Source organism: Cygnus atratus, chromosome 15, assembly GCF_013377495.2.
Source record: "Cygnus atratus isolate AKBS03 ecotype Queensland, Australia chromosome 15, CAtr_DNAZoo_HiC_assembly, whole genome shotgun sequence".
NCBI classification, from domain to species: Eukaryota; Metazoa; Chordata; class Aves; order Anseriformes; family Anatidae; genus Cygnus; species Cygnus atratus.
This window is the reverse complement of record NC_066376.1, coordinates 13,576,862-13,646,609: the sequence shown is the minus strand read 5'-3', so window position 1 is coordinate 13,646,609 and position 69,748 is coordinate 13,576,862. Positions and strand designations below refer to the sequence as shown.

The 69,748-nt window shown below is 48.5% G+C and overlaps 4 protein-coding genes across 19 annotated transcripts in view; all 4 read right to left on the bottom strand.

The window, feature by feature from the left end:
* C15H8orf33 (chromosome 15 C8orf33 homolog) overlaps positions 1–2,151 on the bottom strand; it is a 7,422-nt gene extending 5,271 nt beyond the window's left edge. For 2 of the 9 annotated variants that reach the window (XM_035548690.2, XM_035548695.2), the window contains exons 1-2: positions 2,054–2,151; positions 1,358–1,484 (exon numbers count right to left, since the gene is read on the bottom strand). The gene's annotated coding sequence lies outside the window, so the exon portion shown is untranslated. The other 7 variants (XM_035548689.2, XM_035548694.2, XM_035548692.2 and 4 more) reach the window with 5 other exon arrangements.
* Positions 2,152–3,677: 1,526 nt separating this feature from the next.
* Positions 3,678–10,800, bottom strand: AMDHD2 (amidohydrolase domain containing 2). Its single transcript, XM_035548687.1, has 12 exons — positions 10,640–10,800; positions 10,304–10,408; positions 9,684–9,820; positions 8,729–8,868; positions 8,287–8,341; positions 7,664–7,876; positions 6,511–6,599; positions 6,131–6,275; positions 5,766–5,873; positions 5,005–5,073; positions 4,338–4,439; positions 3,678–3,945 (listed from the first exon to the last, which is right to left on the bottom strand). Exons 2-12 carry the CDS (start codon positions 10,384–10,386, stop codon positions 3,857–3,859), a joined length of 1,230 nt encoding a protein of 409 aa, XP_035404580.1. The 5' UTR covers positions 10,387–10,408; positions 10,640–10,800; the 3' UTR covers positions 3,678–3,856.
* Positions 10,801–17,598: 6,798 nt separating this feature from the next.
* ATP6V0C (ATPase H+ transporting V0 subunit c) lies at positions 17,599–28,922 on the bottom strand. 2 transcript variants are annotated; one of them, XM_035548685.2, is made up of 3 exons: positions 28,577–28,922; positions 19,291–19,474; positions 17,599–18,420 (listed from the first exon to the last, which is right to left on the bottom strand). In XM_035548685.2, the coding sequence occupies exons 1-3, from the start codon at positions 28,650–28,652 to the stop codon at positions 18,216–18,218; spliced, it is 465 nt and encodes a 154-aa protein (XP_035404578.1). In that variant the 5' UTR covers positions 28,653–28,922; the 3' UTR covers positions 17,599–18,215. The 2 variants fall into 2 exon arrangements, with proteins under 2 accessions (XP_035404578.1, XP_035404579.1); XM_035548686.2 differs by lacking the exon at positions 28,577–28,922 and adding an exon at positions 27,882–28,021.
* A 10,156-nt stretch (positions 28,923–39,078) lies between these two features.
* LOC118249195 (TBC1 domain family member 24-like) lies at positions 39,079–68,944 on the bottom strand. Of its 7 annotated transcripts, none has more exons than XM_050713883.1 (11): positions 68,839–68,944; positions 65,508–65,549; positions 64,280–64,422; positions 59,143–59,370; positions 56,368–57,400; positions 54,453–54,470; positions 49,768–49,926; positions 48,740–48,803; positions 45,835–45,930; positions 45,175–45,409; positions 39,086–43,822 (listed from the first exon to the last, which is right to left on the bottom strand). In XM_050713883.1, the coding sequence occupies exons 5-11, from the start codon at positions 57,324–57,326 to the stop codon at positions 43,668–43,670; spliced, it is 1,686 nt and encodes a 561-aa protein (XP_050569840.1). In that variant the 5' UTR covers positions 57,327–57,400; positions 59,143–59,370; positions 64,280–64,422; positions 65,508–65,549; positions 68,839–68,944; the 3' UTR covers positions 39,086–43,667. The 7 variants fall into 7 exon arrangements, with proteins under 7 accessions (XP_035404816.1, XP_050569841.1, XP_050569840.1 ...); XM_035548922.2 differs by lacking the exon at positions 64,280–64,422 and adding an exon at positions 58,790–58,822; XM_035548921.2 differs by lacking the exon at positions 64,280–64,422 and having other exon boundaries at positions 65,496–65,549.
* Positions 68,945–69,748: the final 804 nt, after the last annotated feature.

Here is a 69,748-nt window from a genome sequence, read left to right as displayed (position 1 = left end):
AAAAGTAAGACATACATTCACAGCACCAACGTGTCAGGGCCCTGAGCACACATGCCTCCTACATCAAAGACTTTTGCTGGCTGAATTCAAGGACTGTTTACCAATAAGAGCTGTTACAAAGGAAAAAATAAAAAAAGCTTCAAGGGAAGCTCTCTCCTCACTCACTTGTGAGCTATTTTAAGCTGAAGATCTCATGCTTGGCCTGCCTGAGCTACGTTGCAGCACTGCTGCAGCCACACACCTCATTGATCCAGACCTTGACCCTGGTCCACACCTAAATTCCTGGCTAAAGTTTGGATCTACCCCATCACCACAGACTTGTCTGGCAATCCAGACTCTAGGCAAAGCACGGTTACCTTCAGCAGTCCTGCTTTGCTCTCGTCTGTCAGGTGCTGTGCGAATGGGCCCCCTTCTGGCCAAGTCCCTGCCTCTGCCTGCCCTGTCACTGTGCTTGGCTCCTAGAAACCTTCCCTGCTGCTCCTTGACACGAGGTACCAAGCACTAGATACTGGTGTAACAAAGCAGTCTGCTGCTCAAGCATGGTGAGTGGGCACATTTAATTACCTCGGATCCACCAGCAAACACTCAGCAAGGCGTCTTGCAAAGGGTAACCACACCTCTCCCCTAGTCATTGGTAGAAGCAAGATCTGTAACTTCATATATTAACAAGTTGGACTGACTGGATAAAACTGTGCTCTCCTGAAAAGCATTTTATATGATGTTATCTTTAAAGTAACTTCTCCTTCAAACAACAACAATAAGGGCCAAGCTTCACAAAAATAAACCTGGTGTTTAAGGGCCAGACATACTAATACAGCATTTCTTTAAGACTGAAAAACAGAAGTAGAACTGGAGAAGAACCAACCGGCAATCAATTACACAGTAAATCATAGAATCATTGAATGGCTGGGGTTGGAAGGGGTCTTAAAGATCACTTAACTCCAACCCCCTGCCATGGGCAGGGATGCCACCCACTAGATCAGGTTGGCCACGGCCCCATCCAGCCTGGCCTCGAACACCTCCAGGGATGGGGCATCCACAGCTGCTCTTGGCAACCTCTTCAGTGCCTCACTATCCTTACAGTGGAGAACTTCCTCCTAATGTTTAGTCTAAAACTATTATGCAAGAAACAATACAGAAAACAGGGAGAATCGAAGTCACAGGAATAAAATAAAAAGCTGTTTACATCAGATAGTTCTTAAAGTTCATTGCTGTTTCTTGGTTTGTATTTAGAACAAATCCCATGTAACACGAGCACAGGCAACAGACTGGAGAGACGGAATACAAAAAATATCTGTCTCTGCTAATTCAGGACCAAGGCTGGAATTTAGCTGTGGATGGTGGGAGAGGCACCTACCTCCTGTTGGAGTCGGGCTGAGGCACAGCAGATGTGTCCGCAAAATGCACCGCTCCAGCTCATCCTGCAAGCTGCCCCTGGGGACGGGGGGAAGGCGCAGTGTTTCAAATCAGCACAAATCTCTCACCTGCAAAATGGATGCTAAAACTATTTCCTGAAGTCTGTGTGAGAGGTCGGACTAGCAGGTAAAAAAGCAACACACGTTTTCTGGCTTTACGCTCCAGGCGTGTTGTGTAACGGCTCAACTGATGCCATAAACCAACAGGGTGCTGCAATGTGCCCCGTTCGGAAGGCAGCAAATACAAAAACCTGAGCCAACAAACCCTGCCGAGCAGCAAAGCATCCAGCCAGGCCTTGCAACCGGTTTTCTTTCTCTCTCTCTCCCCCTCCCTTCCCCTTTCTCTCTTCCTTTCCCTCGCTTTTTGGCACCCTTTCGCTCTCTTCCCCGTACCACAAGAATAACGAGGCGACCGAGAAAAACGAAGGAAACTCCCGGGCGGCCCCAAGCGCCAGGCGAGCCCTTCCCAGCACCCCGCAGGAGCCGTGCGGGGCTCCCCACGCGACCCGAACCCGGCTCCGGCTCCGCCGGCCCGCCCCGGGTTAGGCCCAGCCCCGCCGCGGCCCCCGACCCCCTCGCAGCGGCCCGGGCCCGGCCGGGGGGCAGCGGCCGCTGCTCGGGGCCCACGCGGGCCTCACCTCGTCCCGGCCCGGCCTCGCCTCGCCCCGGCCCGGCCTCCCCTCGCCGTCCCCGCCCCGCGGCCCGCCCGCCGCCAGGCCCCGGCGCCTCCGTTCCGCCTCGCCCCTCAGCCCCAGGCGCCCAGAGGCGGCGCGTACAGGCAGCGTCCGGTTCCGCGTCCGCTTTAGGTTTCCTTTTATTTAATTTTGTTAAAAAAAAAAAAAAAAAGAATTATACACCTTGTTTCACATTCGGTTCTCCCCCCCCCCCCCCCCCGAGGATTCTTCCCACAGCAGACGGAAGCTCCCCCGCTGAGATGCACGACGCACATCGCGCCCACGGCGCGGGTGTTCGACAGCTCCGTGCTTCAGTCCTGGAGGTTTTCCTTGCTGCTGACACCAGCAGCTGATGTTAGAAATTCCCCAAGGCTGCCAGTCATCCCAGCAAGGCTCAAAAGTGCCCCGAAAGCACTTCCCACTTATAACGGTTATAAAAAGGTACTGGAAAAATCTGCACGCTTCTGTCAACCCTCACCAGACTTCCGTCTTGCCTCACAACCTCCGTGCTTGCTAAGGCTTCGCCCCTGTCTAAGCACCCCTCTCTACAAAAAACATCTGTTTGGTGGTTGGAGGCTCGTCAGGGGCTAAGACTCGTCACAAGGTTTGAAAACAGCATCAGTCTTGGCACAGAAGCGTCCAAGTGTCAGGAAAAGAACTGACAGTCAAGTACTGAAGAAGATAATAATGAGCACAGGAATAATGAGCTATCAGCAACTGCCTTGAAATGCCAAAAATGCTCTGCAATTTTCTTCCCTTATGAGCCATAGGATTATCTCCCTCAGACCCCAGGCTGGACTGAGGGCATGTGAGCCCCTCACTAATAGCCTGGATGCATCACCTAAAGCAAAAGTGTCCTCTCTGCGGCCTGAGGAACGCACCAACCCATCAGATGATGCAAGGGCTCTGTTAGGCATGGCTGGGTGCAGATCCTGCAGGACCCATCTAGCCAGCACAAAGGGTTGGAAGGAACATTGTTTTCTGTGGCAGGATGCTGTCCATGGCTCCAGCCGAAACCACATGCTGTGGACTCAATGCCCATGCAGGGAAAAGGCACAAAGGACCAGCAATGCCTTGTTTTCCTGGGTTTGATCTCTGCCCTGAGGATTCAGCCCACACTGATGGACAGCCCTACAACAGCACCGAGTCAGTGAGCTGCGGCAGCCTTGCTCCAGAAGACGCACAATACAGGATCAGTGCCAGTGAATCAGAATGTGGTCCTCAGCTTCTGCTGAGGCAACAGCAACCTTCTGACATGAAGAGCTGTGAGCTCAGCTGGTTGGCACTGATGGCCAGCCAGCTGCAGCTGCCCAGGAGCAAGGCAAACAGCGTGGAGAGGCATGGACATGGCTTGAGCCTGCCTTGGGTACAGGCAGGTTAGTGTGTGCTGTATAAAACAGTGCAAAGGCTGGGACAGCTTCACACCACTGTAAGATGGCGATAGGAGCACCTCTGTCTGGGGACTCCACACAGGACAGCTGTGCAGTCCTTCAGGTCACTCCAGGGACCAACAATCCCTCCTGACACAGACCTGCCTGCTCTCCCCACTCCACCAGCTGAGCACCAACAAATTTGTTGCAGGCATGGCTGTAACTGGAAGCAGTGGTTGTGCTGGAAAACACAGCTCTTTGGTATGAGGCTCCTTTAGGGGAGTTGCAGGAAGGAAGGAAGGAAAAAAAAAAAAAAGAAGAGAAGTGGGGGGGTGGTTACCAAAGCTGCTAATCACAGTGCCAGGGAGCCTCGGGAGGGCACCAGGACAGCCCAGCATCACATGCCTAACACATCCTGTCTCCAGACTTCCTCGCCCGCGATGTACGTGGCTTGCACATACAGGCTGTCATTCAGCATCAGGAAATCTGCACCAGATAGGAGAGAAAGGAAGCAGCTGTCAGAGAAACAGAGGGAGGGCAACTGGGGCAGCCGAAGCTAGCTGGAAAGAGCTGGGCTCTAGGGCTGTCTGTGTGTGGAACGTTCTTCCCACCCCAAACACGGTGGCAGGACAGCAGTGGAGCACCGTCCTTGCTCTGCTCCCTGTTCATCTGAGATGTGGGGGCCTCTCCAAAGGGCTTGTGAAGCACCACCCCCACCAAGAGAAAAAAATACTAGAGCAAAACTCCACAGCAAATCCTGGGCAGAGTGGGTCTCCCCAGATCCCCCACTGAAGTGGTAGATAAAGCCCGCATTCGCAGCAGCCCCTGCTTTGCTCCAGCACAGACGAGCCCTCATACCACTGTCCCCATACCAATACCTGCATCAGAGTCGTAATCCAGGGTCCCCTTTTTGTGCTCAATCCCCAGGAGCTGGGCAGGATGCAGAGATGCCGCCTCCAATGCAGTCTCTACTGAGCACCCTTGGGGTAAGAAGGGGGAGGCATTAGGGCAGCAAACAGCCCCACCACCAGAGCAGCCCCAAACTTGTGGCTACGGCAACTGGTAGCATGTCAGGGACCCATCTGGATAACCAAACCCATGCACAAGCCCCAGTGTATTTGCCAGCACCATGATCTTTGTCCCCTCCTATCACAATAGGGCACTAATATCTGGTCTTACTCCCTCTCCCCTAAACAGGAGGAGCTGGAATGCCCTTGTCACGTAAGCATGGGGCTAGGGAGGGGAAAAGATCCCTAGGTGAGACAGCAGGAAGAGGGGAACTACCTAGGGTATGGGGAGGAGATCATTCACTTTTAGTCCCTTTGTTAGGAAAGAGCAGGACAGTTCACCTTAGTGCCACAGGTTAAAATGAAACCTCCCCTCATAAAGGTACTCATCTCTGAGGAGAGTGTCACTGATGCCAACCCTTCTCCTCACGTCTCAGACAAAAGGGGACGTTCCCTGGCTGAGCGCACAGTTGCCAAGAGCAAGACCTCTTCCCAAGCCGACACAAGAAGTAACAGCTTGTGGGCAAGGCTCACTTACCTGTGGCTTCTAGGAAGTGTCGCACACACGCGTCCATGGTTGCTACGCTACCGCTCAGGGTCTTCGTGCCTGGGAAAGGAACAGGACAGCACTGAGCAGGACCCCAAAGGGTAGAAATCCTTGGTCACAAGGAGCAAGTTGAAGGTCTCTCAGCCATTGCTGCTGAGTGACAGAACGAGGTGAGAGTGTGTGTGCTGACAGTGCGGAGGGAGTTACTAGGATGTCACCCTGCAGCCCCACGTCAGGCCAGCTGGACTAGATGAAACCCCAGCTCACAACACAGGCACCTGCTACCAAAGACAGAGGAAGGGAACTGACAAAGGAACAACCCTTCCTTAGAATATCTTCCCAGTCTCTAACTGCTAGCAAATTAGGGAACTTACTTAGCAAGAAGTGGTGGTGTTACAGAAAATACAAAAAGACAACAAATATCCACGAGATTTTTCTGTCCTTTCTGACCCCGCTACAATTTCTAGCATCCATACCACTGGACAAGAATGAATTGAAAGGTTCTGCAGAGAGCTAAAAATCTTCAGATTCCTCCTCACTCCAGTAAGACGGGGCATTTCCCATCTTCACAAGGTGCCTCATTCTCCCCAAGGCGAAGTCATGGCAGAGCCACTAACTGATCAGGCAACAAAACCCAAGAAGGTGGCAGAAGTGCTGCCTTACACTGACAAGCACTGGGAGGTGTGCTGAGTTCTCCAGGAATGGGCACGAGCGGCAGTGCTGTGCCAAGCTCTTTTGCAAAAGGCACTTACCTGCAATGTAGGTGTTCAGCCCATCGATCTCCACCACCTGCTGGCCCAGGGTGTGCCGACCTGGTGCCAGCCCCATGCCAGCGATAGCGTCCGTCACCAGCACCAGGCCTGAGGAAGGCAAGCAAACACGCTGCGGTAGCTTTGTGGCCAGTCCTACTGCAGCCCCGAGCACCGCGCCACGCGGACCCTCCTGGAGAGGGACCAAGATGCCTCTAGCCACCTGCAGCTGAGGCAAGTGGGCTAGTGGATCACGTCACGTGGCAATGGCTTCCTTCAGGCAGCAAGAGCAGCACTCGTGGGAGACAGCACTGCGGATGTTGGTGACACCAGGCTGGTGACTCTGCGTGGGCCTGGTATGGCTTTACCTGTGGGGTGGGCTCGGTGGGCGATTCGCAGGGCAGCAGGGTTGGTGTGGATGCCATCAGAGATCATGCCATAGAAGACCCTCCGCCCAGCAGGAATCTTGTCACTCGTCAGCAGACCCACGATCCCAGGGTCACGATGGTGGAACTGCCCAAGGAGAGAGAGGAAAAACCGTTGAATGTCAACAGGCCTTGTGGGCTGAGACCCCTCCTGCCAGGGGATGCAGCTGCTACCTCTATCAAACCCTGCCTGGCAGCGTTCAGTGAAACCCCATTGCAAGGCCTGGTATGAAACACGCGGATGAGAATAAGCATTCATGGGCAGCAAGAGAGAAAGCACCAAAAGCAATGCCAGCACAGGGCAAACGCCCTTGACTACTCACCGGCAACATGGCATTGAAGAGGTGCGTGATGAAGGTAGCACCATGCTGCACAGCCTCCTCAGCCTGGGAAAGATTTGCCACCGAGTGACCTGGGAACAGAGACCACTGTACGATTCTTCTGCCCACCTCTCCATTTATTTCCCCAGAGGGAATTCCAGGAGTAAAGATGCATCGTCGCTAGGGCTCTGCTCTGATGCTCCAACCTGTGGTTGGGTCTGAGATGCCAGCCTCCTCGCAGAGGTGTCTGACTACGAGCACGGGAGCCTCTGGCAGTGGGTGTTTCACGTGAACAGGTTCGCTGCTCACAACAGTCACCAACACTGCCTCGCTCCCAGAGGCATCGCAGAGAGCTGCCTGCTGGCTGGGCTAGAGGCCCTAGGCCGTGCCTTCTGGCTGTCTACAGGTATCTCAAGGCTTTATGCGGAGAGGTGTCAAAGGAGTAGGGAAACAGCGGGCGCTTTCCAAGAAAGAAAGAATATATCAATAACACACAACTCAGGAACAGGTGTTTACCCTAGTACAGGCAGCATATCTAATGTGAACAAATCTCTCTGCAAACAAATTCTGTCTTTCTGTGATTCTTCTCATTACATGCCTGTGAGATGCTCTGTACAAATACCCTTCTCAATTAAGGTTCAATTTCACCCCTCAAAAACTTATAAAAATGCAGTAGGGGGAGAGCCCTTCAGCACTTCCAGTTGAAAAACCGATTTACCAAGACTCAACAGCAACCTCTGGAAAACAATTTTACCTGTCAAATAAGGCCTAAAGCAGCTGAACTTCAGAGTTTGAACCTTTCTACGTAGTCAGCCTTGAATTATATCTTTATTAACTGAAGGCTTAAAAAAAAAAAAAAAGGAAGACTGCTCTTATTTCCTGTTTTTACAGCACCAGTGCACTTGTGCAAAACTGCAAGTGCTCTTCAATCGACGACATTTGGCCCTTGCCATACAAAGGGCAACAGATTTACAGCAACAACCTAGGTCCCTGTTTGTGATGCATCTGTCTCTTCCATACAGGTCAGGGAAGAGGTGACAAAAAGAAATGCCACCTGGCCCAGTCACATGGAGACACCACCAGAGACGCTACTGCCCCAGGCTGCCCGCGGCACAGACACAACGAGCCTCCCCTGAGCCTCCTCCCCAGCCCTTACCGAGCGAGACACAGATGCCCCGCTTGGTGAGCTCCCGGATCACCTCGCTGCTCCTCTTTATCTCCGGGGCCAGGGTGACTATCCGGACACAGTCCAGGGACCCGTAGGTGGCAAGCAGGTCCTGGAAGGCACCTGCCTCGAAGGTGCGGATGCAGTGCTCTGGGTGTGCCCCCTTCTTCTCCTTGCTGATGAACGGTCCTTCCAGGTGGGCCCCTGCTCAAACGGAAACAGAGTCACAACTCTTACTCACCCCACCAAGGGCTAAGAAACCTGCTCTGTCCACCCTGCTTGGGCCAAGCTCTTGCCATTCTCCAACAGCAAAACACAGTTCAGGTAACTACGAGATCAGTACGACAAAAGACGCAGCACTGGAAGCGGCCAAGCCCCACAGCCCCATTGCCACCGCTCTGCTGAAACCAAAAGGGTGGGTGGCAGAGGGCACAGAAAGGCTGGGGACAGGTTGAGGGAGAGAGCAGGCCTGTGCCCACCTGTGTATCCCTCCCACCAAGAGAGCTCCAGCTCCCATTTGTGCCTTCCTACAGCGGCTTCTTTCCTCTTAACAGGGGAAAAGATACTCTCCTAGAGTAGCACCAGGGAGGACAGCGAGCGGCAAGACCACTTACCCAGAATACCTGCTCCATGGGCTCCACCATTTCTTACATTGATCTGAGGGAGAACCTACAGAAATGGGTTTGTCAGACACAGACACGGTACGCCTGCCAGGCAAAGCAACCCAAACCCCGGGTCCCCACAGAGCTGGGCTATCAGGGACGAAAGGCAAACAGCCCACAAGTTGAAAGCAAGCTGCAAGCCCCACTGCGAAAGGCAGCTAGCTACCTGCTGGCCTGGAAAATGTCGCTGCCTCACTGGTCTAACGGTTAAGGGCAAGAAATCTGGGGCTGGAGTCCAACTCCTTATGCCCACAGCTTTCCCACCATGGCAGCTGTCTCGGTCACTGAAGAAGCTCTGCAATGTCATCATCCCCAGCCCTCTCTGCTCCCGGTACCAGCCTCAGCCCTCAGCTCTTTATCACCCTAAGGATGAGAGGGGGAGAAAGTCACTCACCTGGTGGTACACAGATGGAGGAGAAGTCACCAAAGTGGGACAGAAGGAGGTCACTCCATGGGAGAGTATTTTCTGACTGACCAGGTCAATCCCTGATTTGAAGTCATCTGTAGCCATGGAGAAGTCCACCCCAAAGCCTCCTGCACCACGAACAAAACAAAGATGAAGCTGCAGCCCCCTCAGTGGAAAGGCAGCCTCGCCGCCCGGATCCTCCCCTCTAGTGGGGGCCCAGACTCATGAACACCCAGCTTCCCCACCCAAAACCACTTTTTTTTTTTTTTGTGTGTGTGACCAAAACAAATTGTTTGTGACCTGAGCAAGCCACTCAGTTCGTATGGCATGAACTGGAAGCAAAGAGCTCCACCAGCACTCGTCCTGCCCTACATTCCCAAGGTTCTGCTAGTGCAAATCCAGCCAACACCATCCTACTGGAGTGCTTTTCCCTACAGAATCAGTGTGTTGCAAGAAGCACCAACTTTTTATTTTGATGAACGGCAAAATCTGAGTATTTCCCATTAAAGATAGGATCTAGCTTCTGACATGTTCTAGCAGAGAACAAAGCTCTCAGCACCCAGGAGAGAGCCACTGCAGGTAAGGTTTGATCCCTTGAGAAGTCCTGCTCCATCCTCCACACGTCCTTGGTAGTGTAAGGTAGGCAAACTACCAGCACAGGGACTACTGATGAAAGGGAGGTCGGGAGGAAAGCCGGGCTGAAAATCTGCATATCCAAAGTGGATCAGTTGTACATCAGCAGCAACCATGGGCAAAACCGTACTTTATCATTATCTCAGTGACTCCCATCTCCCTCAAGTAGCTGGTGCTTGGTTGCAGGCAGCGCACGTACAGCTTTGAAGAGCAGGGGAAACTAGTAGTCAAAACTACAGGTTTGAAGAGCAGGGACAGACAAGCCTGGGGCCCACCGTCTTCCTTGCGCACGCACGTGGCTTCGCCTTACCATTGATCTGCACATCGATGAAACCTGGGGCGATGATGCTGCCCTTGCAGTCCAGCTGGATGTCGGCAGAGCCCTTCTCGTCGAAGAAGAGTTTCTCCGGGTTGAGGATCTTCCCCTCCCGCACCCACAGGTCCTCCCTGCGGGGAGGGTCACACTCGCACACCGCTCCTCCCCGGGCAGCCCCGCACCGCCCGCAGCCCACCCAGCCACAGCAGACCCGGCACCACAACGCGGGGGGACCACGGGGGTCCGCGGGAGCGCAGACCCTGGCAGCGCCTTCCCCTGCAGGTTCTCAGTGGCCGCTGCGGGGGCTGCTCTTCCAGCAGCGACATGAGCGGCAGCCCTCTGCCCGGTCTCTGGTTAAATCTGACAGGAACGTGATGTTCCTGGATCGTGGTGGCTCAGCAAGCTGCCCACGCACTGACCGAGGGGGGCTGGGAAGAGAGACCAGAGGAGAGCGGAGCGCGACGGGGGCTGTAGGAGACGCGTGGCTCCTTCCCTTCAGAGGAACGGGGCTGCGAGGAGGCTGAGGAGCCCGGGGCCGGGCCCGGGGGGGCGCCAGGTCCCGCTCAGCCCCCAGGCTCCCCGCAGGTGCCCCCGCGGCGGCGGGGCCCACTCACCGCTGCAGCCGGCGGTCCCGCAGGATGCGGCAGTTGGTGAACTGGGCGATGGGCGCGTCCGACACGGATTTGTTGGACGGCATCGTCGGGCCGGTGGCAGCCGACCTGCAACGGGGGCAGCCCTGAGGACAGGGACAGCGGCGGGGATCCCGGGCGGGGGGTCCCGGGACAGCGGCCACGGGGACGGGGACCGGGCAGCCGGGGCGGGGCGACACGGGGGGGCTGCCCCGGCCTCCTCCCGGCCCGCCCCGGCGGACAGCCCAGCCCAGCCCAGCCCAGCCCCGGGGCTCCGTCCCGGTGCTCGGCCCCGTCCCCAGGCCCCGGTGCCGCCGTTACCTCAGCTGGAGCCGCGCCGCCGCTGGGCTGTGCTCAGCCCGGCCCGGCCCTGCGGGCCCGCATGGCGCCAGGGGGGCGCGGGGCCGCCACGGAGCGCCCGGCCACGGCGGCGGACACCGGGGGGGCACCGCCAGCCGCCCGTCACGTGACCCCGCTCCGGTGCCGAACGGGAGCGCCCCGCCCCGCCCCGCCCCGTGACCGGCACCCGGGGAGCCGCCATCACGGGAAGGGCGCGGCCGCGGGCGCCATCTTGGGGAGGTCGCCGCCTCCCGCGGGGGCGGGCGGAGGGAACGGGAGGGGGGCGAGGGGCGCCCCACGGGCGGGGCGCGGCCCCCCAGCCCCTGAGAGGGCTCCCCCGTCCGGGCCCGGGGCGGGAGGGCGGTGACCGGACCCTCATCCGGGCTCGCTCCCCGCATGCTTTAAAGGCCAGAAATGAAGTCGGTCTCGCATCGCTCTTGCCCGTGGGGCCGCAAAACCGAAATAAATCCACTTCAGGCAGCTGAGTGGGAAAAGAGCCCCAAAACAGTGAAAAAATAGCCCCAGCACTGAGCTCGGTGAGAGACTGGGCAAAGGCAGAGGGGCGCTGAAGCCAGGCCGCAGCCGTTTCTCCGCAGCCCGAGGTGCTCTGGGCACACACCGCGGCCCCGGGGCCCCCTGCCCGGTGCTGGGGTACGTCCATCTCCGCCTGCAGCCTGTGCTCGTCAGTGCTCGGCGCTGCGGGGGACGTGTCCCGGGGGGGCAGCGAAGCCCCCTCCCCACACACAGGGTGCAGGCACCGTGCTGAGGGAGACCCCGCTGCCGTCCTGCCACCCCGCAACCCGCTGCAGCCCCCTCAGACAACATCCCCCCCACCAGGCTGTTCTTCACAGCTCTCGCGCTTGCAGCTGGATGTCTCCATGGATTTGCTCTCTGGGTCTGTTTTAATCACACTAATCAGTAAATGAAAATGAATGAGCGACGTTCCATATCCTCTGAAGGGGCTGGCAGCGCCACGTGATGGCGTTTCACCCCGGTGTGTAACAGCACCGATGAAACGCTCTTGGAAAGGTCTACCGAACCCCAGTGGGAAGGGACACGTTTCCTGAGGACATCCGTCTTATCCAGGGAAATTCCAACTGCAACAAGCTCAAATAAGCTGGAGCGAGGAACCAGGAGGAGCTGCGGTACGCACACACCTCCCTTCACTCATCATGCAGATACCAGTTTTTACTCATCGCAGCCATCTCCTCATTACCTTGTTCTTAACATTCTACACACAGATTATATTCAGATTAGAAATGTCTGGGGTAGTATCTTTTCCATTGAGTTTATACCAATACATTTAGATCTCAATGCAGAAGATGGTCTAGAGAAACATCCCTAAAGAACCAGTGCTCAGCTCAAGGACAGATTAGAGTAAGCCCAAGCTACCTTTACCTTCACAAACTCATGGAGCTACCAGTACTTGGCATCGTCCAGTCGAGGATCTTGCAGCCCACAGTGAGCCATGATGTGGCTCTTGCACTGCTGTTGTCATCATTGCCGGGACAGTCCTGTCACATGCTGGCAGGTCTCGGTGCTGTCTGTACTCCACAGCATCGCTGAGCTAGTGGCTGGCATACACTGATGCCTTTGAGGAAATGTTGTACTTGTTGTTGTACAAAAAAGTACTTTTTTGTCTAGCAAAGTTCACTGGCCTGGGAGGTCAGATGAGAGGAATTAGTGGTTCCTAATGGCTTTTAAGTCTGTGAATTGTCAATAAGTAACTTTGGATATAATAGCTAAAGTAGACTCATTTCTCCCCGGGGAATGAGTGTGCCTGGAGGAAGTGCTCTGCTTTGTCGCAGCACATCGCACACACGTGGCACTGCCTGTAGCAGGCACGCTGTACTGCGTGGGGCCAATGGGCTGCACTCACTGTGCAACGAAGCAATGCTGCAGGCCGTGCTGCATCCCACTCATGGTTATTCACTTCTTGAGTGGCAACCCCAGGCACACCCAGGCCTGCTAGATGTACCAGTCACTGAAAGATCAGCTGATCCTTGCCCCTGAGAGCTGGCAGAAAATCTGCTGCAAAGCGCTTACCTGCTTGGAAGTCCGGCTAGGCACACTACAACAAAATAATTACACTAACAAAATGAAATTCAAACTCTTTATTGGCTCAGGCAAAGTAAGGTTTCTGGAGCCCCTCACTTCACTGTTCCAGTCTCAGCTTCAGGAAAAAAAATAACAATCACATGTAAGTCATTATTTCTTTTAAAAGTTACTTCTAAGCTGACAACATTGCTGTAGGCAAGCCCCTCAGTCCATTCAACGAGTCAGCAGCAGCTGGGGGAGAAGACAATGTTTATTCTGTGCTCTAACCACCAGCCCCCATCTTTTCTCTCCAGCAGACCATGCCACCAGTGGTCCTTTTGATGTCTGCAGTCTCCGTGGGTAGAAAGGGAATCATATTTGATCTTCAGAATGTTAAAGACAAGTACTATGCTTTATTCTGATTAAGGTAGTGTCCCCAACAGACTAAGTACTTCTAGATGTCTGCTTGCAGACACTTCTCCTTCCATCCTCTTTGCTCCACGTGGGCAACTGTTTGCTGCAGCAGCATCCAAGTAGTGCTCACTCTAGTGTTTGTCTAGTTCGGTGTCCCACGGTATTGCAGAGACAAGTGTCTTATCTAGACTGTGTCTAGGCAAGGTGCTGATGTGAGCTCCTCTTATGAATCACACTGAGAAGATACATAACAGGGAACGTAATTGTGCCTGAACATAACATTCCCATCTAGCCAGGATTTAATTTGGATGAGGTTCCATGCTGTAGTTATTCCATATGTCAGTGCTTGTCCACATGATGAAGCTACCTTTTACTGTCAGTAGGATGCCAGTAAAGGCCATGGAAATGGAGAACCAGGAATGATGTTAGTTTAGCCGAAGAAAACTACACACAACATAATTTGGAGAATTTGAGACTAGGAATGGCTTCAGGCAGGTTTTACTCATCATGGTTAAAATTATCCATTGCCAGGGACAACCAGCAGTATGTCAGTGTGAGGGATTTGTGGCTTTAGTATAGGTAAAGAGACTCCAAGCTCAGAAGATTAGAACATAAAACTGAACCTCAGGCCTGCTTATTCACGAAAATAACTCTCTAGGGGGGAAGTACCCTTCCAAGCAGCTAAACCGCATGTCAGAGGGCACATACAGCACACAAACTGCCTATAGCCAAACAGCATTTTCATATGAATGTACATGCTAAGAGACTTGTGACAGTAACTTTTCTCAGCAGTGGAAGAGACATATAGGTAAATGAAAATACTGTTAGACACAGCAATGTCCACAATAAAAGATCCTGCCACACGGTCCACCCTGCTGACACACTTTCACCAACCCTTTGGCGACAATTTCTAGGATGCAAGCCAGAAGTGAACCACTGAATTAGAATACTAAAAAATAGCTTGGACCTCTCGTGCTGCTGAAGAACAGAACAGCCTGTACTGAGATGACAGGTGTGGAAATTTACCTCACCAATGCTGTAGGTGCATCTCCCGGCCCAACTTTATGTCACCCACCTGTCCTGCTTAAGGATTATCCTTTTGGATGCTCTCCCTTTACTCCTCGGTATTAAATTATCCCTGTCTTGCATCACCAAAATCGCATGCTCCACCTCTCATAATCGCATGCTCTTTCTCTCCACTGCCCCAGTAATAGGCTGAGAGAATCAAACTGTAGCTTCACTTGCTTTTTCCTCAGCAAAACATTTTTTTCCAGGTTGAGTTATTTTTAGCCTGGCTCAATTCCCAAATCAGATTCACTGCCTGGTCACATGAAAAGCTGTACCAGCACATTCAGGAGAAGCAGGGGAGCACGCACTACAGCTATGAAAGAAGGTACAGGTGCCAGAGGAGGAAGGGCTTACGCTAGCTCTGCTGCTGAAAGAAGCAATTGTGGAGATGCAGCCTTGGCTTCTCTCTTTTTTTTGTGTGTGTGTATTCACAAAGAGCTCTGAGAAATTGTCTTAATGCACATGGACCAGGGATGCTGTTTGCATCCCTCTGCAGCTTGAGGCTATCCCATTACCCTCTCTCCTCAGAGCAACGCTGGATGCTGCACAAACTCAGGTAACTGACATAAAAAATTACCACCTCCACTTCACTGCAGAAGTCCAGCAGGCAGACTGTTCAACATCACACAAATTGTAAATGGGACACAGATCTTGAACTGCAAGTCCAGCATTCTCCTTGTTCGCATCCTTCTGCTTGGCTTGGTTTACACCATTATGGAGTGCGTTGCTCATTCCCAATTTCCTGTAATGCATCAACCCCAGGGTTCCCTTGGTACCTATGGGAGAAGAACAGGAGTTTCTCCAAACAGGAGTTATTTTATTGCAATTAATTTTCAGATGCATTTGAAAGGTTACTAAAGGAGCCTTAAAAAGCAGTCACTGACCAACCTTGTAGGTTCTGCTTCTAAAATAGAGCATTAAATAATAATAGTAATAAAAAGCCAGTATGAAAGTTAAAAGAAAAAAGTTGGCAAGCTCTATGAAGGCATTAACTATGCTGGCAGCATCTGACAGCAGGCGTTCCTCACCCTTACCTAGCCTGAACTGACTGCTAATGGACGCTTACCCTCTGCTGCTGCAGAGCCATCCCACTCCCTTCTCTCACCGCAGGGCTGACTCACTCTGCAGCGCATGCAATCTGCCACATTACCGGGAACTATTCGTGTGCTGGTAGACACCACCTCTTCTGAATCAGGCACTCTACAAACTGTCATTTCATTGTCTGAGGCTGCCTGTTCTGTTCTTCCAAACCAAAGCCGATCCCTAGTACACGGAAATGCACTGATCTAGATGTGAGTTAATGAAGGAAAGGAACTGAGAGGTCCGCAATTTTCTGGAGTAAAGAAAATTTTGAGAAAATTTTTCTTGAATCACTTGAGAAATTTGCTGACACAATAGCACCAGCAAAGGACTTGAAATGCAAGTTTTCACTTGGGAGTCACCAACGAGGATCTAGAGCATGACTGTAAAAGAAACACTCAGCCAAGGCAACAGACTCACTGTTAATTTTGCTCAGTGTATTTGCAGGTACTCAGTGCAAAGCAATCCTTCACCTACGCATGCTAACCCTGGATTTTGTTTTATGCCGTTCTCCTGACTCGCATGGGTTTACAATAATAATGAGGAAGGCGTGACATCCCAAGGCACAAATCAAAATGCTGTCAGTGTTTTACCTACATCTGGTTACACGACATTGGGATCTTAAGGAGTTCCTATAGAATGGTGCCTTTAAATTACCTTTCCCCCCCCCCTCACAGAGGTGAGAACTACCCGTTTAGTTGTTCTCAAACACATTTGCTCATATTCTCCTCATCTGACTAAAAACAAGGCTGGCAGCTAGTCCTGCCTAAAGATAAAAGATCTCGAACAACTGCACCCCAGCCAGGCACATCTCCCCTCCTGCTACACAACCACAATGCAACTCCTCTGACCAGAGCTGCAAGACAGAAGCATACGCGGCATGCCTTCCAGAAAGCCTGAATCCATCATTCAGCCCACCCAGCTGCAAGCTCAGCCAGAACTTTTTGCAGAAGTAGCAGAAAGACACTGCAAAGAGAATTAATTATGCTATAGTTTCCACAAATGTTTAGAATGCCTAGGTAAGGGTTTATAGTCTACTATTTTTGCTCAGGAAAAAAGTGAGCAACATGATTCAGATCAGGAAACTTTAAGGAAATTCTCCCCTTCCCATCCAACGCTCCAGACACCCAGGATTTTCCACAAACCAACCAATCCCTGCACCCTGCCCCCCACCCCAAAGCACTACTGGTACCACTGCTGGGAGCATCACAAAGTAAAGCCACTTTGAACGTAAAAGCAGGAACACACCCCAGCCCCAAGCCCAGCACCTGACAACACCTTACATGCATCCAGACCAATCTTTTAGCAAACAAACCAGTTACTTAATTAGTAATTAGTGACCACCAACATTACCACCAAGTGGTCTCTAGTTTGGAGACAAGCTACTCTGAAGGTGGGGACTTACCGCCAGGTTAGAAGCTGTATTACCCAAGTTCACTCCCAGAGCTCTGACACCCGGACACAGCTCTTCATTACTTCAGACCTGTTTCCTACACAGGTACACAGGAGGTGCAGTGCTGCCCAGGCAGATAGGCAGATCATAGATACTTAGAAATACCTTGATAATCAAAGTCTAACAACGTTTTGGCTTGAACCAAGAAAAGCCTCCACTGTTCTCCAAACTATGCAAGTAAAATTAAAGTGACATACTTCCCAAACGCAGCTTGGAACAATTGTTACGGGTCCAACACATCTCCTGTATGAGCTCCGGTGTTGCTCTGTGACATTCAAACATCCTCAAGACAAGAGGAGATGGCTTCAGTATTTGCTAGCTGCAACAGCAGAACTTCTCAGCTTGAATGCTCCTGATTGGTAAGTTAAAAATATGAGTTCTTGAATGAACCCATTTTGCTGATGAGACTATTGTTCAGGTACTCCAGCAGCAATTGCTACTAACAGTGCAGCTTTCCATCCAGCCAAGTTTCTGCAGTGCAATCAGAAGGACAAGCTGCCCAGAAGCTCCTTGGCAGCTCCCGTTCCTTGTCACATGCTGAAGCCAGCACCCTTGCACCATGACTGGGCCTGGTCAGGTCATGCTGCAGTCAGCTACGCAGCATTGCTGTACAACACATAGCAAAATATACCAGTCAGGCAGGGGCCAAGCACCGACAGCACTGCAACAGCCTTGCATTCCTGCTCTCAAGTGCTCCCCTGTGCAGCAGCTGGAAGCAGTCATTGCTCTTTGACCAAGAAGAAAAAGGGAACGCTTTAGCAGTTGATGACATGACTCTTGTGCAGTGCTCAGTCACTTCAAAGAACCTGCCTCCCCTTCAGGGAATCCCTCCTCTTCCTAAAGGAGCAGCTAAAACATTAAATCAGAGGCAGAGGAGTCATTCCAGCAATGTAGTGAGGAAGTTTTATTTGGAAACATGGTATAAGTTTGTAACCCAACACTGGGTGCACAACTCTGATGCCAGAGCATACGCAGTTACTACTGAAACACGGGTGTGTTTCGGACAATTGCTGTAATAAAACACGAAATTCTCATACTCCAATACCAGGACACTACAGCAATCTTTAGAATCAAAGTTACATCCAAGGAATTCTCTGCACTTACAATTGACCCCACAGTGTAATCTACCTATATATAAGATTAATATATATAGCATGGGAAATTGAAAATCCTTGCTCCATAGATGTATGAACATGTCAAGTCTTTTATAAATAAACATCCAGTGAAGAGAAAAATTACATTTCTAGTTCATATTTATACATAAAGTACTAACAGCAATGGGTGGAAAATTGCACACAGGCCACCCCAAGCCATGCAATAGGCTTGGAGCAGCCCATCCAATTTAATATTGAAATACACACAGGACAGACAAGTCACTAACGTACATTGCGCATTTACAAGAGATCAACTACCAAATTGGGACAACTGTACACATTGGAGAAACCATTTTCATTCTGGAGCTTTAAATGTTGATTTGTTACATCTCTTTACATCATACTGCAACATTTACTTTGTGGAGAGGATAAGGGCAACAATGAGGCCATAGAGACCCAAGACTTCAGCGAAGATCAAAATCAGGATCATGCCCACAAATAACCTGGGCTGCTGTGCTGTTCCCCGTACACCTGCATCACCCACGATGCCAATGGCAAAGCCAGCAGCCAGACCACTGAGGCCCACACTCAAGCCAGCACCCAGCTGAAGGAAGCTCCTGCAGGACAGAGAAGAAAAGATTCAGTGGCGAGCAACAGGACACCCAACCCTTTGGCTTCAGGCTAAACTCGCTCCCCACCCCTACTATACTGCCATACCATATCCAGGTCATTCTGAGGCCCCTTGCACTGCAAGAGTTACACACGTTAACCCCACGTGTATGTCAGACAAGAACGGCCTGATTTTCCAGGCAGGGGTACCTGCAAAGGACCTTTTCTACCTGTTCTACCTTGGATCAACGCTCACTGCTCAGCCAACCACAACGCTCACCTGCTATACCTTGTACAGTGGCATCGGCACCTATTCTGTTAGGCCTCACAGAAGCATTGTTTTGCTCTGACAGTCATGCCAGTTCCAGCTATTCTCAAAAGTTGAGATTAAGTTTCAGACTATAGCTGGTATGAAGGTACAATGTACAGCTTGAGGATTGCTTTACCAACATGTAAAGAAGTGAGCATTATTAATTATTCATCTGCACTTCCCAGGCAACAGGAGAGCTATTCAGACCCTCATTAACTCTTGGAAAGAGGTGCACACTCCAGCTCTAGAATCTGATACCATGAAACAAACTCATCCTCCTATCCCCAGACTGTCTGTAGTTTCATTCAAGCCATAAACCATGACATTACTTGTAGTGATATTGTCTGATGTGACGATGTTAGCTAATACACCACTGCTGGTGAGGCTAAGGCATTGGGTAGGAGCTGAAATCCAGTCTGTACTCTAGAGCTCAGGTTAGGAGCATTTAGCATTTACAGCCAACTGTGCTAACAGTCTTCCCAAGGGTCTTAAGCAAAATCTACCCATTCAGCAGCATCAAAATATTGCTAGAACAAACTTAAACGACACTGACAGGCATATAACTTACTTGAATAGTGTGATGGAAGGTGAAAGGGCATTGGCAATGAGGACCGCCACTACGAGGCCATAGATAGCTATAATACCTGCCATGACGACAGGAATAATTGACTTCATGATGAGCTCAGGCCTCATGACAGACATGGCTGCAATACCCGTGCCGCTCTTTGCAGTTCCATAAGCAGCTCCCAAGGCTGGAAGGCAAAAAGAAAACATTAGGCAGATCCCCAAATAACACGGCCTTTGTTAGACTGCAGTATTAGAACAGCTGAAGTCAGCAATAGGAAGAATTGTGCAAGTCAAATAGTCACTTGACTGCTTGGTTTGTCAGACAGGAACACTTCCTTGAAGTATGGGGAAGTGACTTACCCAGTCCCAGACTGGAACTAGATAAATAAAATGGTGCCGTTCAATTACTACTGGCCACAGGACATCCTCTAAGCCACGCTGCTGTGAAGCTACCTACACGCCTCTGCAGACACATTCCCCATTTAGCAGCCAAACCCCAAGGTCTGAATATGAACATGTTACTTCAGCATTTGTGCCCTCCCAGAACCCAGACTGCAGAGGCTCAGCTGAACTAGAGAAAAAACACAGTGCAAAGCTGAACTAGAGAAAAAATGGATGTCTTGCTACTGCAGGGGGCTGTCACCTGACAGAAAGTAGGTTTTCCAGTTGCTGAACTTTGAGATACTTGGGCTGATTTCTTAAATGCACCCAATGTTTAACAAGTTGCCTTGTGCTATCCCTTCGTGGGGCCTTTTCTACCACATCTGGTCTGTGCTTTGACCTGGAGTTAAACATGCAGTTTCAGCTCCATCAGAAACGTTTTGAATTTGCAATGAATGTTCGTATTATTGCTGCACTTCAGCCCTTGGAGAAGGGATTCCTGCCATGCATACCTCGCCTGTGAAGGATTCAGGATTCCAGCCACTGGAACCACAGAAAAGAATGGCATAGCTGATAGCTTAGAGATGGTCACAACAACCTTAGCCCCGAGGCCCACTGATCACCTTGACAGATATTTGAATATGCAGCTAGTAACACAAATCCAAAGCTTGTTTTTCAAGGCAAAACACAGGCTTGTCACCTTAAGTAAGAGCTGCTAGAACCAAGAGTCCCAAAGTACTACCCCAAAAAATAGCTTCTGTCCTGAAAGTTTTATACTAGGCTCACAAGAGCTTCAATGACTACCTCGTTCTATGATCCTGAACTACTCAGAAAGACCCATTTTCTTTCAGCCACGCCCTGCAGCATTTCAGAAGCTAACTGTGGACTGCACCCACTGCCACTCAGGAGATAACATGCAGCCATCCACAACTACACTCCAAACAGCCCGACCAGCTGTTTAGAAGGGGAAGTTTTCAGATACCATCAGGTTGACATTCAAAGGTAACAGTCCCGTTTAACTACAGTGAAGCTTCTTTTGCCTGCTCAACTAGATCACTGGAGAGCACTAAATATATAGGGACTTCAAGCACCTGGACTGTTCAGGACTTCTTATATGCAATTCTGGTCCATCACTTTTAAGAATTAAGCTCTCTCTACCAGAGACTGTTCCACAAAGACCTGTAGCTGCCTCTTACACCAGTTTTCAAGTGCAGAATGTTACACGTGGCCCAGAAGAGTTGCTGAGGTATTCAAAGGGTTTAGGCTAAGTACTTCCCCACTTCTCAGTGTCTAAAGGCAACTTCATGCAGCCAAGAACTAAGCAGTAATCCTCCTTGCTTTGCATTGCAAAACTTCAGAAGATTAATAAGGGTTCTACTGCTGCAATAACACAAGACTCACTACCAGAAGTTATTTTAGTTACAAAGACTTGAACAGAAAGCCTCATCAACTACAAATTAGTTCCGCATTAGCAAAGCTCTTTAGCCTCCTATAGCCTGGATCCTCTTCCTTTTAAAGTCTTAGCTATAAAACAGGCAGATGTAAGAAGCTGTTCAGAACTAGACCACTCCATCAGTTCTGCAGCTTTCTTGGAAGCATAAGCCAAAACCAGGAGACAAGTTTCACCTGGAAATGCAAGCTAAGCCCCAAAAAAGAGTGTATAAAGTCAAATAGCAATATCAGCGATTCTACTGTTTAGGCGTCTAGTGCTTACGACATCTACAAAGTTACTCTACCTTGAATTAGGAAGCTTTTCTTCTGGAGGAAGTATTTCCTAGGGACTTGATACAAGTGGAATCAAACTTCAGACTGTCTACATCCAGACCAAAGCATTTGGCAGATGCCATTTCTCTGCCTAACCTTTTATAGCTCTCTCCAGAAAGAGAAAAGGCTTGCAAGAGAAGCAAAGTTCACTACTCAAAACTAAATCAGTCATTACTTCCTCCAAGCCTGAAGTCACTTAGAGGCGTTGCAATTAATGTGGCAATGGATTACAGAAGCTGGTTTTGTAATCCCACTTACAGAAAGCCAGCCTGCTTAAGCTTTCAGGGTGGGGTGATGATCAAAGCAAGCTTGTTAGTTCCCAGTTATCAATTCCCAATTCTAGAAAACAGGCAACTTACACCTTTAACTTCGCTTAAATGCATTAATGTATAAAGTGCACATATAGCAGCTAGCTGTCACACAGCTCGAATTCGAAGGTGGTGCTAAAGAGCTATTACACTCCCAGTGAGGAGACAGCCAAATGCCACCCCCCCAGCCTCAGAGCTTGGCACAGCTGCTTGTTCATCGACATCTTGACCAGCAGGCTTACGCCAGAGCGCGCTGCATCTCCCCTATGTTACAAGGCAGCTGGTCTTGCCGCTCACTCTTCACTAGCCCGAGAGCAGTGCTCCTCGCACAGCTCCACCGTTACCGCAGCACTGCGCTCCCAGGAGCAAGGACCCACCTCCTTCTGCCGCACAGCCACCCAGTGGCACAGCCACGCACTAGGGGCCACGCGGCACCTCGGTCAGCTCCACACATCTTGACAGCTGCTAACATTGGAAGCAGATGCACTTCACGTACCACATTTAGAACGTGCCTGAGTTTGAAGGCCGTTTTCTGAAGTCTCAGCGAACTAGGTCTGAAGAGACCTGTGGAAGTAACACGACCGATCTTTTGTAGCTATAGTTACGGTGTTCAGTACGGTCGTGCACTGAGCACGGTAATCTTGCAGCTCAGTTAGCTGCCAGTCACCTCAGGCAACGCTCCCTCAACGCAGGAAGAGGCTATTACCAAAAGCCTTACATTGTTTCTGCAAAGCTCTGCGGGCACACATGGACAATTTCTGTGGACAGATGTGCACCTAACAGTGACTCTAAGAAGCCTTCAAGTCAAAGAACCATTTGCAGAGACAGAGCTTCCTGCAGTTTCAGCAGCTGCAATGAATCCACTTGTGCTTAGCCCAAGAACGTACACGGTCAGAACCAGCCACGCACAGCACAGCAGCATCTGGTCCATTCAGAGCCAGCGACTCCTCCCGCCATGGCAAGGTATGTTGGCATACAGCAGTGGCAGAGGAAAGACTTCCAGCACGTTAATAAGCTGGATTTCCTTGCATTTGGAAGTGAGCTAGTGACACAAGTCAAACTTGTGATGGTAACAGACAATGGCATTGTACTTGGAAATCTGAGAGATCATCCCGGTTAAAGACTTGCATCTGGAGCCCTTCGTAATTAATCTAACATCAGAGGCCCCGTCACATGCAGTAGGCAGCCTTGCCTTGAACCACACAAGAGGCATAAGTTCACCTGAAGACCTGCTCATTCTCGAGCAAGTTGTTAACCAGCTGGAGAACTCTGCAGGAGGCTGCACCCAGGTCGCGTACAGCCCTTGCCGGGCCATTCCAGGAACTTGGTCATTTTCAAAGAACATGTTTCAGTTTTTCCCCCACTGATATGCCGAGGCCCCTCCACACCAAGTTTACCATGAACACAGCTCTGCATCAGATTACAGTAACACGTACTCCATGGACGCCTTGAAAAAAAGCTGTTCGGTTGCACAACTGCATCTTCCTAGAAAGGACAGTTAACACGAACGGTATCTGAAGTCCGCACACATTCAGACCACGCTGGCTGACGACCGGCTGTAGCCCATCCCCAGGGGTAACTGGGTGTAACAGATGAGCGCCCTACCCAAACACAGGCTGCAGTTCCTAAGTGACCTGCTATAGCATCAGGGATGCTGTACTTTCTTGTCCTTCCCTGACTGCATGCAAGGGCATGCGGATTAACAGAATCAGAGAATGGTTTGGGTTGGAGGAGACCTCAAAGATCATCTAGTTCCAACCCCCCTGCCACGTGCAGGGACACCTCCCATTAGACCAGGTTGCACAAAACCCCGTCCAACCTGGCCCTGAACACTGCCAGGATGGGGCACCCACAGCTTCTCTGGGCAAACTGTTCCTGTGCCTCACCGCCCTTTGAGTACGGAATTTCTTCTGGATATCTAATCTAAGTCTACCCTCTTTTAATTTAAAACCATTCCCCCTTGTCCTATCACTACACCCCTGACAAAGAGTCCCTCCCCAGCCTTCCTATAACCCCCTACAGGGGCTGGAAGGTCACTGTGAGGTCTCCCTGGAGCCTTCTCTTCTCCAGGCTGAACGCCCCCAGCTATCCCAGCCGGGCTTCACAGGAGAGGTGCTCCAGCCCTCTGATCGCCCTCATGGCCCTCCTCCAAACTTGCTCTAGTAGGTCCATGTCCTTCTTGTGCTGAGGGCCCCAGAGCTGAACGCAGGCTCCAGGTGGGGTCTCACAAGAGCAGCGCAGAGGACAATCCCCTCCCTCACCCCACTGCCCACGCTGCCGTCGGTGCAGCCCAGGATACTGGGAGCACACATTGCAGGCTCACACTGAGCTTCTGTCAGCCAACACCAAGTGCTCAGAGCTCCTCACAAGCTCCAGGAAGCTCAGTGCTACCAGCTTTCAGCATTGTCAAAATCGTCAGAATCAACCCGCAAGGCTAACAGGCAATTTACTCTTCCTCAGTAAATCTGAGAACTGAAGTGTTTTCAAGTCACAACTCCTCATGGTTATGCTGCAGAAGTGGCAGCCCAAAATAAAAAGAGGTTACCAGGCAGCTGCCCGAGTAGCTGGGACTTCTGGAACTGGTCCTGTGTGCAGTCTGCTACACCACACAGAAGCCAGGAGCATTTTTAATTAGTATGGCAAGACCGAACCCTCCACCAGGAGCACAGACTTACTCTTCAGCAAGCAGCAAGGCATACTGGGGCCAGCAGCAGGAGACCTGGTCACTCGTTATTTATATTCCTTTACCATATAAGCTCTCCTGCAACCTAAAGGTGACCCATTTCAGACTGGGTGGACCACTCCACTCCAGGTGCTGACTGCAGAGATGCCCCACGCACCAGTCCGGAGGAACACTTTTCACCCAGCTGTCCTCACAGCTCACACCACTCGCTCACCAGGAGGCATCCATGGCTCCGAAGCCTCATTTCGGAAGGACGTTCGGCAACGTTCAGACACGCGTGCGGCCAGACCAGCTTGGCCTTGTGCTCACCATTCAAAGGGAGCAAGTTCAGCAGGTTATGCTTTACTGCTCTGTGAAGGCAGCAAGCAGATAGAAGCACATTTCTGTGCAGCTACATTTTTTTCTTTCATCACTTAATGGCTTGATCAGGCTGTAGAGTTTTTCAGCTCGCAACCAGTCAGACTCCAGAGGCTCATTTTAGGAAGGAAAAGGAAGTTGACCAACAGATCCTGAGGCACCTGGCAGTCATCTCAACTGCTACTGCTCTGCATGTTCCCACCAGAGGGTAAATACCCTGCAGGCCTCAAAGTCTGCAGTGCCTTTGGGATGAGACAGGAATCCCATCATTTACGCCTGGAAAGCACAGCACGAGCAGCAGAACACCTGCTTCAGCCAAGTCTTGCAGACCAATGGTTAAGGACTGGTTCTGTTTGTACTGATGCCAGATCTGATTTTCAGGTTCCAGAGCCTAGAATTTACTGAGGGGAAATTACATCCTTACTTGTAGCTTCCCTGACCCACCGAGTTTTCCTGCCCCTACCGCTTTGCCTTCAGAGTTTTTCTGATTTGGAACAGAGACTGCCTCTGTTCTGCCATTTCGTTTTTTTCCTGCAAGTTACACCTAAGGAGCCTGCAAGCTCCTCTTCAGATGAGGTCTACATATCCTTACTGCAGCTCCCCACCCACCAAGAGACAGCATTTCAGGAAGCACAAGTAGAATTTGCCCTCGAAGGTACAAACTGTTTGGAGTCACGCTGCCTTCCAGAGCCAGACTGCGCAGGGCCGTCAGCTGCAGCAAGCTGGTGCTCTAAGCCAGCCATTTCAGGGGGTGGGAAGGCCACTTCATTACCTTACCAACAGCTACAGCACTGGGGCCCCTAGTTTAAACTAAAGAGTATTTTGTTAAATACGCAATAGCAACGTGAAGTGGGACACAGGACTAACCTTAACACTGCTGGCTAGAGTCCTCTTCATTAGCAGTCTTCCAGACGCTTGATCCAGCAAAGGCACTGAATGCCCACCCCAAGCAAGACCCCATTTCCCATTCTGGAGGCCACAGGGCAGTAAGCCCGGGCCACCACGCTCTCCTGGGAGAATTAGCACGCACAGGATCAGGCAGCTTTTCCCCAATATCGTGCTTCTTCATTTCTGGCAAGCAGAAGTCACATGGAAACGCCTCTATAATTTGATCACTCAACAGCATCTGACACTGAGCCAGCTACATGTTCTACACATCGGAAATAAAGGAGCCTTAGCTATCAGAACAGGTTGTAACCAGCCAATGAGTAAGCAGGCTTGAAGACAGCCAAGGTCACAGCAGCCTCTTCTAGTCTTCTGAGGTGCTATCAGTACTAGCTGACCAGAACAAGTTCTGCTATCTATTTAACATCAGCTGTTAATGTTCAAACATCAAACAGTCCTGCCTGAAGTTGCCTGTTTTCACATCAAACTAGCCTGGACAGTACGAAACTCAACATGTTTACTAGAAACAGGTCTCTGAAATCCAAACTCCACGAGGATCTGATCTTTAGCTCCATGAGTCAGACATGATCGCTGAACCAATTAACACCCATCTACAACAGTTTCAGCTATTTCCACACTGTTTGTCCAACCAGCCTTATTTCCTTGCTCTTAAGTTTGCTTTTTAAAGCAGTTCAATTAGCATCAGAACATGCTATGGAACCAAATCCCAACTAGGAAAGCTGCATGACACTGCAAGTTTTAGTTTACCCTGTGTTGACACCCATGCCAAACTTCCTTCAACAAGTTACTTCACTAAACAAGCAATTCAGTTATGTTCACAACTAAGAAATTGCTCTGCATCAGCAGTATCTACATTCCATTCAGATTTCTTCCAGTAATGACCTCATCAGATGTGCTTAGGCCCTAACAAGAGACCAAATGGCTCCGACTTGCTGCTCTGAGGATCATCTGACCCAGACTCTGCAGCTGCAGACCAGTCACGAACCAGCAGCAGCATGGTAGTGACCAAACCCTCACCAACACAGCTTCAGCACTCACATTGAGTTACCCAGCACAAGCCTACTTTAACTTGCAATCTCCCAATACAACGTTAACCAAACCTGCAGCATCTGGGTAATTTCACTTCTAGTTCAGATGTGCCAAGCAAGGCCTTGAATTTTTATTAGAACGTTGACTCATCTCTGCGGCCCTCACCGTGGTCTCCACTGAGGCAAACGTGCACATCACAAAGCACCTGGCAGGCCATACACTGCTCCTTCGCTCCCAGTAGGATTTTGGGAGAGGAATTAAATACTGAGGAAGCAGTCATTGAAGATCTTAATCACTGCCACTACTGAAGGCACTCACCTGTCAACTGCCATTTCACTTTTTTCCTGCAACTAACTCGGACTATTTCTCTGCTGCTGTCGCTGGCTGACAGGCAGGTCAAGCAGTCTCAAGCTGGCTTCTGTAGCATTCCCGACAGGTTTCAGGGAAGTCTTAACTTGTCAGGCACAAGTACAGTGTTTGAACTCCACGGCAGTAGGCCACTAACTGCCGTCAGCCCTGGACATCCGCATCCCGCTACTGGGCACTAACTACACGAGGCTCAACACACCCAGCCAGGCCCTTCCATGGTAAGGGACAAGCCGTGAACGCCGCTGGTGTGGAGCCAGCCACCAGTCCACACCGCCAACATCAGCACAGCTAAACACCTTCCCCTCAAACATTTTAAGATCTCCTGTATACTTCACTATTCACACAGCCTGATCTACTGCACTACTCACCCAGGAACAGCTTCTGCAAGTTTGCCTTCCAGATCTAGCTGCCCTCTCAGAGGCTTCTTTAGCGTGAGAGAAGCCAAGTGCACGAACAGCAGCAATACACCACTTCAGCTAGAACCAGCTCTGCATTCCAGTGCTTTGGCTCCTCCGCTGGGAGCCTGATTAGGTGGCAGGTGGACAGACACGTAAGTCAGTATGCGTGTGCACACAGAGACAACGGCTAAGTCTCCTGAGAAGAGGCACACTAATTCACAAGTGTTTTATTCCTAGCTGCTGTAACGCTATCATTGTATTCCTAATTACTGGGGGAGCCACGTGACGCCTTCCCCAGGTTACACCCCAAACTACAGGCCTGCGCGTTACGCCCCGTGAAACGACACCAGACGCTCGGTCATGAACAGCGGGAACACCCCACAGAAGGCCTGCTCACCCTCCACGGAACGGGGGCGAATCACGACAGCCCGCCTAGCGCTGAGCGCCATCTCGGGGTATCTGCACAGGCACGGTCCCGCAGGGCGGGCGGCGCGGCGGGACGACCCAGTTCCTCCGCGCCGAGCCTCGCTGCCTTGCGACGGGCACCGACGGCCGCCGAAGAGGAGCTCCCGGTCCCGGGCGGCAGCCCAGCGCCCCGCCGGCTCCCTTCACCCCCGGCGGCGCCTGCCCAGCCGGCCCCGCGCTGAGGCTCCAAGCCCAGCCCGGCAGCCGGGCACGGCCCAGCAGCCGCACCCCCACCCGCAGCGCCCCGCTCGGCGTGAGGCCGGGGGCGCGCGGCCCCCGCGGGGAGGGGCCGGGCCCGCAGCCCGGGGCCGCCCCCGCCGGCGCCGCAGTCACGTGGGGGGGGGGGGCTCCGCGGTGACGTCACGCGCGCAGACCCTCCGCCGCTCCCGGTTGCCCGGATGGAGGGGGGGGGGGGAAGCGGCGCGAGCCCCTCCCCGGCGCGTTCCCGGTGCGGGGGGAGAAGGGGGGGGAGGGGGCCGCTGCCGCCCCCGCAGCGCCCGGCCCGGCCCCGCACGCACCCCGGGGAGGGGGGGGGAGGTGCGAGAAAGGCCCTGAGCGCGGGGCCCCCCCCTCTGCTCCCGGTGAGCCCCCCCGCAGCCCGCCCGGCCCCCCGGTCGCGGCGCTCACCGCTGAAGACCATGGCGGCCGAGGCGCCCATCACGGCGAAGAAGGAGGCGTACTCGGGGGTGCTGCCGGACGACATGGCTGCGCGGGGCCGGGGCGAGGCGAGGCGCGGCTGCGAGCGGGAGGCAGGGCGGGAGGGAGGCAGGAGGGCAGGCAGGAGGCTGCGCTGCGGCGCCGTCCTCCGCGGGCAGCGGCCGGCCACAAAATGGCGGAGGCGCGGAGGGGAGGTGGGCGGGAGGGCGGGCGGCAGGGCGGGGCCTGCGGGCGGCGCGGAGCCGGGCGCTGTGGGCACTGCGCGGCGGGGCCGGGCGCGGCGCCCTAAATACGGCCCCGCAGCACAAGATGGCGGCGGGCCGCCCCCCGCCCGTCACGCGGCCCCCGCCCGGCCGCTACCACGCGGGCACCGCCCGGGGGCGCCCCGCTGCCGCTCCTCCCCAGCTCCCCCCCCGCGCTCCCGCGGCGGGGCCCAGCCCCGGGAACGGGCGGGGGGCGGTGTCGCCGCCGCGTCCCTCGCAGGGGCCGGGGGCTTTGCGGCCGCCGCTGGGCGCCCCCCGTCCTTCCCACCCCGCCCCCCCCCCCGTCCGCGGCGGTGGTTCAGCCCCAGCGTGAGTCAGCGCTCATTAGCATAGGGGGCGGGGCGTGCGGGAGACCCCGCCCTTAGCCGCGGGAGCGCGCGCGGCGCGCGCGTCCCCGAGGCTGCGTGGGCGCGCGGCGCGTCCCCGGGCGCCGGGCACTGCTGCGCCCACGAGGCGGGCGGGGGGCGGTGGTGGCGCCCTGCCGGTGGGGCAGGGCAGGGGGCCCGGGGCCGGCCCCCGACAGGATTTAGCGCACAGCCCGCGTGCCACAGGGGCTGCCGAAAAGGAGAGGACGGGGCTGTGCGGTGGCACCTGGGGACAGAGTCCTGAACCGCGGCACAGGCGCTACAGGCCCCGCGCGTGCTCCTCCTCCACCGCCACCACCGCCACCACCGCCACCGCCATCACCACCATCACCACCATCACCACCATCACCATCACCACCACCATCACCACCATCACCACCATCACCACCATCACCACCACCACCACCATCACCACCACCACCATCACCAACACTGCTGCTCCTGCAGCACCGCGCCCCGGGAGCCGTAGTTCATCAGCCAGGGCAGCGGTTGTTATCGCTAACGAGGATCTCCAGCAGTCACTGTGGGGGGCAGTGGGGTGCCCAGAGCTGCCGCCCTGGAGGCAGGACACCGAGAACCAAAGATTTTACCTAAATCCACAGGGAAGGGGCAGGAGGAAGGTGTGTGAGCTCCCCTCGCAGAGCAGAGGAATGGGACATTGCCCTCCTGCCGCTCCTTTCCTCCCTCCCGTTCCACGCTTCCCATTTGTGGCTCAGGTAACGTCTCTGGGTTTCAGTTCTCCAGCACTAAACGTCTAATAAATTTGTAGATTTTTTATTTTCTATTTTTTTTGCCAAAAAGAGACGGTTCATCGAAAGGATATTTTTTACATTCTTATCAATGCCTTTTCCAAAACATGTCAATTTTCACAGCGCCCCATATTCATTCAGCCCAGCTGTCCCCTGCTTGTCCCTGGGCTGCTGGAGCCAACCAGGCAGAGGCGAGAAATGTCCGGGGCAGGGCTGATGCGGCGGCCCCCGCGTCCAGCCGCGAGCTGCTCGCTGTGCCCAGGCTCTGGGAACGGCAGCGTCAGCCCCCTTCCCTCCCGCCTGGCCTGCGGGGTCACGGGAGCCTCAGGTCATGGTGTGACGGTGGCGGGACGCAGGAGGCTCTGCCCAGCGCCACTGGGGGGGTGCTGAAGGGATGCTGTTAAGCCCTTCCTGTGCTGCTGCTGTTCAAAACCACGTAACTTCCACTGCCACCAGCGTCCTGCTGCTCAGCTGGGTCTCCCCAGCCCTGTGCTCTGAGTTCGGACTGTGTTAGCCCAGCGTTGGGCGAGCTGTGCTGCAGGCACGCTGTGAGCAGCCCCGGCGCAGGGATGGGAAGGGTTCTCCCGGACCGCAGCAGGTTTGCTGGAGGCTGGATCTCTGCTGGGAGGAAGAGACCAGAGCGATGGAGGGATGGATGGAAAATTGGGCGCTGAACCGCAGCGTTAGGGCAACGCCTAGCCCAAATCAGCCGTGACTCTGTGCACCTCGGTGACGTGGTGTGGCTGCAGGCTACATGGAGGGGAGGCACTGGCTGCCCAGCCCTCCTGAGGCTGCACCTGATCTGCTGCTAACGTCCTAAAAATGCTCCAGGCTTGCCAGGAGCACCCGGCTCAGCTCACACCAGCCTGGCCAGGGCTGGGGACAGGTCCCAAGGGGCCACGGAGCTGAGCCAGTGCCAGCAGCAAGGGAAGAGCAGGGCTGGTGGCGGACCCATCGCCCTTGGCCACAGCAGCGAACGCTCACTGGGAATGGGGCAAACCCAGCCACGGCGTTCCCTGATTCAGCGTCTCCCGTGGCGTCTCACCAAAATCTCACCAAAATCACATGGTGGAGTCATGGGGCTGGTGCTCCCGCGGGGTCGTCCTCAGCTCCTCCCTGCGCCCCACGTCCCTGGGGGCACAACTCCCCTTTCTACCGGGGGTCTATCAGGGCTGCGGCAGTTTGCACATCGGGATTCCCTCCCTCTACTTGGGGCTTAATGAACTGATTTCCATCCTGCTTTCTTGCCCTGCTAAAAACTGTTTTCTCTCTTTTCTGTATCATGATTTATTTATTTTTTTGCCGACCCGTGGGTGAACGCAGGTGGGAAATCACCGTTGTTTCTCCCGTCTCTTCAGCCCCTGGGGGTGGTGTGGCGAGTCGCTGCTTTCTCCGCGCTCCTTTTGCTGCCGTGCCCCCACCGCTGCAGGCTCTGAGCTCCACCAAACGCCTCCCTCTCCCCGGCGAGGTGCCGGCAGCGGGGTCAGGTCAGGACTGCCCCCAGGAACCGCTGCAGGAGGCTGGAGAAAACACAGCTCGGCCCCGCGTTGCCGCAGCTGGTGGTGGAAGCTGCACGGCACTGCTTGTGCCGCTCGGTTGGGCAATCGCCGGTTCTGCCCGATGCAGCGCAGATGGCTCATTTTACCATCCAAAACCCCTCCTAGGAGGCACAGGTATTCCTGCTGCCCAGCTCTGCCCTGCAGTCCCCCCTGACCGCCGAGCCGCTGGGCAAAGGATGCGCGCGCCTGCTGGCTCCCCGGCCACCTTCCCAGCTGTGTCCTCGCCTGCTTGGAGCGCCCAAACAAAATGCTGCAAGGGAGCCAAGTTAAACAGCACTCGGTTATCGCTTTGTTAAGCAAAGAGAAACTGAAACAGAGAAGTGTTTTCCTTTGGTTTTGTTATTTCTCTTTCGGCCCAGTATTTCCTTTTTTTTTTTGTTTTTGCTTTGCTGAAGGAGCCACCGCTAGCGCCCAAGGCCGCGAGGGTTCGCTCCCAGCAGCTCCGGACCCGACGGCTTTTCTGACAGCAGCCGCTGGGTCTGCTGAGGAGACACGGGACCGTGCCAAAGCTTGGAGGAGGGGGATTTGGGAATTGGAGGGGGCAAGTGTCTTTTTTTTTGTTGTTTGAAGAGTTCTGCTTTCTGGGTTTCACATCTTGCTCCCAGGCAGTTCCTGTCTTCCAGCACCCCGCGCAAAACACCGTCAGAGTGCTGGCAGGACGGTTCGCTAACCGCAGGGACGAGCTGCAGCTGCTTATCTCAGCTGCTCAGAGCAGCACCCCCGTGCCCACGGATCTGCTCCAGAAGGCACGGGAGGATGAGCGCTTCCAATGCTCGTGGTCCCTCTTCTGCCTGGGCTGGGGTCTCCTCTGCCAGCGCCCATCCTCAGCCACGCGGGACACGAGCAGCCAGGGGCACCTCAAGCTCAGACGTGGCAGAGTCCGGCTGCGGCCAGGACTAGTGGTGGGAGCCCTCAAGGGAGAAACGCCCAGGAAATAATGTTTGGTAGAAATTACCCTGTGCCAAGGGGATCTGCAGGATGTGCTCACCTCGCTAATGCCACCAAAGCAACAGCTCTGGCTCCGGCTGACGCCAGGGTTTCTAAAACCCAGCCCTCTGCTGCAGCCCAGGATGTTTCAGCGTGGGTCCAGCAGGCACAGCTTGCCTTAGAGCTGTAGGGAGTTATCAAATTTGGGCTCTTTGCTCAGGGAGGAAAAGCATCGCTGCATTCACCACTGCGATTTCAAGAAGACACAGCTGATAGCAAAGTTCAGGAAACGTGGATGAAAAGGGCAAAGCCACTTGTGGATGACAAAAGATCACACGGGGATATCTGTCCAGAAAAGGGGAAGAGTTAGAGGAGACTCAGTGGAAATATGGGACGTGCATGGAAACCCTCACTTCCTCCTCGTACTCCCCTTTTTGTCCCCTAAGTGCAGTGCAGAAATTAAAGGGCAGCATATGTGGAGCATTAAAAGCAGCTGATTTTGTGCAGCAACATTGTTAACATTTGAAATAGATGTGCAGGGCTTCAGGTGCATTGGGGTTTATGAAATGGGAACAAACCCAGCTTTGTGACTCCTTTGTCTCTTCTGGGAGAGGGAGGGAAACGCCCCCGATGGGAGGCAGCCAGGGAGCAGCGCCTGTGGTGCCATGGGGCAGGCTGAAGCCCCTCAAACACCCGCCAGGCGAGCAGCTCAGCACCGTGGGCGAGGGTGCTGGTATCGGCCTGCAAGGGCTTCGCCAGGAGCCCGGCGCCGTGCTGAGCTCATCCTCTCAGCCCCGGGCGGGAGAGGGGCCCGGTGGTCCCTGCCGGCACCGCCCAGCAACACGAGGGGCTGCCCTTCGATCCGAGCCCCTTCGCTAAGGTCAGCCCTGGAAGGCTGCAGTCACACTTCGACTGCTCGGAGGCAAAGCTGAGTTTGGTTCCTCCTCCAGCCTTCCCGTGGGACTCGGCCCTCCTGCTGCGCCCCTCGCACACAGCTGGATCGGAGCAGGGGAAGGGGCACAGAGGCAAGGGGAGGTTTCTTCCACAGAGAGGTTTTCCGTTTCTTCCACAGCGAGCTTTTTTCCCCTCAGCTGACACAGCCAGGCTCACATGGGCAGGTCAGGAATAGCTCCCCAGCTCAGAATGCCTCCGTGTGAATCAGTCACGCTCACTGATGCAGACCCCAGGCGCACACACGATTTCTCAGTCCCGGGGATGCGCCTGTCCTCCTGGCGAGCAGCCCTCCCCTCCCCACGTCCGCAGGAGAGCTGCCACGCAGAGAGAGAACCTGGGGAGGCCCCGGCCCCAGCAGAGCCCACGCAGACCAGGCAGGGTCCCGCAGCCCCGGGGAGGGACGAGGCTGTGGCCCCACCTCGGGCTGGGACAAAGCCCGGGGAGCCCCTGCCCAGACACGGCGGGCACAGAGGTGCTGCTGCGGGCTGGCCTCAGCGCGACTGCAGGGGGACAGGCAGTGCTGCGGCAGCGCCCGCTCTGCCTGGGCCATGTCTGCAGCAGCGGTGCCCAGACCCTCAGAATTTCCTGTTTCTCCCGGGCGGTGATCGCTCATCACATGCCTTTCAGCAGCCCCGGGAAGTGCCAAGATTTCACATCCCTGCGCTCCTGAAGATCTCAGGCCTGGCCAGCTCTGCACGGCCGGCCTGGAGGCGCCTGGATGCCGGGAAGGACAAGGGCCTTGTGCAGCAAGCTCCCGGGTTCCTTTAACCTTTGCAAGTCCTTTTGGCTAGCAGGATGCAGATTAAACATTAAGCCCTTAAACACATCCTTTGCCTGGAAAAAAAAAAACAAAACAGTGTAAGGGCAGGAACAAGAACTGGCTGGTGCCGATGCTGCTGAGAACATACCCATGTCTTGTGTACTAGGAAACACAGATCCAGCCCCTGCAAGCAGGTTCTGGCTGCACCAGAGAGGAATGGCAGCAGAAGTCATGAGACACAATTCAGGCCAAAGGAACTTGTTTACGTTGACTTACATGCCGAGCCCCTGCCCTTCCTTTTTCCTTTGGGTTGTCCCAGATGTTCTTCTTTCTTCACATACAGCCCCTTAGGGCAGCCCAGGAGTGGGAGCAGGCACTGGCTGGAGGCCCCCACGGAGAGGACGTAGGCTTGGGTTACTGCCTACTGCCACCAGCCAAAGGAGAGGAACAGCCCCCTTCCCAAACACAGGCTGGCAACTTGGAGAAAATGTCTAGTTTGAGCAGCTCCAAAACTGTTGGAGTACTAAATGTGATCATGGCAACCATCACGGGAGGAGAGGGGCTTTGCCTCTTCTTTGGAAACCTCCCATACTTTCCCATAACCCCCCCCCCCCCCAGGCTGCGTCGAACTCGTGTTCATCAAATTTGCTCTGCTAGCCAGTTATTCCCCCTGTGGTTTCTACTTCTGCAATTTCTGTACACAATCACATTGCTCATTAGGAAAGGAAGCTGTCCCAAGAAGACTCACATGCTCAAAAACACTGAGAATTATAACCTAGCAGAGTCCTACAGTGCTTGAAGGTAAACTGCTGCTTCTGGAGTCAACAATTCCTGAACGGGGAACTAACCCAGGTGCACACCCCTGACCCCATGGTGGAAGCGAAGCTCCTTGAAGAACGCTTTTCCTTTATGTACCCCAGAGGAGTAGAACATCACAGTGCTACTTAGGAGCCGTGACTGATTACCCAGCAACTTAAGAGAAAGCAAAACATAGCAGATTGGCTATGGCAGCTGGTAGAAAAAAAAAAAAAAAGGCAGATCCTTCAAAGCACAGTGTAAGTCAACAAGTATTTCTGTCACCCTGGAATGGCTAAGTCAGTTTTCCTCTGGTTTTGCCTGAAGGCAGCTAACTGGCGAGCTCTGTGCTGCCCAGCCAGGGCTGCACCATGCTGTGGCCGTTTGCCTGGGCCATGGGAAAAGTTCAGCGTCGCTCTGGCTGCGGGGACAGCAGGGAAGCCCGGACTGCCCTGCTCCAGTGTCCCCCAAGGATTGTCTCCGCATACCCCCAGTGAGGGCAGGCAGCAGCTGCTGGTGCCGCACCACTTGCGCGGAGCACGTGGAAGAGCTCCTCTGGGTGCTGGGGGGAGAGCAGGGGCTGTGCAGACACCCCCAACCCTGCCTCCGTGGCCATCAGCTGGCTGCCACAGCTCCGGGCGCTGGGACATCGTGTCTCTGTGAGACCCCCCCAGCTCCCAACCTTGTGCTGCCTGGGCAGGCAGGAACTGCCCCCGTGCTGCCAAGGACCGTCCCCACGGAGCGCACACAGTTCAGCACGCAGGAGCTCAAGGGACAAAACACTGGGCTGGCCGTATGCTCCTACACAGCCCAGCAAACAGCTGCCAAACGACAAACACTGGAAGTTTTAGCCCTAAATCTCCCTTCAAGAAGGCTGGACTAGCTGTTGCTCTGCAAGATTCATAGCGAGCAACCAAACTCAGTTGGTGGTCTTTGTTGGGCTTGAATCAGAGCCCCAGCAAGAGAAGTCCACTAAAACACAGTACGCTCAGCCCCCTGCGGAAGACAAGCTTGGTACAGCAGCCCACACACACCAGCTCTTTAAAGGAACTGACCGCCTAGGGTAGTCCTTACAGCACAGCAAAGAGCTTCCCAATGTGAGGGGGCAGAAGTGGGTCTTCGCATTAACCCAGGGGCCTTTAAGGAAGCAGGATTTCACAGCATGAAGAGAAACACTCTGCGCCCCAGCCACCACCAGCAAGACAGCACCAGTCGTGGCCAGCTTGCTCTGCCGAGCGGTGGAGCCCACGCTGGTGCTACTTGGTCTGGGACAAGCATAGGTCAAAAATTTAGACTTCTGTTTATGGCACAGAGAAGGACTCCTGCAGGCGGGGAGGATGAGGCATGGTTGTTGGCACACTGGATTTGCACTCTGCCACAGAGTTTTTCCAAGCTGGCTCCTTACACCTTGCAGCCGTGAGAGATCGGAAGGGCTGCAAGACCAGGCAGAAAAATCAGTCAATGGCAGATGGAGGGCACAGCCACTGACTTTGGGAGGAAAACTCAACCATAAAAAGGAGGTGAATCACCAAGCAAACAGAGAACTGGAGCTGAGTCAGCAATAGGGAGGCATGCACAGGTTGTGACAGCGTGGACAGTCCTGAAGCCTTACCTACATTTGCACAAGAGAAACAAAACAGAGGCCGAATTCTCTCCAACATTGCCCAGCTGAAGTCCACGTTCAGTTTCACTGATCAGCCCATTGCACGGTCTGAAAACAGAGTCAGAAGCAGCCTAAGACAGCAGACCATGGCCAAGCGGCCAGATCACAACCCTCCCAGCTACTCACGCAGAGGAAGTGCAACCAAAAGCAGCGCTTGGGGAGGGCGGCAGCAAGGCAGGGATGGAAATACCCAGCAGGGTGCTTTAAAAAGTATGAAAGCTTTCACGTTCACTCTTTGCCAGAAGTGCTCTTGTGCCATCAGATGGCTGCAAAATATCTGCCAAGGAAGCAGATACCTGTGTCATGATTACAGCACACGTAGTGTGTACAAAATCCAGAAGAAAGGCAGAGCTAGCAGGCATCGCGCTCTTCTCACAAGGCAGCACCACTGCAAGACAGAGGACTGCCTTCGTTTTCCAGGAGGAAAGGCTCCTCCAACTTCAGGATGCAAACTACCATTCCCGTGAGATACCACCCACAACTTCCACGCCATCGAGCCCTCCAGGTATGATAAAGAGCTCCCACCATCTGATGCATCAAGCATTTAATTCCCCTTTCAGGTGCAAGGCTGCATAGGTTAAAGTAGCTGCGAAGTTTAAACCACGAGCCCACATCGCTCAGCTCTAAGTTCCCTCAGTTACACTTTCCTTCTACTGAGCACTTTTGGTATGAAGCCTAAGGTCTATAATGGAGTTGTAAAAATTCTGATTCACGGTATTTAATGCTAAGCTCACTTTTGGAAATCACGTTTATCTGGAGAAAGCCTGCCTCACACCCATTTGCCCTGCTCCTGCGTCTTTTTTGAAAAAAAAAGAAAGAGTCCAGTAATCTCCATTTACTAAATTCTGGGACTTCTGGCATGTAAAATTAGTTGTGTGTTAACACAGGGAGAAGGAACCAGTTTTTCCTACATGATGAGTCGAAGGGGAACCTCTAGTGGCCACAGGCTTTCTTTGCAACAAACCACCGACACTGCAGCGCAGAGAGCTGGCGTGAACAACCCAAATTGTTTCTGCTAGCTCAGCAAGCCCTCCTTTCCACATTGCATCACCTCAGAGCACAGCTTTGCTCTTGGGGACCTCCTCTGCTACTGTATGTGGGTGTTTCCATGTTCTCTCTCTCTCTTTTTTTTTTTTTTTTTAACTCCTGCCTGACAAGTGATTTCACTTAAAACCCCAGCCTTTTAGGGGAATTTCACTTGAAGTTCAAACAGCTTTTTTCCCCTGCAGGGAGTTTGCAAAGACGCTTTGCTCATAAAATACCTTGACGTCCTCCAACTCCACCAATAAGTTGCTGGAGTTCCCACAAGTCTTAAAGATTAAGGCACTGCTGAAGACCTGGCTTAGAGCAACAGGAAAATTTGTTTAAACCAGCACTCCTAACTAGAAGCACTTCTTTCAACCATGTCAAAAAGCAACTGTTCTGTTATCAGGGACACCAGGAGGGAAGAGATCCAGGTTAAAACCAAGCCATCAAGAGAAAAATACTGGTTTTAAACAAGCAATTCCCTGATCAAGCTGCCTGCCTGCCGCTAAGTCACCTCTATTCTGTCACCAGGAAGGTGCAGCCTCTAGAGAGAGCACGGCAGACCTAGATGCTGCGGGGCGGTAGTTAAGTCAATGACACTGTTCATATGCAAAGGATGGAGCAGTGCTGGTGGTGAAGTAAGAAATAGATGCTAAAGGGTTAACTGTAGAACTATAGCAGATCTAGAGAAGTCACCCAATGCTGATTTTGCAAGTTTTAGCCAACACAGATGTATATTGTAAATCAACCCCACGGACAGGACTGAGGTAGGGAATATCAACGGGACGACCCTAAAAGATAAGGGAAGACTTCCTGCACACAGATGATGGAACCAACAGAAACTGGCTTGGACTGCTGAAGTCTGTAAATGAGAGGAAAGGTCAGAAGTTTAGCAGTGAGGAAGACTTCTGGCCTTCATCAAAAGACCACCAGAGTACGCTTGATGACAACCCGAGGACTCTACCTACGTTAATGATTCTTCTGATACCTACTGAATATGCAAGAGACTCAAGTGGAAGTGAAATGAATATGTATGTATCCCATCAATATAAGCACCCTGGTAGTAACCCTTGGTGCGCAAGCTAGGAGGAGTGATCCCCCTTGCACCCAGCGCTGCAATAAACATACCTGTGTTATAACTCTCCTCGAGTTGCAAAGTTGGTTTCTGTGCGTTATTGGTTGGCCTGAGTCAACTGCTGGTGAGCAGAAGACACCTCTAAACTTCATTTTTACACAAGCTGGGCTGGGACACACCACACACTGCAGCCTCAGCCAAGGGAAGGCTGCTCATTTCCCCAGTCAGTCTGGCACCTGATCTTGCTGCAAGCATTGTGAAAGCTCCAAAGCCAGTCAGAAAGCGCATGCTCACTGCGCCAGGCTTCATCCTTGTGAAGAGTTCACACGAGAGAATACACGCTCAAAGGTTTATTTCTCAGTTTTACCATATTGCTTGCTCTGAGGTCTGCAACAAGGAAAAATCCACAGACAGCTTTGCTGAAGAACAAAGTCAGTAGCTTCCACAGTCAAATACCTTTTAATACAATGCAAGATTCTTCACAGTAATAAAACCAGCATCAATGCAGGGCAGCAATTCCAACAATCGGGTCGGAAAGCAGTTCAGCAGCACACCCACTCATCCGAAGCAAAAACGTCACACCAAACAACACACACATTCATCTCAGCTATGAGGAGTTCCACACAACACTCAGGACAATGACAGGGCTGGCAGAAAGGCATCCCAGGTGAAGAGTGGGGTGCCTGAGACTCGGATCTAACGGTCACACTCCGGGGGTCAGCAGCAGCAGCTCAGCTCCTCCGGTGCCACAGCTGCAGGTGAGCTCTTGGTCCCCACTCGCCGTGGCATCGGCATCACGACGGTGACTGCGCCGTCAGCAGAGGAAGCTCCCTCCCCCGCAGAAATGAGGCCACATTTCAAAGGAGAAGGTGCAGAACTTCAAAGCACACCAACAGGAGCTGATTGATATGTGCCCCCCCTCCATGACTAAACGCAGATCTCTGTGGGCATTAAGGTTCAGCTCCTCAAAGATCAGTACTGCTTGCCCCTCCAACTATTATTGTTTTCAGTTATCTCAACCCAGAGGAAATCCGAGTTTTTTTCCCCCTTCCCTCTCCCCTTAACATACTTCATCAGAAAAGTTAAGTGTATCAAAGTGTAGGAACGACAGCTTCAAGGTCTCAAGAGGAAGGCTGTCCCGTCTGTCTAGCACCTGGAAACAGTTCCTGTGGCCTGGCAACAGCTTAAATGCCACTTAGAAATAAATGCAAGTTTCTAATGTCAGGAGTTTCTAGTCTTTTCTGCCTTCGAGAGAATACTACAAAGCAAAAACAGCTTCTCAGGAAAGCAAACTGCTCTTGCAGGACTGTGGTAACTGACGCACAGCCTTCGGCTCTCCAGCTTCACACTGAACAGTTTATCAAGTGACACTAGTGCTTGGCTGCCAACAGGACTACAAACACGAGGGAGGGCACTCCAACAGTCAGTTGTAACGCGATCAAAACACTCTGCAGCTGGGGGACCTTCGGACAGTTTTAACCTTGTGATAAGGTGCCCACTGTTCCCATTTTCTTCAAGAGCAGTTTGTTTGCAGTCCACCTCTCGAGTCTTGCATGGAACGTACAAACTGTTGGCTTAATTACCTGACTTTGATATACACTTGGTTAGCAACAACCATTAACTACACGGAAAGAAAAAAGCCTCTTCACTACTGGTAAGTCAAGTCCCAATGCTATTCCTCTAAGATGTCTCACAAACAGTGAAAACCACACACGAGGACTTGCACTTGAAAAGAAACATTCATTTTTACTGGACCAAAGGAATGTGTGAAGATGACACAGCTTTGTATAATTCCTCTTGCTAGATTACTGCAGCCTCTTGTTTATTTAGGTTATTCAAATTCAGAACAATACAGCAGTGTTCCGGGATGTCTGCAAGAGGAGGTGGCTACAAGGACTAAAGAAGCACACATTGCAGCAATGGTTTAAGATTGATAAGAATATCACTAGGCAGCAGAAGGAGGATCACCTGGCACCCCATCTACCTGTCTGAAACGGCATCTACACTCTGATGTGGTTTGCAAACTCGTACAAGTCACAGTTCAAATTGTTCTGTGGGCAGTGTGTGCTCCAAGGACACCTCCCCTAACTGCTGATGCATGGACAGAGCAGCTGTTAAGACACTGCCAACCACTGAGTCGTGCCACCCAATGCAATGTGTTGTTCTAAGAATGAAGATCTACCTTTAGTCCCATGCGAAACATTGGTTGGTCATCCAGATAAGCTACCTAAAAGGGGGCTTTTGTGATCCTTCACCAGAGGGACCAGAAGCTATTCTCACTTGATATAAGGAAATCTGGGCTGAGTCCTAGAACTGACTTTTGAAAAGGACTCGAGACTCAAATGTCTGAATCTCACTGATTTTTAGCATCAGTCCCTGAATTCTCACACTAATACGCTATGACAAATTTCTGACCCACTACGAGTAATTTCTGATTTAAAACACCCAAATATCAGTGCACTAAGAACAGACCAGGGAAAGGAACAGTGTTTCACTTAAGACATGGTACCGTACTCGGGTTTTACTGATATAGTTGCATCCAGCAAGAACGGAGAGAGAAAAGTCACATCACCACCACCAGCTGCAGGAGAGATTTTGCACATAAAAGCTATTCATTTGGAGTGTAATACCGAAGTCACACAAATCCTGCCAAAATGCAGCTCTAGGGAATTTCCAAAAACTTGACAAGTTGAAAATTAATGCTATTATTTTCTTGCAAGGGCACTTCACAGGCAAGCTGAAAAAAGAGTTGATACGGACAAAGCTAACAAATCCCACCTACACTCAAGAAATCCTACTAAACATGGTACATTTTCCAAGTGTTTTATTTTGTCAGAGGAACTTTGTGGGATATTATTGAGTGCAACATGATCCTGCCAGCTTTGGAAAAAAGTAATAAGGCAGCATCAGCCAATGTTTGTAAAAAGCCAGAAGTTCAAGCCCCCTCCCATCAATATCTATACCGATTACACTGTATAATTATTATAATACTGATTACATCAACCCTTCCAGTTCAACCAAGCTTACAGTAAACCCATGAAAAGAGCAAGCAGTACATGAATCAACAGCCGGGCAGAACTCACTGAGTGCTAAGTGGGAAAGAGGACCCATGCTTACTCTCAAACAGTAAGAAATAATCTACTAGCAGATATACTCAGTGCAAAAGATGCCGTAAATTTGTATATGCAATCTAGTATTTCAAGGGGTTATTTTGAAAAAATTCGAAATGGCACCATAAGAAGAAACTCACATTTTTGCCAAGTTCGTTCATTGACTTTGCAAGTGGCAACAACCTACCAAGACACATACCTCACTGCTGACATGATAAACAAGCCAACATCATCAACCTGACTGACCTGTGACCTCTGAATATTAACATGATTCTGATCAGCCCAGCTGAGATTTTACCACTAAAAATTTTAAGTTTTTCCCTTCATGAACTTCAAGATTAAGTAGTAACATTTTCCCCACTCCAATAGAGTTTTTTAGATTGAACAGCTGAAAAAAAAAAAACTCACTTCCTCTTTTCCCTTCATTTCACCTGTAGTAGTAAATCACCTTACTAGTGAATCTCTCACTGAAGTTTTGAGAACACCCTGTGGCATGCTCTGGACTATCCACTGATATTTATGTACTTGTGCTTCATGTGGGAGAGGCTCTGCAGTACTTACAGGCAGTTTTAGATAAAGACAGTCAGCAGTTGCCTCCAGAGATCACAGAGCATGAGGTGTGCTGGCAGAACAGAACTGCACGCTTGAATTCTCAGGAATAAGCAAAAACTTCTTTGCATCAACCACACTTGACCCAACCACAGATGGCAAAAGAACATTACCTTGTTCAGAATCTCATCGCAGGGAAGACTCATGATATGGAAAAACAGCGTCACCTAGAGTTCTCCTGGGAAACTCGTTCACTTCCAAAACAATGTTACATAGAAGATTCCCCTCCCACATTCCTCCATTTAACTTCAGGAGAGTACATTAACCTTCTGTACACCGATGTTTAATTCCCCAAACATTTAGTGATATCAGCACAATTATTCTCAGATTTAAAGCTTCATTTCAGCTTCCACAAAAGACAAAGAAATGGAAGTGTCTAAGCACTGCACATAATCTTAGGCTTTCAGCTGCCTGAAACACAAGTCAGACTGAAATTATTATACTGATATGGAATACAAATGTAAACAAGAATCAAGTCTCTGAGATATGATTGTCCTGTCTGGACGAACCTTCTTCAGAGGCAGCCTCCTCAAACAAACGCAACTGGAATGTATCAAGGGCTCAGGTACAAGGAGGAAGGTAACTAGCAATCACAGTTCCTTTGAGAATTAAGGACCTTCATCACTTTCTCATGAAATGGTACTGATAATAGCTCATGATTTGTCTGCACAATGTCTGTTGACAGCAGGGCAATGATTTTATGAACTTTTGTCATGCCTTTATGAACTTTTTTATGCCTTTTGTCAAATCTGAGGTCTCCAATATTCCTGTGAAAGGACGTTTCAGGTTACTGGCTCAAGCAAGATACTTTTTCCAGTGGCACACAGCTCTACAGTACACCTCAGGCAGCTCAGTGTCTCCGAGGAATTGCATTGAACAGCAAAATTGTCCTGCGATATTGACTTGTATACATTTAAGATGGTTTGAAATCATTCCATTTTCACTTTTACCTAATATCAACACCTGAATCCAGCCAGATCTGGTATCTAGAGGTAATGAGCTAAGGAGTTAATCAGGTACATCACTTCACTTTAACTTGCCTTAAATAAAAGTAAACAACTAAGCCCTGCATTCAAGTGCACTGCTTAGTAATTATTAAGGAACACTGTGCCCACAGGTAATGATGTTCTAACTAGGCTTCTGCATTAGAATTTTCCCTGGAAATCCTAAGACAACTGAAAAACTGCCTGAATAATGATAGTCATGTCAGCCATTCATGGTGTCCCTGAAGCCCCACACCTCCAAGACAGAGATCTGGAAGCTTTCAGAACACAATGGTTGATTATTGAAAGTATTGCAGTGGCTGGTTCTTCCATGGTTCAGGTCTGCATCGAGATAAAGAGCCTGGCCATCACCACCTCCTGTGAAGAGACAAGGACGAATTTAAAGCTGTCTTTGTATTTCTTAGGACGTGAAACTGCTATACATGAAAACAACTTAAGTATTGGAAGCTTTAAATGGTATTTACTTGCTATTTTCAGGTACAACAGCTATGATCAAATGCATAGCTTTTAAATGACAATATCAGAATAGTGTTTTGTTTTTTTTAAGTTCATGCAATTCAGTAAGAACAAGAATACTGACTCAACCGCCTGCCTTTACAACTTGTTTTTCATTGCTGGAGAATCGTGAAAGCTATCAACTGCATATTTTCTCTCAGCGAAGAAAAACTGCAGAAACTTAGCAATCAAAAACAAAGCTGGGAGGAGAACAAGATCCATAAGCAACAGCATTGGCTTAGTATTCTTAATCATTAGAAAACACATCAAAGTGAACAGGATTTTGATTATCCGTGGATCTATGTCAATATTCACAGAGCTTATAGTCAAGAGATGCAGTAAAGTGAAACAGATTTAAACAGAAATGTGTTAGGAAAACAAAAAGAAGGATTTCCCTACTGCTTATAGGGCAACTGTGTAAGAATAGTTACAGAAGCCATCTGAAGAATCAAAAGGGTAGAAAGCCTTGTCTACACCTGGAATTGTGTACAACTTTCATTTTTATATATCTACTGCCCAAGGTTGCGTTTCTCTTATTACTACCTATAGTGAACAGTAAAGATCTCTCAATTATCTGTGATACATCAATATAAGTGATTTCCAATTCAGTTACAAATGCACTCAAGTTTTCACTAGCCTAGCTGATACTTAAGCAGTCCAACTTGCGGTTGATTTGAGCACTTGTTGCTAAGTGGGAAATTGGCAGACATTTTATGGTACAGATGAAATCACCGGACTAGTTCCTCTCTCAACAAGCGTCAAGTGAAGCTTTTTGGGAAAAGAAAAACTACAGCTGTACCTGTTGCTTGTGAACTCCCTTAGGTGACAACCTTACTAAGCAGGCTTTTGCCAAAGTCAGCAGCATCACAGATACAATAAAGTTCCAGAAGAACGAACATGTTTTATACTTTACCTTGTGATTCAAAAGCCTCAGTATAAACTAAGATCCTCTTCAAGAGCTATTTCTCATCGCTAGGCAGGATGAAGGTATGGCTATGCTTAAACCTATGACTTACTATCGAAGATCTTATTCTAAAATGCACAGCGTTTTCCCATGGAAAGTTTGGTTGGGTAATGACATCAGGTTTTGGCCACTTTTCTCTCTAACTGTAGCAATACTGAAATGCATATATGGTAAACAGAGGTGACCCTCTCACCTAAAGCTGATAGGAAGAACTGGTCGGATATATGCTCGAGATTTCATACTGACTTACCTATAATGATGCATTCACTGCTGCCAGCCATGAACATGGAGGCTGTTTTAGAAGGCAAGTTGAAGTGCCGAGCTGATAAGAAAGGAGAAAGGCGATCTGATGGGTCTGATGGAAGGCTACGGGACGAGAGGGTGCTGGAAGCTGGTGAGACATGATTTCCTGGTTCAGAACCACTTGTGGCCAGTTCTGGGTGTTTTATGATTACCCACTCATAGCGTTCTACTTCTGGTTGCAGCTGTTTAGGTGAGGAGAAAAGCAAAACTTTATATTAGTGAACATTCATAATGCTGAAAGTTCTGCAGAGAAAACAACGTTCAAGCCTCTTAGAGTCTACCTGCACCAAGGATTGGACCAAACTGTGTGTTAGGTCAGATGTTATTTTTCTTTATACCTTTGCTTTTTAGGTGATTGAAGAAATGATGCAGTGGTTCCCATGTTACCTTAATATATCTTGTTAGAAAATACTCTGTGCATGGGGAAATAAAAGTCTTACCACAAAATCAAGAAGTAAAACTTTCTCCATTCAACACTAAGAGCTCAGTCGACTTAGAAACTAGCAGGGCATAAAATCCAGCCTCTTCAGTTGGAAGGAAAGCATGAGTTACTTATACCAGTACAGTGTTTTGCCATACTGCTGTGTAGCAACAACATTTTACTCACCCTAAATACAAAGCACTCCCCAGTTCCAAAGAAACTCAGCTTGTTCCCACCTCGTCTCCGCTCGCTCCAGTCAGTTGACAGATAAGCACCGCAGACCTAGCACAAACAGCAAGGGCAGGAGGTTTTCCATTGAAGAAGCGTGTTAAACCAATTGACACCAACATTTCAGAGTCCAGAACCGAAGGTTCTATTTAGTTGAATTTTCAAACTTTCTGGAACAGTGGATTAAGACAGCACAAGTACTTATATATAGATTTCAAATGCATTAATCTACTGAGTACCCTTCAAATACCAAGTGTTTCATGAATTATTTTACATCTCACAGGCCTTAAAGGAAAAGTGTTCTAACACAATACCAGCTACCAAAACACAAATCACTCCAGACTTGTAAATCCTGATTTCTGCTTCATTTTGGCACCCAAAGCAACAGTATCATCACAAGTTACAGTATGAGTAATTCTGGCTGGAATTTTTTTTGCTGGCAAATGGTAGTCTTGAGCTCTCTCTCTCCATTTCAACCTGCAGGTTAAAATCAGTCTAGTTAGGTTAATTCTAAACTAGCTCAGATATTTAAAGCAGCCTATTCGAACAGCATGGGGCTTGCTAGCTTCTGATTAAGAAAAACAGCCCTACGTGGCTGAGTTCTTCTGCGGACTCCCTTGTTCACACTGGAAGAATTTCTCACTACCAGAAACAAGCATCACTGCCAAGTGCAGGCAGACCAAACAATGAATCTCTAAGAATGAGATGAAAGCAATACTTCACATTTTCAGAACTACGGTTAAACAGAATCATTTCAAGGTACACTTGCTGTTTAGCTTCCATCAGCATTACAGACAGAACTCCTACGACGGAAGTATTGAAGAGTAATTCTGTTATATAGATAAAAGCACGTGCACGAAGTAAACAAAAAGCCTAGAATGCTGTTTGATCTACTATGATGGAATGCACGAGAGCCAGCAAAAACAGAAGACTAGTTTTCCTCTTTCCAAAATGCAAAGAAACATTGGAATAAAAAGAATGTGTACCTTGGCAAAAGCAAACATGCAAAAAAAAAATCCCCACCAACAAAAAGACTCACCACTTTTCTCCTTTTTTTGTTTGGACTGTGTGCTTTTTTTTTTTTAGGCGTAAGAAACTGACTGTACTATGAAAACGGCATCACTTAAAGCTAGACTTTGTAACGTACTCCAAGACAAGAAGCAAAATAACGCCTTATGTACTTTCCTTCTTCCCTTTAGATATAATGGGCATCATATAAGCCCTTGGCATGTCATTAAGTCTGGGACTGCCAGAAACAGTATACAGAACTACAAAATAACCTGTAGCATTAGGCAGATGTGAAAAAGAGTAGAATGGGAGATTTTTAATGGGCAGTCATCCTGCAGGAACATAAGCAGAAATATAAGCCTCCATACTACATTAATAGCTTGACATTATACACAGAACATTTGGAAGTCTAGCACAGTAGATCAGAGAACAGACATTCATTACACAAGGTACTTGTGTGTGGTCACTGAGGTTCTGTGAAGCTTGTTTTATGCATTTTTTTTTTTAACTTTTTAATTTTTTAAAGCATGAGACAAAGCTAATGCTTTTGTTTTCACATTATGTTTTCAGGAAGTTTGCTGACAACACAAAGCTTGGAGGAGTGGCTGAGAGAACTGGGCCTGTTTAGCCCAGAAAAGAGAAGACTGAGGGGAGACCTCATTAATATATATTAATATCTGAGGGGAGGGTGTCGAGAGGATGGAGCCGGTCTCTTTTCAGTTGTGCCCAGCAAGAGGACGAGAGGCAATGGACGCAAACTGAAGCACAGGAAATTCCAGCTGAATATGGAGGGCACTTCTTTACTGGGAGGGTGACAGAGCACTGGGACAGGTTGCCCAGAGAGGTTGTGCAGTCTCCTTCTCTGGAGTTATTCAAAACCCGCCTGGATGCCATCCTGCGCAATGTGCTCTAGGGGATCCTGCTCGGCATTGGGGATGGACTGGAGGTCCCTTCAGAGGTCCCTTCCCACCTTGGCCATTCTGTGACTACGTAGAATCCAGAATAGAACCCCCAGAATAGAATCATCGAATGGCTGGGGTTGGAAGGGACCTTAAAGATCACCTAACTCCAACCCCCTGCCATGGGCAGGGATGCCACCCACTAGATCAGGTTGGCCACGGCCCCATCCAGCCTGGCCTCAAACACCTCCAGGGATGGGGCATCCACAGCTTCTCTTGGCAACCTGTGCCAGTGCCTCACTACCCTTACAGCGGAGAACTTCCTCCTAAAGTTTAGTCTAAATCTGTCCTCTGTTAGTTTAAGACTATTCCTCCTTGTCCTATCATTATCTACCTGAGTAAAGAGTCCTTCTCCATCCTTTTTATAAGAGCCCTTTAAGTACTGAAAGTCCGCAGTGAGGTCTACCCAGAGCCTTCTCTTCTCCAGGCTGAACATGCCCAGCTCTCTCAGCCTTTCTTCATAGGAGAGGTGCTCCAGCCCTCTGATCATCTTAGTCTGGTATTATTCATAGCATTTAAATTCTGCTACCTTCTCTCCTCATAACCTGAAGAAAATGAAAATATCCTCTATGAACCATGAGTTTAACACACCTCCGCAGCCTCTCCTTCAGATTCTGTAACTGAGTCTGTTTGAGATCTCAGTGAGTTACAATAGTACATCATCCCACATTACTTAGAGTAACTGACCGAGACCTAGGGTACAAGACTTAACCAAGAATTTATAGTCCCATAATCAACAAGGGGAAAAAAAATTAAAGCATGCACTGTTTAAAAACAAACAAAAAGGAATTCCATGTCCCTTGCCTCTCCATTTCATTATGGACTGTTCTGTGTTGCAATAACCTTGCACAATTGACTAAAACCTAATTTCATCAGTTGTCTTTTACCTCACTCACCTCCTTTGCTGTGGTCTTGATGAGAAGAAGAGTTGGTTCATGTCCCTCACTATGAGAATAGAACCTGAAGTGCAGAGCACAAAAAAAAATAAGCGCTCAACTACCATTATCAGCTGCAGTTCATTTCCACTTTAACAATACACACCACCTCCTCCTCCAATTGATGGCCTGGCAAAAAGAGATACCTGAAGCCTACGCATATTCCTTCAAATGCTTTCCACAGTCCATTGCAAATAACAGTTGAACGCAAACATCAAGCAGTTCTTCTCTACCTAGCTCTCTGTAGAGCTGTTCATGCCTTTGCAGAATAACTATCTGGCTACCTATCACAACAGCAGCATTTTATACTATTTTACATTAGGCAACAGAAAGTAAGTTGTGTTCTGAGTACTGATGGCTGTAATACAAGAGCCTCCTGTTTTCACAGCAAATAATTATGATGCATTCTCTTTGCTTGCTTTTACTTTTCCTCATGGACACATAGGGCTAGGTCAGCACCCCACCTTGGTATCTCAGTTTGAGATATTGTCATGATTAGGAGCTCTATGATCATAGTCTCGTGTGTCAAATGCGAGCAAAACTCATGTCTATTTTACCTCACTTTAATAATAACAAACAGATTAAACGGAAACTGTAGAGGAACCTCCAGTTTCCAACTCCTTTATTTCCCTCTGGACAAGCATATTCAAACAGATCCATCAAAAATGTCTACAGAGCAGCCACCGAGTTAAACAATTCATAACCAGTAGGGAATGAACCAGTCTCAGCGCAGTATATTCTCAACTGATGTATGTTCGACTTTTCCAGTTGATTGAGGACAGTTTTAAATGGCTCTCCACATTCTGCCAAATGAAATATCCTGGTCAAATGCTGAAGCCGACAGGAATTTGTTACATTTACATTCCATCACATACTATTTTTTACATCAAGTTCTGTCGAGACATGGCTCGTACGTCAATCCAGTGAACAGTTCATTGGTTGCTCTTTTTTGCTCTACAGTAGAGAGGTGTGGGGAAAGTTAAAATTACCTGCTCAGACTACAGCCATGTTCCAAGGTGGTGAAGAGCAAGAGGGGCTGGCAAAGTGCAAAGCGCTCTGGGATCCATGACCAGATATCTCGCATCTCTTTCACACTGACGATTTCAGACTTGAAGTTCTCAGCATGGACTGCCAAGTGCACGTTCTGTCTGAGAAATACAATATAAAACATTGAGAAACAATACTTTAATAAAACCAACAGTTTCTGATTACTGGATGGCAACAAGCAAAGAGCTGAACACCTAAAGACCCTAGTAGGCATGCCACTGTCCAAAGCTCCAGCCCATGGGACCAGAAGGCAATGACATAGTGAAGAATATAAACTACAGCAGCTTAACGTACTCCTTGAGAACTAGTGATCTGGTTTTACTGGAATACTTTGAGCAATACTTCCGCGGGGCTGTTGTTGCCTGCATCTGTATATATAAAGGACATGACGGTGAGCCAGCTAGCTTGACCATGACCTTAAATAGAACAAATTACTTTTGCTATTTAACTGATCTCTACACTTAAATACTAGCACCAAAATACCTATAGCCAGGATCTGAAATAAACAGGTAGTGCTTTTTTTCCCTCTAAGGTGCTGCCTGTATTGTGTAATCAGGGAATTCCTAAGACCCTCAGAAATCTTACAGAAATCACTATTACCATGGTAAACAGCTTTGCAAAAGCTTCAAATATTTGGCTTGGATTAAAGTTCCACCAATTGGAAACACTTCGTTACGAATGACTTCCACTGTGTTAAGAAGTGAAGAAGCTCCTAGCCTCACGGTTGCAGATGGAATCTGACCACACGAAGTAAGGGAATGCCAGCAGCTCACACCAGAAATCAATCTCCCCACTCCCCCTCCAAGAGGCCTGATACAATTATGAGAACCGATTCTTAGCCTTTAAACACTTTAAGGTAATAAAAATAGTAACATCTTAACCAGCCTTCATTTCTCAGATTAAATAAGCACACAAACTCAGAGCCTGGGGATTAAACAAGTGTTACTGCATCCATGACTGATGTTAAAGTCTTTTAAAACGCAAGTGTGATGGTCAAGTACATGGTAGAAGTGACATATAAACTCACACAAGATATTAAGTTACTGAGGAGCAACTGAACTAAGTTTTAGGTAGTTTGCAAGGGTTCACTTTGTGGAAGAGTTGCAAGTATTTTCCCTTTTTTTTTTTTTTTTGGACAGTTCTGCACTTCTTTCCTCTCTTTGTGGAACATAAAGAGGACCTCAATATTGCATATCTGCACATATCTGGATATCTTAGCTGCTCCCAAAACCACACACACATATATATATTAATTATTTTTCTTCCCTGTAGTACCAAGAAATCAGCATTTGCACCATACTTTAAAGCAGTGCTTGCCAGGAGAAATTGGGAAATGCTTACGGAAATTTAGCGTAGTTGCCTTAGTGCCAACATTTCTCATGAGGTGACGTCTTAGGTCATTCAAAAAAATAGTGCTTCCTTTAGCAACATGAACTAAGTCACTACTTGCATACTTGCCCTGCGTTGTTTAGTTAACAAGAAACTTATATGGATGCCTACTTAAACAGCCTACCCTTCAGTGGGTTTTAAAACTTACAGCATATCACTGTGACTAGGACATTATTTATGCTTTTAAACAAGCAAACTGAGGCACAGGAGAGGTCAACTGGTCTGACACAGAGTCTGAGCTGAGACCTGAACCCACACCTTCAGAATCATACTTGAGGTCTCAGCTCAAGACTTGAACCCACATCTTCAGAATCTTACTTTTGGTCTCAGCCCTCCCGGTCCTGTCTGGTCTGCAGCTAAAGACTGGTGGCACTACGGACAGATCTGAGAAACAAAGCCTTGGTTTTAATTCATCAGAAATTAAGATTTTTCCCATATTCAAGGAATTAAAAAAACATGCAGGGCTGTTAACTAGCTTATTGCAGTGCATTTCTGGAGGAAAAAATAACGATGATAAATAGGCTAAGACTTAGTAGCAAATACACAAAGTTTGTTTAAAACTTACTAAACATCAAATAAACAACCCTTGTAATTATTCCTGTGCTTAGCCAGTATATTTTTCACATTTACATAGATCTATTTAGGCAACAAACCTAAGTGCTCGTTCCTAAAAGGCTCTCAACTGCAGTGTGCCTGCCTTTCACCTCTGCTCCTTCTCCTGGCTGCTATGAGCTGCTGAGGTGAGGACTTTCCTGCCCAAACCCCCCTCCAGGCCTGTGTATCAGCAGTATGCATAGCAGCACATCACTTTCAGTACCCTCTGTCTTCCTACAGCTTTTCCATGTAGGTGGAATATCACCGTTATAAGCAGATCCTTCTGGTTTGCTAAAAAGCACTGAACAGTCAACTGGCCATTTAAAACTACTCCAGGCTGGCTCCTGACTATCACTGCAAATCGTTTTATATTTCGTGTCAGCATTCTGTTAGTGGAACCTTCTATTAGTGGAACCTAGATTATTGCTTTACTTAAGTGTTTGAAATAAAATGACTTATTTCCCAGTCAAATCACAGTTGTAGGTGCCTAGACCGGACACCCTGTCCCGTGTTGACACCAGTGCCATTACACAGCCCACAGCTCCATCGGTCCCCCCAAAACCAAATCCTGTGCTGCTTCATTTTTTGATGCTTTTCAGAAAATTGCACCTAGAGATACAAGTAACTAGCCTGCGTTTGTTCTCTCATTTTTGGCAGTATTTCTGTTAACTTTAAAATATTTGTTAACAATGCTGAAAACCATCACCTCAGTGGGTAGCTGATTTTCAAGCTGGCTAAGTAAAATGAGGGTTCCGGTCTATACCAGCTGCTGAAAATCAGGTTTAGCCTTCACCACCACCACAGGCCTTTCAGGATCATCCAGCAAAAACAAAACAAAACAAAAAAATAACCCCCCCAAACAAACAAAAACCCCACTGCCTGACAGAACACAGAATTTGGCCTGGCACTGCACTGAGATGTGCATCACCAGAACTGAACAAACCCATTGGGGTTTTACCCTTCATTAGTATTTTCCTCAATCCTTCACGTCAGCTTATTGGGATCTGCATGGCAACTTCCTATTGATTGCTGACATTAGAAAGACACGTTCAATTTTTATTATCATGAAGGAAAGTAAAGGATTAGAAATTAACAAAGTTTAAGTGTTTCATAAACCAGCTTATTTGCAGCTTTAGAAGGAACGTTATTTTTGCAGCTATATCATTAGCACAAAGCGCCTCTGAGACTTCAGAGTTCCTGAAGATAAAGCCAGTGTTGACAGTGCATGGTAGCAGCCGTCACAGCAGCCATGTCTTATGTGTTTTCCAAGATAACTTACAAATATCACATGCTGAAGTGTGAGTCACCAAATTACTTGTCCCCGCTCTACTTTGTTTTGGGTCAAATCTTACTGGGTCTGCATAACCTTTAAAAGCCATCATAATTTCGGTTAGGACATGAACGTGTGGTGTAAGTGATATGTTTCTTCTCAGTCAAAAATGGCTGCTGCAGGTTTGTAAGACTGAAACATAATCCTGTGTTGAGACCGGCGTTAACAGACACCCTGCACCTCCATCGGTCCCCTCAGATCCAAACTCCATGCTTCCTGGCAGAAATCAAGGCTTTCTGCTGTTTCCAGAATCCTGTAACTAAGGTAAAATAATATATGAACTTTGAAGATTTGCTTGGCTGGAATTAAAAAACAGATGATTTTTCGGAGACAAAATCCTCAACCCACTGTATATGATATGAAACACACTTCGAGAAGTTTCCTCTTACGGTGTTCTTTCAGACATGAAAACACGAGGAAATTAATTCCAATTGGCTTTTATAAATTAGTACAAATGTTAGTGTGCATCTCTCACTAAAGTTAACCCATGGCACCTGCAACAAGGCCAAAAAAAATTGCCTCAAAAGCATTAATTTAGACCCATACATCTGTGGTACTAATCACAGGGCAGTCTCTATTTTTTCTCTGCTTATCAGGTGTTTACAATCCACTAGTTTTGTTCTTTAAGAAATGCTTTTCAGGCCAAGACTTGATGAATGACTGAATTAACCACTAATGCTATATGGCTGAGTAACTCTGACCTTCTTGACACACTAGCAAAAAGTCATCTTGCCTCTTTCAAAAAGCTACCCACATAAAAATAAATACAACGTAGTATGAATTGAGATAAGTCACTTGTAGGAGTGTGCCAAATTGGGTTCAGTCCAACATCTTTCCAATTAGTTGCGGAAAGCTTGCAAAGTAGGAAATAATTGAGCATGTCTTACGTAAACTGCAACAGCTCATACCAGGCTTGGACATGGAACAGTACCTTGTAACTCTGAGGATGTTGCCTTTTTTCTTTTTTTAAACAAAACTAACAAAACACCCACACGATTTTTCTTCCAGTGTAGAGATAACTTAAATCCCATCATTAACATCAAGCTTTTCTGTCCTGAAAAATACAGACTTGTATTGCTGTACAGTAAAATGCTGTGTTGACCAGCTGTGCCCATTCCCCCCATCTTAGGACTCTGCAGGTGCTTTGAACTAACTTTGCAAGAGTATATTCAGTAGATGTTATGCAGCAATCTGATGCTGTAATTGCTGCCTTGCCCCAGCATTAGCAATAATGACAGCATTAGAAAAAAATTACCAGCCATTCAAAGACAGAAGAAGCGAGCAAAGCGCGAAGATCCAAGTGTTTGAGCCTACCTTTTTGGAGATGCCACACTGCAAACAGGAGGGGTGCAGTGGGTATGCAATTGACAGAAGAAGAACGTAAAAGGAAAGACAAAAAAAGATAGAAAAGATCAGTGATTTTCTACATCCATGACAAAGTGAATGTAAGGAGCCTGGAAAGAAACAAAGTACAGTTTGATTTGAATCACCAAGCAAAAGGAAAAAATGACAGGTTAGGTTAAAATATTTTCTATCTTCCACCTTTTATTTTTTCCCTTTTTGCTGCCTGCTCAGAGTTATTTGATTGTAAAATAATTCATCAACTACTTGCACAGGCCAAACACATCTATCTGGACAAGAAAACTTTCATCTTATTGAGCAGTGGAGAAAAGCTCACTTCTCCAGCAACCACATCGGTGTACACCAGGATCCAAATTGAGCCTGGTTCACAGCGGTACCCAGATAATGGATAATGAGAAGTATGTTCGCAAAAGTAAAGATGATAAAAGTTTTTCATTCGCAGCTCTGCCTGGTGAGGTAATTACTACTGGAATTATTTGGGTATAAATTTTTTTTGCTCTGAAGGCACCACTGTTCCGAGTGAGAATGCCACTACAACATTCAGTGCAGCTGGACCTTCTGTTTAACTCTCACTCTGCTGCTGAAGAATATACTAATATATTCAGAAAGGATATTACAACTCTTCTGAACTTCAGTACATGAACGAAAGGTAATATATACAAACTGCAAGAGTTAACCCTGCTTGTTGCAAGCCCTGAATGCAGTGATCAGAATTCTACCCAACGTGACCTTCCAGCGGCTGAGCGCCTTGGCACATTTGAGACTGGCAGAACAGTCTCTTCCAAGAGAAAAGCAAGGGAAGGCACAAGCCAGTTGTAAACCAAATTGTAAATCTGAAAATAAACCCTTGGAAAAGACTGCAAAGTTCATGGAGATAACCTTCTGCATACACCGTACATGTAAGAAGTTCAGCTAACGCAAAAGTTATTTTGTAGGCTAGAATTGGGTAAGGCTATTTCAATACCACGGAACATACCCGTTCGCAACTACTGTGACTTACTCAGCAACATAACTGGCTGTAAGATATATACATGCAGAGGTCTCTTCGCTAAGCTTTTATTAAGGCTACCTATTATAACGGACCAAGATTTCATTGGCCCATTGCTCCCTGCAGGCTCTTCCTCCTCTTGTTTCTGAAAAAGAGATAATGCAATCGTCTTCTGGACTGGTATCCTCACTTTCCTTTTTCATTGTTCTTTCAAAATCATTATTTCAAATAGCACCTGTACCTGTCACAAACCTGGTCAGCTCCTACCTATGGTTACTATGCCCTTGATTTTCAGGAGGTTTGCGGTCAAACTACTTTTAAAAGTAACCTGTAAATAAGACTTACTTATTTCTTCCCTCTTATAAAATAAACTCCCTAGGTGAGGAAAACATTCCCACCTCAGACAGCGTTTGCCTACTTGCAGTAAAGAAGCACCTGAGCTCACAGTACTGGACGGCAGGAAATTCATGTTTTATACTAATAATCTCATCTTAAGAATCTTCGTATTTGTTTGGGCACTTTTCTTCCCAGTAAGTTACCGGTGTTTTTCCAGCTTTAATACAATGTCTTTTGGTTTAAAATCAGCCTGTGATAGACACTTTTGAGATGCAATATTTGCAATCAACATTTACCCGTAAAAAGTAATTACGAATTCATCACACTTCTCAGTTCAGTCCCAGCAACGCTTAATTTTTGGGCTGCTGACTTTTTCTAACCAAGTCCGCACAGAAAAAGTCAGCAGAGGTATCAGCATGCACCAGCAGAGCTCTTCTTCTCCTCCGCCAGGCACGCAAGACTAGCGGACCGTTCATTACTTAGAAAAGCTCAGGATCTCAGGTTTGTGGAGACCACTCGGACTACCTGTGGGGAGACCCCTACCTTTTCTGTTTGACTGTGATGCCCTTCTGCTGTAAAGCCTTCTCGTTGGCCATCTGCAGCAGCTGGATCTCCTTCCGTGAGAAAAGGCGGATAGCAAAGGCTTTTTCCAGAAGCCTCTCTGGAGACACTGACTTCGCAATGTCTCTCACAAAAGCTCGAATATCCTGCTGTATGCTGTCAGACTCCATGGGCTGCCCAGCTCTGACTTTGTGGAAAAATTTCAGAATAGCCAGTGCAACCCGATAGAGAACTTTGTAGCCCTCCACCAGAAACACGTCAAAGACCCGAGCAATGTATGCCATGGGCAGCTCTCCGAAGAGCCACCGCTGCCAGTCCGAGTATACCTCTAACACGTCCTCAGACACTGCCACCATCAGCTTGTGTGCTGCCTGACAGTACTTGTTAACCAGGTCCCCGAAAGTCATGCACGAGGACTCAAAGGCTAGGAATGTCTGATCAATGAGCCGCTTAGAAGGGTCATTGCAAGCAAGGATGCGGCAAACCTGTTCAAAACACTCTGCCTCATCCTTGCTGTAGTGAAGGAGCAAAGCTATCACAGAAGGCAGCGCTGGGCAAAACGATATGTCTGGGAACTGATTTGCAACGCACAAAATAATCTTCCTGACTGCCCCAATGCCTTCAGCATTCAAGCAGTACGTAGGGACGAGGCTGTCGTCAACAAACTCTGGTAGTGGCAGGGAGTTACTGTTACGCTTTCCAACAATCTTCACAACAATGTCACGGTAAACATTTGCGTCCGGGGTCACTGTGCGGCATGGGATATTGCTAATTAGCTTGTGGTACACTTTGGCTCTCAGAGAATGGTTCTTGGCCCAGTAGCCTTGTCGGGCCAGCTGCTTGAGTTCCTGGAACTCCGTGCAGGTTAGGTCCTTTGCATCCTGGCTCTGGACAGTAACATCCATTTTGTCCCAATCCACAAAGCAGCTGTATTCATCCATGGCTCGAGGAGAAGCATATGAGAAAAATCATGAGAACTGAGACTATTTCATCATTAAATGTCTTGCAGATTTTCCTGAAAGAAGTAAAAAAAAAAGTTTGAGTAACACACGATCTCCCATTTTCCTTAGGAACACACATACCTACATTCAACTTGTTCCTGCACTGCCAAAACTGTTCTCTAAAGCAAGAAGTATATAAGCACTTTTTATTTTTAAGCCAAACTTCACTTCCATTCTCATTACATACTTGTCAGTAACTCATATCAAAGTTATTTATCAATGGCCAGCCCACAGACTGATTCTGAGCACATCTGCCCATGAAGTGAACTTCCTAACTGAAGGACCAAGCAGAGACAAAGACCTTAAAATTAACTTCTCACTTACAGAAGAGAAACATCCCACTCAGAAATATCCAGCTTGTCCAGTCTGCAGTCTCTATTCCTAACTCTCTGGGGAGGTAAATCTTATTTATCCTAAAATTACGCAGTTTCGTGAGCAGCGTAAACTGTTCCAGGCCTGTGCAGCCAGTAAAAAGAGATGCTGACCTCCTGCTAGACACAACCATGTGCTCCTACTTGCTCCTTTATGCTGGTACTGGCTCTCATGTGGTCACACAGTCACAGAGACTGGTTTGTTGATGTACAGTTCTTCCTTTCCACTTGGTAAGCAAGATGTGCAGCTGTAGGCTCAACTAGGTCAAGGTTAGTGCCAGTGAGAAGATGACAAGGCAGAACCACCCTTTCTGATGGCCATACGGGCTCACAGCAGCTTAAAACAGCTTCATGAAACTGAGTCTTAATCCTCTCGAGCACTGCACTGGACTTCTGGTTCTGATTTTGTATGCATTTCTATGATCAAATCGCCCTCTAGAGGGCCTGCTATCACCAACATTAGACCATTTTAAAAACACACTCGGCTCTAAGAGCAGCGAGAGCTAGAAGATCAGGTTCTAGCCTCTAGTTCCTCAAGCCACACGTTAACATGATCTACCAGCTGACTCCAGCTTCAAAGCACACCTGTGTCCCAGCAGACAGCATGACTGCAACCACTAATGCCCATACGTGAATTAGCTTTAATTTACTGCATCTCCCCTTCTGGTTTTCCACTAAAACACACCAGTGACAGCAGGCAACAAGTTAGTGCACTGCAGGAACATCTCTATCGATGCGTCCTCAGTGCCGGGTTAAAGCTAGGGAGCGCACCCCCACTGACGCTGCAGGCTCTGCAAAGGCAGATAAGCCCTATAAAATGCAACAGGCCTATAAAACTGATTTGTACAATTATGACATGATGTGCAAAGGTCAAAGCAACAAAAACAGCTATTGAAATGCTTCCAGAAAACCTTTAGTCATTCCTGTATCAACACGCTGGACGATGCATAGAACTTGACATTTACTAGCACAGACCATGGTCTCTTTTATAACAGGTGCATTAAAAAGATTTGAAACTCAAGGCAGACTCACCATCAAGACAGATGACTCATCCTTCCTACATTACTACAGTAAAATAAAACAAATATTTTGGTTCAAGTTCAGAGAAGTTCATAAACATACAATGAGCATTAGCTTGGAAAGCTATACATTTAATCCAGATAGTTTTAGATTGTGCCTAAAAATGAATTAACCTTTTTTTCTTTTTGGAACCACGTGCTGAAACTCCAAAATTTAATTTCTCTTTAATAAGGTTGTCAGCAACACACAGAAGCCTTTTGGATGGCTCCTTCCTTCCAAATATTTTTTCAGATTTTATAAAAACAGATTTTTTTGGGAGTCGTCTATTACACTGTAGAACGTAAAAACAATAAAGAAATGCTCACCATTTCTTTTTGTTGTGTTCTTCCACATATGAAGTTAATTCTCAGACTGTAATTAAAGGAGGCAACATGTTGTCCCCACCTCAGACCTGAAAGCAGGCTATCTTATGATGTTTAGAAGCAATGCTTCCTTGAGAGCACGTCTTCGGGATCTGCAACGGAGTAGCGGTGGGATACCAGTCCACTGCAGAGTCAACGTAGCTCTGTTAACATTTTTCTGTCATTCTCCACCTGAGAAACACAGGGAAATTTATCTTTAATTGAAATTCTACAGTAATACCCTTGTGGAGAAAAAATACATTTCTATTTAGGAGGGAACAAAGTACAGAAAGTTGAACCATACAATTCATGGTCACTTCAGTCCAGAGACCATTACAATCCTGTACTTGCTGGAGTCTCCACTATGAAACAGCTTCCCCTTCCTGCCATCACTTTTTGGGAACCACTTAGGTTTATATTAGGGAGGGTTAATTGAAATGTCCATCTTACGAGAGAACTTACAAGATACTCAGAGTTACAACTTCTCTGTCCTTTTTCCTATAAACTTTCTTCTCTCTCCTTACTCTTTACTTTTTTCTATCATTTACATACTTCATATCACCTATTCATATGAATTCATAGCTATTTTCTATCATTCAGAGTCACAGGCATATTTAAAGGTTGCACGTCATCTTTCCCTCTGGAAGTTTCTCCAGAAACTAACTAATTTGATGAGTGCATGCTCCTCAGCAAGCTCACTGAAGTCAGTGGCTAGGGGATGGAAATCAGACTGACAGAACTTTTGAACGCACTTTGGCTGGGAGAAATCTGCAGGCTGTGCAAGTAGGTCTGGCTGCTTGTGCTTCTCAGAGCTCTAAATGCTGCAAGAAAAAAATGACAGCTGCAAGAAAAAAAATGACAGCAAAGCAAACAGGCATTGTTGAGGCTGCTAAAGCATGACCAGCTCTTAACTGCTTGCAAAACCAACAGAATTAGTGTGCTTCAGCGTAATGGTGCATAGCTCCTGACACTGTGCCAAAAGCTACTGCAGGCCAGCAGGCCTCAAACTGGGAGTATTTACTTGCCAAAGGAGAAGAGCCCAAGAAATTTCAGAAAAATTCTAGCCAGCCTTTGTCGTCTCCTCCTCCCACTCCTTCTGAATCTTCCTCCATCCGTCCCTCTGCACAAGTTTTCTTTGCTGGCAACCACATAAAGAGCAAAGTTTAACTTTGAGTTGACAGTAGAAGCAGACAAAAGCTGTCTCATTTTCAGTAGCAAAGAGCAAGCTGGTCAGGGGCTGTGTCCCACCCACTTCTCGCAGGTACTGAGACTCATTTATATCTCCTTATTACAACACAACTCTTTCCCTCTTGGTAAAGTAACTTTAGAAAAGTTAGCACCACGTTGCAGCAGTATCCTCTCCCTGGATCTCTAGATAATAGCACCCCAACTGCAGAGAACTGGAATGCTCTCAAGTACCTCTTAAGACAAAATTGTAATAGGGTTTTAAAAATTAGCAAAGCCAATTACATTACTCATGACGATGGCAAAGCTTGAAAGTTACTTATACCTCCTTTAAGGAGAAGCCCCTATTCTCCTTTCTAATTTGACCGACTTCTACAAAACAGTACGAATTAACACAGAACAGAACAACACTTTTTTAGTAGCAACCACCACACAAGTTTGAGATTGTTGGATCTATTGGTGTATTACGGAGCTTCGCGCTCTTCAGTTAAGTGCAAATTAAAAACAAGTGAGAAGTAGAAAAAAGCATATTGAAAATACACCAAAAATGGCTGCAGTACAGACAGAAGATTTTCCGAGGTTAAGTTTAAAACTATGAAGCAAATAATCATTATAATTCAAAACCAGGCAATGACCACTGAACTGGAACTGGCACGATTTCAAGTCAATGACTACATTTTTAAGAAATAAGCTTGCCAGTCCAGCCACATTTTTCCATTCCATCCCTTAATTCTTCCCATTGTTGTGTAGGCTGCTTTCAGAAGATGTCTGAAAACTGCACTGAATTTTATAGAGCAATGGAGCAAATTGTGACAGTCAAAAGTCTGATACTGCCTTTGAAAAAATTTTTATGAAAGCATCTAAAAATGCATCAGTCAGAAAATAAACAATTAGAATTATGACTTCCCTTCATCAAAAGGAATATAAGGTCACAATTTTACTAAAGCTAACATGGCTAGGGACAGCTTTAATAAGTTTCATTACAAAAGCAACCTAGTAAGTTTTGCAAGATGCATTTCAATATTTCAACCACCAAATTAACCAATTCTACTTCCAGTTCATTAAAATAATCAATTTTTGCTTTCCAAAATGCACGAACCAGCAAACTGAAATACCTGAATTACAACCAATGTGGAGTACCGATATTTCTTCCAAATCCAGAGTACCTATATCCACGTTAGTGAAATATTTATATTCTAAACTTTTTAAAAATAGATTCCAGCTTTGATTAAAACCTGAGATTAACCTACTTGGTACTGATTTTAATAAATACAGGAAAGTTCCTTAAAAAATTATAATCAGGAAAACCTTGTTCCCTATCCTATTTAAACAATCTTACAGTTTTGCCTTCTGAAAGTTGTACTACAGATTAACAGCCTGTTAGGATACTTCACACGCATCCAGTGTAGTTCCTGTATAACGTGAAACCCAAACTTTGATAACATTTTTCATCTTACCCATGCACAGTCGTTGATTTTAATGAGGACTACTTTTCAAACACCTCTGACACAGCTCTTTGCTACGCACTGTACAGAACAGCTAGATACTGACAACTGATATTTTGGCTCGTGTTTTCATAACGTGCTAACAGAAGCACGTATTTTCTTTTGCTGTACAACAAACAAAGACTACTGCTAACGTCCCAGAGCTGCAGCGTATTGTCTCCTGTTTATGCTGTAGTGATGTAGCCAGAGAAAAGGCTCAAGTCTAATTTCTTTCATAAGTCCGCTTTCTTTGATTAAACTAATCTATGCAGAAGGTACATGAACCGATGAATCTTCTTCCTTGAGACTTCTAGCTATTAATCCTCACTCCAGTTGAAGAAAATTAAACCCCAAACCCTAAGTAGATGATTTCCCATCCTTGAACAATACTGAATCACATCTGAGATTTTTGCTTTATATACCAACGAATCTGATAGAAGAACAAAGCAACGCAGCAAGAAAGTAATGCTGCCAAAGAAAAGACAACTGCAAGTTACTCTTTCTTCCCCAGTACTTCAGTGCACCCTGCAGTTTTCTCCGAGTCCAGGCTTACAGCAGCATACCTTGACATCTCTGCTACATGGATCTAGAAACAAGACCAGACATCACAGTGCCATCCCGTTACATTTACAGCTTCAATTACTTCCCATTCCACAAACCATTTAGGAAGATATATGCATCAGAGCTTAAAATTAAGCACTCCATTTGGCACCGGAACAAGCCAAACACAATTAGCTCATCATGCGCAGGAAAGCGATTTGGACCATGCTGATGCATTTTGAATTGACAATCCTTTTCAGCGGAGTACACAAGAGTTCGATGGATCGCTTTGATGAGGTTAAATGCAGTTCGATCTCCTTATGGATTGCCCCAGGCACTGTCCACAGCATAAGCTGGGCTCCTGCTTCTGGACAATGCCCTAACACTAGTTTATCAGTAACAATAGGGGCTGAGATATTTGCTCCCCGTTGGTTTTCATGCTCTTTAGGGACAAAGTCTAGAAACCCGTTGACACAAAACGAGTATTCACTTCTGACTTCCCTGAGAAACTGCTGAAGACCTGGCAAGGTCTGACAGTACTGGTAAGAGCACACTACAGGGCAAATCATTTTAAGCATCTAGATGATTTCTCTGTGGACGTCACCGTTGCACATGAAGCACAGTCACTGAAGGTTTGCCTGAGAATCTTGCGCTTTCAATTTGTAAATGAAAGCACAGGTTACGTTGTCTTCTTAAACAGGGACTTTTAATTATCTGTGATTAATCAATCGTATTTTATTACAATAAGAAGTTCAGAAACATGACGATCTATGCTGGTCTGATAAATGACAGTAGCTTATATTTAAGAGAATGTGTAGGCCTTATATCTAAAAACATTTCAACAGAAAACAGCAACCCCTCATTCCCATCTCCTGTCCTGGGACAACATGAGCACTTCTGATACTCTATCACTGTTGATTCCATGAGCTGTACTTATTAGAAGATACCATAGAGGTAGAAAACCCAAACACTCCCAAAACAAACAACATAAAGGTCTCAAAAAAATCTTATGCAAAAAAAGGGAACAAAAAAAAAGATTAACGGTTCCACAAAGGGGGCAAAATGCTAAAAAACAGAGCATTGTAAGAGGGTACTGGATAGTAAATGTTATCAAAGATATAGATCAGGAGCTTCTGTCCTGTCTATGTCGTTACAGACATGAGGACCAACTACGGGGAGAATTTTCCTTTTTTAAAAACAAAACAAAACAAAAAACACTGAATTTAAGCAGCAAATCTATTTTATACAATGAACTAAGTGTTACCCATTTAAAAACTTTGAAACCAGAAGTTTCAAAACACAAAGTGTGCCATTTAAAGTCTATCAACGTAATAGACCAATGACCCAATTTCCAATGTTATCTTTAAAACAAAACAAAATTAATTTAATCAAAGCAGTACAAGAATTTAACTTTTCTACCAATTTAAATGATAGAATGTGTTTAAGTTGATTTAAGATCTCCCGGCGTAATATATGAACATGCAAAGCTTTAGTCCAGCAGCCGCAGAGTGCTCAAAGGAAACCAAAGTTAGACGATGGGCAGCTGAACAAGCAACGCTGGCCTAATTGAACACACAAGTCCCTACAAGTTACCTCTTCTGCTGTGTAATCTTCCATGTTGATAACCACCCCATTAATATCTCTCCAATTAGAAAAAGAAGTCTCATATAGCAAGACATGATTTAAAATGGTTATGATTTATTAGCTCTGTGAATATTCAAGGCACTTGATCCTTTATGCCTGCCTAGGTACTGCATTAAACGCTCAAACTAAAGAACTTCGAGCAACCTGGTCTAGTGGCAGGTGTCCCTGCCCATGGCAGGGAGGCTGGAATTAGACGATCTTTAAGGTCCCTCCCAACACAAACCATTCTGTGATGCTACGATTCTTACTCTGAGTCTATAGAAATTGCTGCGTGTCTTCTTTGCCTCTGTAGTAAGCAAATGGGGAGGTACGCTCCATGCACACCAGCAGCTATCAACAGAACTTGTTTATTCCAGAGTAAGTTTTGCAGCCCCATGATTTCAGCTGGCAGCTGAAAATGGAGTAGGAAAACATTATTGTATCAGACTATTTTATTATCTTCTGCATCAGGTGCTAAAGGCATAGAGGTTTTCTCTTGGAAAACAAAAGCTGATTTACAGTAACATAAGCATTATGAAAATTACAAAGTTAAAGCTGACAATTTATAAAGAATCTATTCTCTTCCAGCTCTGTAAAGCTCTGTACCTTCTCCCTCTTCCCAAGACTGCCCCAAAGAAAAGCTTCAATAATCTGGTATCCCTGGTGATGGATTACCCCTCTTCGGAAACAACAAAAGGTAGATTATCCTGCACACATGAGAAAACTTAGACACCAACACCAAACCAGCTCCAAATACACTTTAGAATTAAAGGAGGATCTAATCTCGGGCAGACTGCCAACAATTACCTTTCAGGGAACTTACATCAAAATAAAGCGACATATTGTTCTTATTTCTGTAGTCTTCCAAAAGTTATACCCTACCAAAATCCCAAGAGTAGCATAAACGCTTGTCCTGGAGCAGCAAAGGTACAGAAACAGCATTTTATATTGTAAAAGCAATCACTGCAGAATCCTAAGCTAGTGCTACCGTATTTCATTAAAAATCAAACGGCATTTATAACCACAGCCTGGTTGCTGAGTTTTTAATTTTACTATTATTGTAGATTGGTAATCTCTAGTCTTACTAGTGGGGCAGAATTTTGGGAAGACTAGCCTTGTCAGAGGACCATTAAGATAGCTCAGGGCTCAGAGCACAGGACAGATGAGTCGCCTTGCAGTAGATGGTGTTCCTTATCCACATGCTTATTCTGAGTAAACTTAAAGGGAGTTAAAGTATCCGACGTCTGCTCTGTCAAATGGCACTGCACGGATCCACGGATGCCAGTCTCTCAGCTGGAGGAGAGGGCTTACAGGCACACCGAGGTGTAAAGCAGGAATCTTGTCCCCTTGGGGAATTACATTAGAAAGCAAACATTCCCTCTATACAGTGAGATATTATAACAAAAACCGACAAACAAGCAACAGAAACACAACAGCCTAACACCCCTCCTTCCCCCAGACTGAAGGGATCTTATTAATCCTTACCGCAGAACTTACCTTCGTATAGATCTTCTTATGACTTGCTCCCTTCTGCCAGGTCTGTTGATGAGGAGAGAAAAATAAAATCAGACCATTTAAAAAGAATGTGACGGGCAGCACTCACATGCATTAGGTACACCAATGACCTCTGTAACTTTTAAAAGCTATCTGCCTGCACTTCTGCATGGCTTCCAACCTCCATATTTGCCTCTGGAGTACAGAGAACAAGGGGGCAAATACCCTCACAATAGAGGAGAGCGGCTAATTAACCATACTATTAAAGTGCTTACAGCATAAACAACTCATTTCAGTCTCTCAAACCACAAGCAGGATTACTGCTCGTGGCACCTTTGTAATAAATATTTTTAGCCAATGTTCCCTTTGTAGTTTATTGCTGGTTCTCCTCTGCCCCAGCTCTCCCGCAGTGCTCCCCAGTGTTTTGATCTATGAAATTGCCTGTTTAACATAGAATTTGGTGTCCTTCCTGTAATCTCTGAAGAGCATCTCTCCTCATAGGGCAGAGGTAGTTTCTGCATAGGTAGGGGACTTGAGAATACTCGCTCTACAGCTCACAGTATTTATCTTTTTAGGTTTAAGATCCCCAGTTCTGAAACAAAAATAACTATATTCTGAAGATACGTAGTGCAGTACAGGTTCAAACCAGCTTACTTGACAACGGTCAATAGACCAGGCTCTTGTCCTGTTAGGTAAGAAAGTTTGAACGAATCTGATAAACATTACTCTTCTTTTCAAATGAATTATATTCAGCCTAGCAGATTTTGAAATAACGCAGTTGTAATGACTGCAAAATCCAGTCATGAGAGCATCTTTTTATGCGAGTTATTTCTTCCTTCAGTGGTTTTCTCGTGGAAAACTCTAACAAAATAACCCAGTGCCGGTGTAGCCACACAGATGTTACACCTATTTGGTAACAGAACAGAGCTGTGTCCATACCAAGCACGGTAAAACAGACAGTCTATCAAACTCCTTCCCCAAGACAGTGGGAATCAACACCACCTGGTCGTTTGCAACACGTTTGAAAGCTCAGGCAGCTGTCCTTTAACTTAAGAGGTTTAAGCGAGAGGAGAACAAATGAGATACGGTGAAGCCTAAGTGCACGAACAACACAGATAAGAGTGCTTACATCTGTTAGTTTAGAGACACAGTTGATTCCACAGCTGGACGCCTCCAGCACGTACTCCCACCCATACACACGGAATCCAAGCAAGTCAATCATTAATATAGTGTAATTAGCTCTGCCTATTTTTATATCAGAAAGGTCGCGTGACTGCCTGGTCAGGTACAAGGGAACTAACTGGCTGATGACCAGCGTTACTTAGATGAGCTCTACTGCAAGCCCTCGTCCCCAAGCTACATGCTATGCAAACATATCCAAATATTCCACTTATATCTGAAAATAAAGGCATCCCCAGATGAACACATCAGACTTCTAAAAGAAATTTTAGCTCCTTAATTCTCAGTCACAATTCAAAGCTATAACTGGAGACCAGCAATGTTTCTTTCAGGCCGTTAACACAGCTTATCTACTCCCAGTGTTACCATATACCCACCTACTTCGGAGCACGTATCCATACAGCCTAACGCAAGCAGCTTTAACAGCCTCTCCAACCTCACGGGCAGAGCAGAATGCAATTTAAAGAGCTAGAACACCAAGGACCAAAATCTACGGTCTGTTGCCAATAATTTGCCCGTTGTTAACTCTATCCAGCTTCAGCACTGAAGCAGAGGCCCTTACAACCTAAACAAATGCCAGGGCAGTATTATCAGATTGCAATAACCTTGATGTTGGAAGCAACAAGAGACATAAGCAGCGTGGGCTGGTTTGCTTTAACGCATGCCTGCCTTGAATTTATGGATACAAAAATTTCAGTGCAGGTGTAACTTCTTTCAGTTTACCTTAACAATCCAAATGACACAGCTGATCAAGGGACGGGGGGAGGCTGTTTCAAGATTTCAAATTAACAGAACGAAGAAGCAAAAACAACCAAGGGGAGAGAAAACAAAGGGCTGCAATAGAAGGAGAGTTAGGATGAGCAGAGGCACTTGAATGTGGAAGGTCCACAGATAGCTTGGTACAAACTTTACTTGGCAACATTTAATTATTAACAGCGAGAAAGAGAAGCAGAAAGCTCTTCCCCTAGTGTTCAAACTCTAGCAGCACAAACACCTGCAATTTTTCAAATATTAATGAAAAGACATTCAGTACAAAGGTTCTCAATAGCTAGCTGTTGTGCAATACTATCCACAGCTATTTCACAAATTACAAAGGACATAAGTATAACGTATTGCTTGGAAGCAAGAAAGAGCTAATATAAAGTGTGGCTGGAGCCCTTAGAATCAAGTTCTCAGTGCTGTTTCTGCAAAGCAACCATCTTAAGACAGAAGCCTGTAGCAACACCACCTAACTACTGGTGATTGTGTAACGAAGGAGATTCTAACACGGAATTCTTTTTTCTGGTAATACCTAGATGCGATCTGCGTTGATTTTGTTCCCTGAGTGTTCCCAGACACTCTTGACAATCCTACTTGGCTTGTCGTTGAGCCACAAAAGCTTTCGGATGCTCCAGCTTCCTTACAGAACTGGACACAAACCCAGCTTTAAGGCAGTCTGTTTTTGTACAGAGCCACCCATCTCCCCCCATCCCACCGGCAAGACCCCGGCCCTCCCGGTGCCTCTGACACCGCCAGGGCCGGGAGCAGCGGGAGCAGGCTGCACCCCTCAGTTACGTGCCCGTGTGCCGGCACAGGAGGGCTGAGGAGCGCCCGGTTAAGTTACAGAGGGGGCCTCAAACTCGGCGTTAAGCGGGAAAACGTTCTGTCAGCGCCAGCGTCCCTGCAGCCATCTCCCACTTCAGGGTGGGCTGCACGCACACACGCAGCTCCTCGCTGAAGGGGAGCATGAAAATAAAGCGGTCAAAAAGTTCCTTTAGTGGCAGACACCTGGGAATATTCAGGGAACAAACCCAGCGGCGAGACCTTCGGGCTCAGAACGCTCCCCAGGCGCGCGCACACCGCCCCTCCAGCCGGGCCCACGCCGGTAGCACTGGGGGCACCCCCGGCACTCGGCGGGGCCGCCCCGGCACCGCTCCGCGTCCCGAGGGGCTCCGCACGGCACGGCGGGGCGCTGCCACCCCCACGAGCCGCCGCGGGGCTGGGCGCTGCGGCCCGCCCGGCCCTCAGCACGCCCAGGGCAGCGCCGGCCCCCGCCCAGACCCGCCGAGACCCGCCGGGCTCGGGGCTGCCGCCGGGCTGGACACGGCGCCGGCAGCCCCCGCCCGCTGCCTCCCCGCCGAGCCCGGCCCCCGCCCGCCGCCCCGGCCGCCCTCACCGCCGCCGCTCCTGTCAGGCCCCGCGCAAGCGCCCCCAGCCGCACGGCCGGAGGGACTCGGGGGGCGCCGCGCGCACGCGCGCAGGGTCGCCGCCGCGACGGGGCCGCGCGTGCGCATGCGCGCCGCCGGGCGGGCCGCGGTGTGGCACGTGCGGGGCGCGGCCCGGGCGGAGGCGAGGGGCGCGAGGCGGGAGCGCCGTGAGGGGGCCGCGAGGGAGCGGGGCCCCGAGGCTCCTTTCGGGGCGCTTCGGGACCGGCGTGGCTCCGCGCGCAGTCACGGCGCGGTTGTTTTCCTACCGAGCCTGCGATGGCTGGGGCAGAAACCAGCTCGTTTCAAAGCCGAAGGACTTCTGCGGTGTTTATTTGGCTTGGCTTGGCAGCAGCGCGCTGTTTACGACTGGATAAATAGCTGCCACATTAAAGATTATTAACTAGGCATGCTTAAGTGACCAATAAAGTTCTAATCTTTTATACGGTGTTGTAAATGTACACAGCGTTGTAACGCGGGCTCTCGCCAAACAGATAACGAATCCCTTCCCCGGGAGGGTTACAGCCTGACAGGAGGCACGAAGGGCTGCAAGGAAGGCACGAGGCGTGATAACAAAATGTCGGACACAGAGGGGAGCCGCATCGATCGCAGCTGGGTTATGAACGGGGTCCTGAGGGGGAGCTTCCCCTGCTTACCCAAAGCCTCCGCCAGCAGGCAGAACGGGGCAGGCGCCGTGCCCTTCCCCGGCCGCCTGAAGGGAAGCAGGTTTGGAAGAGGACGAAACTGGACGGAGAGGTGTGGGAACAGCGACGTGTGGGCAGTGCTTGAAAAGGTTTTGTAGGAGGATGAAAAGCTTCCATCTGTCCCCAGTATTTATAGCATCTTTTCACAGTAGCACGTGTCCTGTGTAGTCTGTGTACA

Excerpts from the sequence above, each read along its gene's own strand:
- AMDHD2 (XM_035548687.1), bottom strand. The coding sequence starts at position 10,386 with ATGCCGTCCAACAAATCCGTGTCGGACGCGCCCATCGCCCAGTTCACC. Across the intron at positions 9,821-10,303 it reads CGGGACCGCCGGCTGCAGCG|GGAGGACCTGTGGGTGCGGG; the intron begins GTGAGTGGGCCC and ends CCCTCCCCGCAG. Across the intron at positions 3,946-4,337 it reads GGATTACGACTCTGATGCAG|ATTTCCTGATGCTGAATGAC; the intron begins GTATTGGTATGG and ends TATCTGGTGCAG.
- ATP6V0C (XM_035548685.2), bottom strand. The coding sequence starts at position 28,652 with ATGTCGTCCGGCAGCACCCCCGAGTACGCCTCCTTCTTCGCCGTGATG. Across the intron at positions 19,475-28,576 it reads GGCCGCCATGGTCTTCAGCG|CCTTGGGAGCTGCTTATGGA; the intron begins GTGAGCGCCGCG and ends TTTGCCTTCCAG. Across the intron at positions 18,421-19,290 it reads CCTTCCATCACACTATTCAA|GAGCTTCCTTCAGCTGGGTG; the intron begins GTAAGTTATATG and ends TCTGTCCTGCAG.
- LOC118249195 (XM_035548921.2), bottom strand. The coding sequence starts at position 57,326 with ATGGATGAATACAGCTGCTTTGTGGATTGGGACAAAATGGATGTTACT. Across the intron at positions 45,410-45,834 it reads GGGAGTGCTTTGTATTTAGG|CTGCAACCAGAAGTAGAACG; the intron begins GTGAGTAAAATG and ends TCACCTAAACAG. Across the intron at positions 43,823-45,174 it reads CAGTGAATGCATCATTATAG|GAGGTGGTGATGGCCAGGCT; the intron begins GTAAGTCAGTAT and ends GTCTCTTCACAG.